Source organism: Gossypium arboreum, chromosome 11 (genome assembly GCF_025698485.1).
Source record: "Gossypium arboreum isolate Shixiya-1 chromosome 11, ASM2569848v2, whole genome shotgun sequence".
NCBI lineage: Eukaryota > Viridiplantae > Streptophyta > Magnoliopsida > Malvales > Malvaceae > Gossypium > Gossypium arboreum.
In genome coordinates, this window is record NC_069080.1 from 98,324,310 (window position 1) to 98,396,398 (window position 72,089).

Genomic DNA, 72,089 nt, shown 5'->3' on the forward strand with positions numbered 1-72,089 from the left:
ACAAGAAAATGCAGTTCATTAAATCCATAAATATCGAAGGAGCATTCATCAACCAAAAGGGCATGACGAGGAACTCATAATGGCCATACCTAGTCCAAAAAGTAGTTTTCGGTACGTCTTGCTCTTTAACCCTTAACTGGTAGTAGCCCGACCTTAAGTCGATCTTAGAAAAAAAGGTGGCTCCCTTCAACTGATCGAACAAATCATCGATCCTTGGCAAGGGATACTTGTTTTTTACTGTCACCTTGTTAAGCTGTTTGTAGTCTATACATAATCTCATTGACCCGTCTTTCTTTTTCACAAAAAGTATCGGAGCACCCCATGGTGAATAGCTCAGTCTTGCAAAACCTTTATCCATTAACTCTTGTAATTGAGCCTTCAACTCCTTTAACTCAGTAGGTGTAACGCCCCATACCCGAGACCGTCGCTGGAGTCGAATACGAGGTGTTAACAGACTTAATTCATTACTTAAACAACTCAAACAATATATTTCTAAAATTTTCAGACAAGCTGGCAATCTGCATCACAGTTGCTTAAAAATTCATATCTCGAGTTCCAAAACTAAAAATTAAGATCCGTAAATTTTCTTTGAAACTAGACTCATATATATATATACAAATTTGTTTATAGAATTTTTGGTTGAGCTAATTAGTACAGTTTATTAGTTAAAGTTTCCCCTATTTCAGGGTTTGACTACTCTGACCCCTATGTATTACGAATCATATATCTCCCTGTACAGAGTTTCAATGACTATGCCATTTATTTCTCATAAAACTAGATCAATAAGGATTTCATATATGTAAGGAAAAAATCCTAATTGTGTTTGTACAATTTATGGTGAATTTTTAAAATAAGAACAGGGGATTAAGAGATCGGTCTGACCCTGTTCCACCAAAACTTAAATATCTCATAAATTATAACTAATTTACCTATTTCGTTTCTTCCATATGAAAATATACTCAAAATTATTCAATTCCATATTTTATTCATTATGTAATTATATTTCTACTATTTTTAGTGATTTTTTAAATTCACATCACTACTGCTATCTGAATCTATTTTATGGTAAATTTTACCTATTTCATGGTTTCCATGGATTAGCTAGCAATTTGACATACATAACACCAAATATGATCATAATTAGCCATTCCAATGGCTAATTATTACCAAGCATTTTATACCACTCAATAACCATATCATAAGACCATATATACAAAATGATTATAATGCTATACATGCCATACTCAAAATATACAAGCCATTATGCCAAGATGGTATACGAATAGTGTGAGCGTGCCTCCGACAGTTCCCAATTTCCGAGCTGGCTTATCAACACTACAAGGAATGAAAAGAAGGGAGTAAGCATAAATTCTTAGTAAGTTCACATGCAAATAGCAAGTAACATAACCATATAAGCAAACATAAAACATCATTTGCATAATCATCACCAAGACATTCATATCATATTTTCATTTATCATCTTACCATATTATTGTTATATCGATTTTTCAACCCGAGGGTTAAGTACATACCTGTTCAAAGTATTCATTTCACAACACTTACCAATACGTCCCTTTCATCTTGAGTATTCCTCCATTTGAGTAGAACTTTACCCGTTGAACACATTGGAATATAATTCGGATACATGGAAAGTTTGCACATAAGTGCCACATATGTAGCCAAGCTACCATGTAACCCACCCATAAGCGAACTCAGACTCAACTCAACGCGCTAGGGCGTTCACATCCATAAGTGAACTCGGACTCAACTCAACGAGCTCGGATGCCAATGTCCGAACTCGTTGAGTTGGGTCCGAGTTCGTGAGATGTTACAAAAGGATGTCAAGTTTAAATGGACGGAGAAATGCCAATAGAGTTTCGAGAAACTAAAGGCTTTGTTGACTGAAGCCCTAGTTTTAGTGCAACCGGAACTGGGAAAAGAGTTTGTAGTATATAGTGATGCCTCCTTAAATGGATTGGGGTGCGTGCTCATGCAAGAAGGCAAAGTGATAGCCTATGCCTCTAGACAGCTAAAACCACACGAGAAGAATTACCCGACGCAAGATTTAGAGTTGGTCACCATTGTGTTAGCGCTAAAGATTTGGAGGCACCATTTGTATGGCGAGAGATGTCGGGTGTTCACCGACCATAAAAGTCTAAAGTATTTGATGACTCAAAAGGAGTAAACTTACGACAATGGTGATGGTTAGAGTTGATAAAATACTACAAGCTGGTCATTGACTACCACCCCGGAAAGGCTAATGTAGTAGCCGATGCATTGAGTAAGAAATCATTGTTCGGCTTGAGGGCTATGAATGCTCAGTTGTTAGTAACTAATGATGGTTCAGTTCTGGCAGAGTTAAGAGCTAGACCTACGTTCCTTCAAGAGATTTGTGAGGCTCAGAAAGGTGATAAGGACTTGCAAGCTAAGATGGCTAAGTATGAGACGGAAAATGAATTAGAGTTTAGTATTGGTACTGAAGGTTCTGTGATGTACTGAGGCAGGGTTTGTGTACCCAAAGATATGAACTTATTCAAAAGATCTTACGAGAGGCACATAGTAGTTGCTTGTCTATCCATCCGGGTAGTGTAAGAATGTACAATGACTTGAAGAAAATGTACTGGTGGCCGGGTATGAAAAGAGACATTTCTGAGTTTGTTTCTTAATGTCTAGTTTGTCTGCAAGTGAAGGCTGAACACCAAGTACCCTCGGGTTTACTTCAGCCTGTGATGGTTCCCAAGTGGAAATGGGACCGAGTAATAATGGACTTTGTGTCATGGTTGCCTTAAAGGATTCAATTTGGGTCGTTGTTGATAGACTTACTAAGTCGGCACATTTTATACCAGTGCGTACCGACTACTCCCTTAAGAAATTGGTCAATATTTATGTTTCTGAGATTGTGAGACTTCATGGAGTGCCCTTGTTGATTATTTCGAATAGAGATTCGAGGTTACCTCGCGGTTTTAGAGGAAGTTGCAAGAGGCATTGGGAACGAAACTAAATTTTAGCACGGCTTTTCACCTACAAATTGACAGTTAGTCAGAGAAAGTAATTTAGATATTAGAAGACATGTTACGGTGTTGTGTTCTCGAGTTTAAGGTAGTTGGGAAAGGTATTTACCCTGGCGAATTTGCCTATAACAACAGTTATCAATCAAGTCTGAAAATGGCGCCTTATGAGGCTTTATATGGGTGTAAGTGCCAGACGCCTTTATATTGGACCGAGTTGAGAGAGAATCAGATTCACGAGGTCGACTTGGTCAAAGTGACCGGGAAAAGGTTAAGGTGATTCAAGATTGCTTGAGAGTCGCATCAGATAGACAGAAACCCTACTCGAACTTGAAACGGAGAGAGATCGAGTTTCAAGTTGGGGATAAAGTGTTTTTGAAAGTATCCCCATGGAAGAAAGTCCTTAGATTTGGTAGAAAAGACAAACTGAGTCCACGATTTATTGGACCTTATGTGTAATGCCCCCGTACCTGAGACCATCACCGGAATCGAGCACGAAGTGTTACTAAACTTAATTCATCAATTAAACAACTTAAACAACTTATTACCAACCATGCATGACAACCAAGCATATGCACATCACCAATATCAAACATAACATAAATAACTAGATTAGATTTATAAGTCAGAATAATTAGCTCACTAAAGACCAATATATTTGGCCAAATTATAATAACACATGTTATAAAATTAGGTCCCTATACATGCCACTCACTTGATAATTCTAGCATATGTGTTTATACTGTCAAGGTGTTGGCTTGATAGTGTGATACTACCTCCGATGGTCTCCAACCCTAAGCTAACCTGACAACACTAAAAGAAATGGAATGGAGGGGGTAAGCTTTATGCTTAGTAAGCTCACAGGAAATAATAATAAGAAATTTAGTAACATGCTTCCCACAATAAAACTAACTCATTTGTACATTTACACATGTTCTGGTTAAGCTATTTTCTTGAGTAACAATCACTAAATCATTTATATTTAGAGTTAAAAAACTCCAAATTAAGATCTGTAAATTTTCAAAAAAACTAGACTCATATATTTTTCCACCATAAAATTTTCAGAATTTTTAATCCAGCCAATAAGTACAGTTTATTATTCAAAGTCTCCCCTATTTTGCTGTTTAATAGCTTCGACCTTTCTTCACTAAAATTTATTTATCTCATAGTAAAAAACTCGGATGATATTATCATTTGTTTTTACTAAAACATATAAATTATACCCCAAAATTATTTTTCTATAATTTTTAACAATTTTTCCAAGTCAGAACAGGGGATCTCGAATTCATTCGCATAATCGCCTCACAAGAATTTAAATATCACATTATATGGAATTCTTTTGCTTCCCCTGTTTCTTTTATGTGAAAATAGACTCAATAAAATTTAATTACATATTTTATTTGAAATTTAATTCAACTTCCAAAATTTTTGGTAAATTTTCAAATTCATGCACTGCTGCTATCCAACACTGTTTTACTACTAAAGTTCAATTTTGCCCAATTTCACTTAATCCATTCCATTTTACCGAGGTTCGCTCAAATATCGAGCATATTGCTCATAAATTCAAATAAACATATACTTGCACTTGTTCATCACATAATCACTTCCCCATTTATTTTCACTTAATCGATTTCCCGTTGAACTCATCGGAATAATAACAGATACACAATTGCCTGCACATTTTCTCATTTCCACACTTGTAGCCGAAGCTATCTGGTACGCATAGTAGCCTGCACTTAGTACTACACATGCGACCAATTATCTGGTACACGTAGTAGCCTGCGCTTAGTATTACACACGTGATCGAAGTTATCAGGTACGCATAGTAGCCTACACTTAGTACTACACATGCGACCAACAATCTGGTACACGTAGTAGCCTGCACTTAGCACTACACACGTGACCTCACAATAGCTCATTTGTATCGTTTCTATTCCAAAAGTTCAATCGGGAAATTCCTCACTTTTCAACATTTTATTAAATTCTCCGTAATCAATTTAAATTCATAATTTACATCAAATAACCATTTGATAGGTAGCCACATTTCATATGATATCAAAATATATTAACATAGAAAGAATCGATAGATTATTTATATACAAACTTACTCGAAGTGTCGATCTCACTATCCATAGTACCAATTGTCCATTCATAGTATAATAAGACACAACTCAAATAGCAAATCAGCTTTTAAAAATTTACATAACATAAATCACATATTTCATATATCACTTGTCATGTATCATCATTTTCTTGCATTCAATGTAATATTCTTTCATGTCATATTTCTACATCATAAACACCATTCCATCAACTTTTCCAATTTATTAAATCATACAATATATGCAATAATAGTAAGAAATATAATTCAAACATAGCATTGCATTATTATTATCATACGAACTTACCTCGATACAAAATATTAGCAATCGAGCCTATTCCTTGTAAACTTTGTTTTTCCCTCGATCACGACTTAAATCTCATTTCTCTTGATCTATAATACCAAATTAATTTATTTAATACATACATTCATCAAAACAACCTTTAATACGAACTTTGGAAAAATTACCATTTTGCCCTTAAACTTTTGCATAATTACACTTTTACCCCTAGGCTCGGGAATTAAACTTCATCCCTTATTCTTATGTTTTATGACATGCTGATCATTTTTCCCTTCTATGACAACATCAAATTCTCACTCTAACATGCACTTATGACTATTAGGTATTTTTACCGATTAAGCCCTTTTACTCGTTTTCACTTAAAACCGAGTAGCACAAGTTGTCTAACATAATTTAAAACCTCATATTCTATCATAAAACACCAAAATACACAAATTTCACCTATGGGTATTTTTCCAAATACGAACCCTAGGTTGAATTATTGCTAGCAAAAGCTTAATTAAGTTACCGGGATTCCAAAAACGTAAAGAAATTTAAAAATGAGGCTAGAATGGACTTACTATTGAGCTTGAAAAGCTTGAAAACCCTAGCCATGGCTTCCCCCATGGTAATTTCAGCCTCCATATGGAGAAGATGACCATTTTGTGTTATTTTTCCCATTTTATTTCATTTAATATACAAATGACCAAAATGCCCTTACTACTAAACTTTCAAAAAAATTCCATCCATGTCCAATTTTTGTCCACAAACTTCCAAATGGTCTAATTACCATTTAAGGACCTTTTATTTAAAAACTCATAACAATTAAACACTTCTAACATGTGAAACTCAACTTTTGCAATTTTTACAATTTAGTCCTTTTGACGAAATTGAGTGCCCAAACGTCAAAATTTTTGAACGAAATTTTCATGAAATAATTTCGTGCAATTGTAGACCATAAAAAAATAATAAAAATAAAATTTTCTTCGTTGAATTTTTGGTCCCGAAACCACTGTTCCGACTAAGCCCAAAATTAGGATGCTACATTATGAGGTAATCGAGAGAATTGGACCGGTAGCATATCGATTAGCCTTTCCTCGTGAGCTAGAGAAAATTCATGATGTATTCCATGTATCGATGTTTCGCCGCTACCGATCTGACCCCTCACATGTGATTTCACCGAAAGAAATCGAAATAAGCCCAAATATGACCTATGGTGAAGAACCGATTAAGATTTTGGATCGAGAGGTCAAGAAGTTGAGGAATAAAAGTGTAGCACTCGTAAAGGTTTTGTGGCACAGACACAAAATTGAGAAAGCCACGTGGGAACCCGAAGAGACTATGAGAGATCAATACCCAAATTTATTCGCCAATAAGATTTTCGGGGACAAAAATCCCTAAGGGGGGAGAAATGTAACAGCCTGATTTTGGGCCTAGTCGGAACAACGGTTTCTGGACTACTGACCCTAGGTTAGAGAAATTATTTTTGATAGTATTTTATGTGTTGTGGCATTATCATATGAGTGCATGAAAAATTTGTGAAGCAAATTTAGCGTTTGTAAGCTTAATTGCGAAAGAGGACTAAATCGCATAAAGTTAAAAAGTCTTAAATTGATAGCTAAGGGTGTTAAATTGCAATGAAACTTAAATTTGGGGTCTTTAAACGGAAAATAGACCCTAAAAAGAGTGCTACACCGGCCATGGGGACAAGAATGGTAAAAAAATCAAATTAGGTGAGTTTGGTAGCTTAATTGACTAAAAAGAAAATAAAATAAACAAAAGATGATATCATCCCTTTCTCATCTTCTTCTAGTGTCGAAAATAACAACCATAGGAGGGTTTGAAAGCTTGAAAAATTTTAGCCACTTAATCTCTCTTCAAGTAAGTGATTTTGATGACTTTTCTTGAAAATTTTTATATTTTTGGAAACCTTGTAGCATGAGCTTTCAAATGAGGGGACTATTTTGCAAAATGGTTGAAGTATAAGGTTTTTCCATGATAGTAGACATGTTGTTTTCTGAAATTTTATGGAAGAAGATGAACCATGGTTGTGAAATAAACAACTTTTGTGAAGAGATTTCTCATGAAAACCCTAAAAGGGACCATTTTGCATAAGATGTAAAATAGGTGATAAATGTGTGAAATATTGAGAATTTTGGAATGCTTCTAGTGTAAAAAATGATCGTCTAGGCTTAAGATATGAAGAAATTCGATAAAAATCGATTTTCAAACCTAGAGGTAAAATGGCCATTTTGTAAAAGTCTAGGGACAAAATGGTCACTTTGCCCAATTTTAAATTGTTGAGTACCTAGATTAATAAAATGATTAAATTCTTGAATTTGTATCATTATAGATCAAGAATTACAAAATTCGGGCCTAAACCGGGAAAAACAAAGCAAGTGGACTAAGTCGAACTAGTAGCCTACATTTTGTAATTCGAGGTAAATTGTATGTAAATAATACAACTACATTGTTATTATATGTATTTGAAATGATATAGCATAAATTGCTTGTTTGTGGAAATGATTATGTATGATGAATATTGAGATAGTAGAACTCCCGTTTGAACCTTAGGAAATAAATCGGATATTCATGCCATGACATTCGGGTTACTTGTATGCTAGTGTAAGACATGTCTGAGACATGCATCAGCCACATTATGAGAGCCAGTGTAAGACCATGCCTGGGACATGACGTCGGCATTGAGACGAGAGCTAATGTAAGACATGTTTGGGACATGCATTGGCCTCGAGATTTAAGCCAATGTAAGACATGTCTGGGACATGCATCAGCTACAAGATGTGTCAGTGTAAGACTATGTCTGGGACATGTGCCAGTGTAAGACTATGTCTGGGACATGGAATCAGCACGGATATGTGAGAGTCAGTGTAAGACCATGTCTGGGACATGGCATTGACTTGATGAGTGAGCCAATTTAATACCATGTTTGGGACATGGCATTGGCATCATACCTTATGTTTGAGACTTAAGGAATATCTGATAGCATTTCGAATTGTTCAACGATGACAATTTCAGTTTAAGCTAAAAGAGAAAAGTATAACCATGTTGTGAGTAGTATAGGTATCTATTTAAAATTGTATGGGATGTGAGCTTCATATATCCTATGTGTGTTATATTGGATAGTATGAGTAAGTTGTGCTTATGCCTATTTTTATTATGAGAATGTTGACAAGTAGTAAAGTTGTAATATTTATTTGCATGCAATTTACTAAGCTTTATGCTTACTCCTTCTCCTTTCCATTTTCTTATAGTGTCACCTAACTAGCTCGAGGATCATCGGATGTTGGAGGCATCGATAACACTATCAACTGAAGTTTTTGGTATAGTTGGTTTTATTATTTTGAGTATGGTGTGTATAGGGCTTAGACTTTTGAATTTTGTGTCAATGTTAATTTGGCTAGATGTGTTGGCTTGGGATGAATCCCTTCATTTTGTATAAAGCATTGGATAATGGTTAATGTTCATTATTGATATATACAAATGATGATATTTTCATGGATGAGTAAATTGCATGAATGAGATAATGCCTTGTGTGGATTTGTCATGCTAGATGTTATGTAGGCTAGTGCAAATAAGGGTGGCAAAGAGGCTTGGAAAATAGCTTTATTTTGTCCACACGGGTAGACATACGAGCTTGTGTCTAGGCCGTGTGTGACATACGACCAGCCCCATGGGCATGTTGTCTGGCCATGTGTCCTCTGCACGTAAAAATTGCAAGTCAGTATGCATGGTAGTAAACACATGGGTAAAGACACAGCCGTGTGTCTCAACCATGTAGAGGACACGACCTCTGGCCACAGGCGTGTGCCCCTTATTGGATGCTGACGTCAGAAACAGAATGTGAAGGTTTTTAGACACGGGCTAGAAGGGCATGTCATGGCCGTGTGAGGGACATGAGCCATAGATACGAGCTTGTGTCAAGCCGTGTGAAAACCATTGTAGGTTTAAATTTAGAATTTAATTCACACGGGTATGGGACACAAGCGTGTCCCTAGGTGCTTAGGCCATGTGTGTCACACGGGCCATCAGCACGACCATGTCATAATGGCCACACGGGCGTGTGCCCTGTTTCAAGGGTCATTTTTATTAAGTAGGTTTAAGGTTCCAAATTGGTCTCTAGTGGTTTCCAAGAGATGTTTTGGACCTTATAGGCCCATGATAAAATGTTTTAGACAATTGAAAAAGTTTTAATTTGACCTAGTCTTAATGACATCGAAATGTTTGTATGCATGTGTTTCAGTATGGTAACGCCTTGTATCCCGTTCCGGCATGGGGCTCGAGTGTGGGGTGTTACACTTGTTATACATGCTTGTGTTATACACCTCATTCTCCCTTTTCCATGGGGCTGATCTTTTGGTGTCTTCCCCTCCATCTATCTTACCACTCCTCACTGCGTTTTCAATTATTTTGTCGGACATCATTATATCCGAGAAGCTTTCAATGGAATTTCCTACATATGATTTATGAATGAGGCCTTTAAAGTGTTGATGAAAAGCATTGTTGTTTCTTTTTCCAAAAGAGGTGGCTGGACTTGCGTGGTGACTTCCCTCCACCTTTGAGCATATTACTTGAAGCTCTCGCTTGGTTTTTTCTCCATATTTTGCAGTGTGATTCTTTGGGTGCCATATCTTTTACTTGGCCACATTGTTTCATGAAGGAATGTGCCAGGTCCTTCCATGAATTAATTTGGGCACGGCTTAGCTGGTTATATCATTTGGCCGCAGCCCCTGTCAGGCTGTCTTGGAAGCAGTGAATCAATAGTTGGTCATTATTAACATGTCTTGTCATCCTCTGACAGAACATTGTAATGTGAGCTTCGAGGCAACTGGTCCAATTATATTTCTCAAACTCGGGGTTTTAAACTTGAGTAGGAGCACTAGATCTGGAACCAGGCTCAAGTCTTTAGCATCAATTCCACAATGGTAATCAGAGCTTTCCAATGCCTTGAATTTCTCTTCTAGCCATCTGCATCAGTCTTCAAGTTGTTTTGGGAGCTCCACTCTTGCCTTTTTTTTTGCTATATCATCAAGATCAGGGACAACAGGATTTGCTGGATCGTCTCTTGGATTGGAGCCTAAACCTGTCAGGAAGCCTATTAGAGCTAAGGTACCTATCTAATATTGGGGTTTGATGTTAACGGACACCCTTTGTGGATATGTGTTTGGTTGTGTTTGGATGTTTGTTGGGGTAAAGCTTGGAGGATAAGCAAGGTCCTCATTATCATCCCGGAATTGACCATTGGGTTTTTTCCTTTTTCTAGCCCTCTAATCAGCAATTGGGTTAACTGGTTCATTATATTCTTTTGGGATTCTAGCATCTGATCCCTCATATTTTGTTGAATTTTGGCCAATTATTCTTGCATTTGTATTTGCAGCTGATGTTGCATTTCTCTTTGAATCTGTTCTAACCTTTCCAATCTTTGGTCCATTACTTTAGTTTTGGCGCAAGTGCCGTAACGATGCTTAGTTGATAGACTTTTGTCAGTTTCCAGATTAACTAAAATAATTTTTAATTAATTAGGGTCTTTTTATGAAATCTAATGCATATGATGCAATGTAATGCGAATGCATAGGATGAATGCAAAAAGAGGCGTTGACTTTAATTCAACTCCATTTAGAATAACTTTACTAGAAAAAAAATCTTTACATAAAACAGATTACATATATGGCTTTACCCTAAGGCTCAAAGTTTTGACTTTCCTAATAAGCCAATCTAGCTCTCGACCCCGATCCGATTCTAATTCATATTTTACGCTTAGTACATCAGCTTGAACTGCCAGCGTTTGTAAATGATCGGCTACCTCTCGTATCTGAGCCACATCTTCAGCCAAAATATAATCTCTGTCTCTAACTTGATCTTAGAATGATGGAGTTGCTCTTTCCAATGCTTATCATTTGCTTCAAGGAGTTCAACCCGAGTTCACAATTTTGTAACGCAGTCTTGAGTTCTTCTATCTTCCTTTTCAGCTCTTCAATCTTGCTTAAGCTCGTCTTCAGCTCAATTGCAGAGTTGCGACTACGATACTAATGAAGCGACTTTTCTAGTTCTACTACTCTAGCCTTTAATTCGAGTTTTTCACTTTGGCTTTCTGACAAACTCTTTTCTAAAGCCTCTTTTCGAACCTGAGCATCTTGGAATTTCCTCTCCCATCAATCGACTCTAATCTTTTCTTCCTGAATCTCTTGTCGCCATTGCTTTGACGTTTTCCCCAATCCGGCGGTTCTCATTGATAAACACAACCTCTTATAATCTGTTTTCAAGCTATCCAAATCTTCTTTGGCCTTGTTCTTTCCTTTTCCCAATTTCTCGGGCTCTAGCTTCTGAACATCAACATCTAATCTCAAATGCATTTTTCCTCTTCCAGTTGTTATATCGTCTTTCCTAGCTCCAAATTACTCTTTTCAAAATCATTCTTTATGATCTCTAGCTTGGATGGAACCACTTGCAAGTATTCTTCCATCGATCGAGTGCTTTCTTGACTTGGCCCAAGGATGTCATTGATTCTTATACTCTACCACCCATTATATTTGGGGTTGCCATCGAACCTACAATAAATATTTTTATCCGGCGGGTCTAGTTCCAAGCGTTAGGCATTTCTCAGAATACCTGATAAGAAACTTTGTCTACTTTCTAGAAATGGCTGTGAAACCAAGCTAGCAATAGTTACACACATCCGATGAACCTTCCCTCCCCCGTTCTATGACATGCATTCAAAGATCTGAATGTTTCGGCCAAAATTGCAGGAACAGGCATGACCCTCTTATCAAGTTGATAGAACAAATCTAAAATAGCCTGTGCTTAGCACTTTAGGGAAAACCATCAGCCCGTAAATGCTCAAAGCAAAGATGTTGACCCTTTTCTTCATATCTAGGTGTGCCAAAATTAGATCTCGTAAACTTTTCCAAGGAATACATTTGCTTTCTCCTTTTTTCTTGATCCAAGTTGCGGCCCATTGTTCACTCATTCCCATGATATTCATTAACTTCTTTATGAAGGTGGGGACATTTATGGCTCTAGAATAGGCCTTGTCAGTTTGAATCTTTGGACAATGAAGCAAGGCTATATACTCCTCCACAGTAGGCACCACATCCACCTTTCCAAAGGTAAAACAACTGTAGGCGGGATTCCAAAATTGAGTTAGAGCTCGAAACAAGTGCTTGTCCACCTTGATGTCAAGTAGATAGGGCAGATCACCATAATTATAGTAAAATAAACTTGATCTCATTGTCCCAATGGACCCATATCTCTTTCAATTCCTGGAGATCGTTTTGTTTCATGCTGATACGAGTGAAGTCCCATAATTCTGATGTGTACCCCTCTATCAAACTATCACCTTTTTCTAATTGTGTTTTCTCTGAACATATTCGGACAACTGCATTATCTTCCACTTTATCAAAAATTCGTTCTCCTAACAAGCTCTCTATTTAGTAATCAAACGTGAATCGACACTTTTTTTATGATGGAAATGTCATGCAATCACAATCAAAGCAAAACAAAACAAGTCAGTACATTTTATACAAAACTAAAAATTTAAAGTAAACAAGAAATAATAAACACCTATTCGGGTAACCACTAAGGGTTCGGTGCGGCTTTACCTAGGGCGGGCTCTCATGGCTCACTGTATGTGGTTCAGTTCTAAAGAAAGGGTACCTGAACCAGCAGATTTCTCAATCCTCACCCATTATAGGCTCATACGAACCAAGTTCAGTTTAGGGGAATACATTTCCCTATGGCTATATGGAGATGAAAATTTCACGAAGACACAGGTACGGATGTATTCCGAAAGTGATACACTATCCTATACGGAGGTGATGACCTCATGAAGGACTAGCTTCTCACTCCTACTTAGAGGGTAAGATCGAACGGTCATGCAATGCAATATGTGAAAATAAACCAAAAGACACGGACCAATTAAAGCAAATATGAACAAAGTGATGAAAATTATAACTAAGTCGGATGAAATGCAATGAATGGACCGTAAATTTAACATCGAATCATCAATTTTCGACCAATAAGACAATAATTAATCAAATTGTGGCTTGAGTCTCTTATTTTGTCCTCAAAGGAGTCACTAAGCTGTCAAAACCATTTTTTTGAAATCGACTTTTTGTTTGAAAACGAAAAGATGGGAGTCACCGCCAATCTTTTTTGTAAGGTGTGATCGGATCACCTCTTAATTCAATCAATTTAATAAATGTTTTATTTAATAAAACAATGTTTTTCGGTCTATAGTAATCCAAAAATGAATTCGGAGTCGGTTATGTATGGGGAAGGATTAGAACCCTTGTTACGCCCAAAATTGGTACCTAATTGATTACTTAATGTCTTTAAATGTCGAAAATTTGAGAATTTGGAAGAAAATACAATACGATCCTTTTTTTGTTAATTTTACAAAGATTTGTTTGAATAAATTGAAGCGAATGTTAAAGACCCGCTCGTCTCGAGATAACAAATGCCATATCCCGTAAGTTAGGACACGACATCTTGAACCTTTGAGAATATGCTTGTCTTTATTTTTTATTTTTTTTTGAAATCTCATGTGTTTCAATTCAAAAGGATATTCGGTTATTTAGATCCAACGAGAAAAATTGAAACCCCGTAAGTTAGGGCTGACCTTCTCGAGTTTCTAGACACGAAATATTGCCTTTATATTATTTACAATTCATGTGTTTTACAATTTATAAGGGTATTTGGCTATTTAGGTTTGATGAGAAAAATTGAAACCCTGTAAGTTAGGGTACAATTTTCTCAACTCTCCAAAATTTGAAACATTGCCTTACTATTGAAAATTCCTTTTTTACGCGTTTGGGTAAAAATTAATGTAATATTTAAAATGATATACAATATACGATAAAATATTATGATGACAATGATATAATTACAAAGATGAATACAATATTAGTAAACAAGTCTCGATAAATAAGTAAAGCAATAAAACGAAAATGCATTTTATAAAAACAAACAAACATAAATAAAATGTTTAAAAATAAATGGGACAATGAAACCATATACATAAAAGAGGAAACAAATGATAAACAAAAGGATAAATAAGTAAATATTAGTAGTAAGAAAATACTCGAATCAACAAACATTTGTAAATGAAATATTAACTTTACAAACTTTAATATGTATACATAAAGCATATAGAATAATAAATAAATAAGTAAAATAGATATACATAATGTTAAGTAAAAAATTTTAAAATGTGAAAAAATAATAAAATAGCAAAGATAGAGATAAAAATATAACAATAGCAATAATAATAATAATAATTTGTAAATAACGAAATAAATAAATAGATACAATAAATAAATATTAAGAAAAATAGTTAATAAATATAAAGAATAAAAGGACCAAATTAGAATATAAATGAAATTTGAAGCACAACTTTTAATAAAGTACATAAATAATGATAACTATTGATAATAATAGTAATAATAATAATAAGAACAATATATAATAATCTAAATCTTTTAATATATATACATAAAAGAGTAATAAATAGATGAATAGATAATAAAATAATAATAATAATAATGATAATAATAATAATAGGCACAAACAAAATAAATAACCAATGAAAGAAAATTAAAATTAAAAATGAAAGAATAATGAACATCGGGGTAAGATGAAAAATAAATAAAGGAATGATATGTGAATAAACAAATAAATGAATAAATGTAAAGAATAATGAATAAATAATCAAGTGAATAAATAAATAAGTAAATAAAAGGATTAAAGTAAGAACAAATAAAATAAATAACAAAGGGACTAAAATAAAAAAATTCGTAAAAATAAATAATTTAGGAAGAAAAAAGGATTAAAGTAAGAACAAATAAAATAAATAAAAAAGGGACTAAAATAAAAAAAACATTCGTAAAAATAAATAATTTAGGAAGAATCCAAAATAAATAAATAAGGGCTAAATTGACATTTAAGTAAAATAGGAGGGATAAATTGCAAAATAAATAAAAAATACAGGCTAAAATGGAACACACACGAAGTGGAGGGGGACCAATTGGGGAATTTTCCCTTGTCCTAAAAGCGACCCCATTTCAGGCATTTGCCTATTAAAGGGTTTAAGGACCAACTTGAAATAAAATGGAAGTTTGTGGCGAAAATCAAATATAAAGAAAATAGGATAGGACCACATTGGAACCAACCTCAAAAGCGGAATGACTGAGGATGCAAATACCCATTTATCCAAAAACACGCAGATCCTAAGTGGTTCAGGTCGGGTCGGTCCAGTCCAACTCAAAACCATGTCGTTTTGGTGTCTAAGTATGCTGACCCAAAACTGTGCCATTTCATGCTCCTATATAAATCAAATTTTTACAAAAAATTCATTCCATCCTTCAAAAATAAAAAAACTGAAAAAACTCTCTCAAGCTCCCTTCCCCTCTCCGGGCTCCGACCATTGCTCGGCATCGGACCATTGTGGCAGTCACCGGTCACTGGCGACAGCTTTGCCGTCCACGGTGACCAGAAAAATAAGAAAGGGTCATTTTTTGGGTTTTTCGACTTTTCGTCCTCAAAAATGTCATTTTTCATCAAAATGATGAACCTCGGCCTCCCACGGCGGCGCACGCAAGGAAAGGGTAAGGTTTCGACCCCTTTTTTATTTTTTGTTTATTTCTTTAAAAAAATGAATGAAAAAGGATAGAAAATAAAAGATATTAAAAGAAAAACCACCTTCGTTAGCCTTTGTTTCTATTTGCTTTTTTGTATTTGAATCTCTGTGAAATATTTTTGTATTCAATATCTTGTAAAAAAATTACAACTCGTCTCTGTGGCTTTTATAGCCGAAAAACAATACAATTTTTGCTACCAAATTTTTGCTTGTTTTTGCTACTATTTTTTGTTTTCTTTTGTGTCTGTTGCTTGCAGGTATGGAGAAGGATGCTTGCTAGCACGCGATGGTGTACGGAGGCACTGACATGGAAAAGCTGTGGCATGAAGAGGGTACGGCGCCAGAAGCTTGCCCTAGTGTTTTGGTTTTTTTGAAAATCTTAATGTTGTGGCATTGAATTTGGGTTAGAGTTTATTATTTTTTTGGTCCTATTGGGCCATTGTAATTGGACATTGTTGTAAATGGACTGTTTATTTGGATTTATTATTATTTGATTTTATTATTTTAGTTTCTGTATGGGTCCGGACAAATTAGACTGATTACACCAATTTTAAATTTATTCATATAATCATAGTTCAAGATTAGTTTTTGCTCAATGTACAATTATAGATTTCTTCCCAATGAAGTTTTCAATTAGTTTATCTTTGATTTCTATGCTGCAAACTCGGATATCAAATAATCATACCACGACTAACACCTATCTTAACAGTAATAATTTTCTCATGGTGCTATTTCCATGTCTGAGGCTGCCTTCAATAAAAGAGCCCATCTTTTTATTTGGGTTTCTAACATGAACCACCCATGCCATGTGATCATTTCTTCTATGCCACCCAACTGTAATGTGATGCATTTCCATGCTATTCAGAGGAATGTCTTCAGTGTCATTTGTTCTATTCTCAATTTGTGGTGGTATATTATCTTACGTTTTGAATTCTTCTTTGATATGTCAGATGTACACCCCCGCTTTTTTAATTACTATAATCAGGTTTCGTCTAAAATTTTTATATATTACCTTAATTTTGTGTGTCCAAAACTTCAAAAAATAGATCATGAAATCCCTGAAGTGTTCCTTACTAGTTTCACTCTCTAACCTTGCCATGTTAATGTTATTGATTATCCGTTCCTTTATTGAATGAAAAATGTCGTTCAAGGTACAAATACCATATATTGATCCAAATCAGATTGCTTTCGCAAAGGAGCATTCCTAAGAAACGTGCTTTTCATCCTCCCATTCACCTTGACATAGGACATAACAGGAGGAATTCATTGAGAATTTTCCATAGAAAAATAATCACCTTAAATGGGAGTTTATTAGATTAAATGAAGTTGCATACCTTATGTGAAATATCCTGGTTGAGTGGATCTACAAATTTAAAAAGTATACATGAATTTTAATCTAACGGGTAATATTATGCATGAACTTTGATTTAGCATAATTCTACAAATTAAACTTTAAATTTGACTCAATTTTTACACAATACTTATTCATTTTTTTTAGTTTAGTAAAATGTCAATCAATAATTTTCACATAGTTTTAAGGAAAATAGTGTCACATAAATAACTTTGTAATATGTGAAAATTGTTGATTGACATTTTACTAAACGAAAAAGAGTGAATGAGTAAATTTTAAATTATATTTGAAATAATATAAATTATTTTTCCCTTGCTATTATAAAGAAAATAAATGTGTATTTTCTTAATCTATGTGAAAATAATTTAAATTTATTTATTTGTGATTTAGTTTAATAAAATGTCATATTAGCAATTTTTATGAAAAAAACGTCCTACATGGTGCATTCTCACTAAATTAGTAGAGAAAATACACCACGTAGGGCGCTTTTTCAGGGAAAGGAAAACACGTCCTTACGAACACGCTTTCTCTATCAATTCAATGAAAACGCGCCCTATAGGATGTTTTTCATTTCTCTCTCCAAAAATAATATAGATTAGTAAATTTTAAAAATAATGACATAATTTTCCAAACTATTTTTTCAACATATTTATATAAAGGACTTATATATTACATTAAATGTATTTGAACTACAATTTCTTTCTCATGATTGTTTTATTCATAATATAATCTCTAAAGTTGAATATAAATTTTATTTACTAACATTAGATTATGTAAATATAATAATAATTTACTAAATTTAATGTTTGATGAAAAAAATTTATTTTCACATAAAATCCACAAGAACATACCCAAAACAATTTATTCTGATCGTGATTACAAGAGAACTCTAGTACAGATTATTTATAAAGAAAATGGGAATAAAAGAGATTTCACTCCCAACGTAGGCAGTAAGATAAAAGAGACATCCCCATAATCATGCAGAAGCAATGTTGTTTGAAGTTTTGGAGGATAGTTTAAATGTTAAACCCGAGCCATTCAATTTCTCTTGAATAAGCTTCTCCAAACATTCAATCATGAAGGGTGTGAGATAATTGCTCCAATCTCCCACTTCCCCTTTCCTAAAAAACCTGTGTGTGGAACTCTAGAAATATGTGCGCCCTTCTTGTTCACTTCCAATTCTTTCAAGTTCTCAAAGCTACAAATTTTCGCTATTTTTTCAATAACTCCTTGTTTCTCTTCATCATCTGTGAAAGGAACACCTAAGAACATGGCTAAGTTTTTCAAATGGGAACCGGTATCTTCCTTAAGATCTTCATATTTTAAAAACAATATTTTGTTGGGGTTTTCTTGGCTTGCCTTCCAATATCCCAATACATGATCAAAACATGGTCCGTGCACAATGATTCCATGGTAGAACTTGTCAAATGCTTCATCTAGTGATAGTGACTCTCCGTCTTGGACCTTGGTCATGAACTGCCAAAAAGAAATGAGCATATCCATGGGGTTTCTACATATGTAAACAATCTTACAGCCGGAATCCTTAATGGAAGTTGGCAACGAAGTATAAGAGACGTGGGTGGAGAAAAGCCTTGGCTGATAAACACAAACATTTTGAAGATCAGGAAAAGGGTTGTTCAAGTAAAGATCATGCTCGAAGAAACGAACAAGTTGGTGAGGGCCAAAGGTGAGCAATGGATTTTCATCCCATGGGAACTGATTGCGGTACAAAGTGGAGAAAGTCAAGGCCTTGAGCCAAGTAGTACCACATTTAGGGAAAGTGGCAACGATGATATCAGAATTAAATGCTTGAAAATGATTCTGGAAAGAAATAAAAGCTTTTAGAATACGAGTGGGGTACCAAAAACCTTGATAGAAATAAAGATCGGATCCTAGCCAGCATTTTTCTTTGGGTAAGGTTTGCACCAGTTTTTTGAAATCATCATCCCAAGAGGACTCCACATCATGGGATTTTGAAACCATTTCGGCTTTGGATATTTCTGTAGTATCCATTGTGAAACTAGCAGCCCAATAGAGAAAGGGATAAAGATGAACACCCAAAACTAGTTTTCTAGACAATTTATACTAGATTTATTCGTTTAAAATTATAATGCTAATAATATTTAACATACTACAATTCATGTATCTATACTAAAAAACAATAATTCATGTGAAAACTTTTGAAGGGAAAAATTCATTTCATGAATGTAATTATATAATTAGAGAAAAATAACAATATAATTAGGGAAACAATAACAAACACTCGTTATAAGTAGTGAACAACAAGTTTTAATAACACAGTAAAAGTTTCAACCGTAACATTAATAGAATATTATGGCACGTTAACAATTGATTTTGTTACAACTTAAGCATGATATATCTAGAATGATTGTAAGCATTTAATAAGATAAGAAAATCAGCACCGAGTGATTCAAAGTGGCGAATAAACATCGACAAGAAAACCAAACACACATCAAACTAAAAAAGACGATAACAAAATCATCTCTAATACTACTTGTAAATGTAAAACTACATACATAAAAAAATAATAATACAAACTAATGGTTTACTAATGGAGACAAGCTTTTAGTTATTTCTAAACAAAACTAAACGTATAAATGGAGACAAGCTTCTAGTTATAAACTAATACAAACTAATGGTTTACTTTATAATTCTTGTTTTTATTAAATTGTTTTATCATTATTAATTTAAAATTACCTAAATTAAAATTTCACCATTTTAAGGGTTCATGCCCCTTAGGTCTTCACTAGGCTTTGCCATTAGAAACATAGAAGATGGGTCATAAGATACTTTCCCAAGAAAGTCAATTTTGAATGGCGGTGTAGAAAATGAGAATTTGTTCAGATTCCTTTAAAATATATAAAATTTTAAATTAATAAAGGTAAAATTTCATTTTGGCCACCAAGAATGATAAAAATTTAATTTAATCTTTTAAAACTTATAAAGGTGTAGACTATTAAAATGCTAAAATTATATTTTTACTATTATAAAAATATGCAATTTAATTTTGATCCCAAAAAAGATTTTTTTACCTTCTCCCTTTATTTTGAAGCTGGTAAATTGGGAAAAAAAAAGGTGCAATGAGTTATTCACAGTTTTTGTCTAAAGATACAAGGAGCTTGTTTTTTTCTTGAGTTTTGCTTCATGGTGCTAACGCAATGATTTTTGGTTTTTACTGTTCCTCATGTTTCCGAGTTTTATCTTGTAATGTTAGTGATTGTCTATCCATTTTTACTTTTATTAATAAATCCTATTCTTTAAAAAATAAAAACTCATAAGCATTAAAAAATATTAATTTGTAATAACGAAATTTTTTATTAAATTCTCGTTTTAATGATAAATAGAATGAAAATAGGATGTGAGAAGAAGTAAGACAAGAAAAGAAAAAACTGATAAAATTAATCTTTGTTTACGAAGTTCAAATATAACGATTTTATATCTTGGAGCCTTACTCAGCATATACTCTTATTTGATCATCAAATCAAACAACCATAACAATCAATCTCTATCAGTTAAAACCTATAACCACTCATAACCCCTTTACAAGCTAAGTTCATGAGGTCCGAATAGAAAACAATATCATAATCAACTTACATTAATGCTAATCGATATTTTTTAAACCAAACCATTAATTCATCGGTCCAACCGGTTCAATCGATCCAATTTAAAAATTATTAAAAATTTAAAAAATAATAAAAAATTAAAAAATCCGATTCAATCACATCCCATTATTTATATATTTTACCATATCAATAGAAATTCAAAGCAAATTACAACAGCAATATTACATGTTGTCGTCTACACTACCCTCCCTTCTTCATTTAGTTTTAAGTGTGGGTTTCATTGTACCCGACTTGTCAAAGTAGATTATTTTGAAACCCAGAACTCTATATTGCAATAGCAATAGTAAATTCAAAGCAAATTACTGCAACAACAATATTGAATATTGTCAAAGTTTGGCTAGAATCATGTGCGTCAGTTTGATATCAACTTCTAATGAATTGTAGGAGTAGGAGCTACAAAATATGACCACTAATCATTGAGCTATTAAAAAAAAAAAAAGGAAAGGGAAGCCTTGTTCATCATGTGCTTGATGCAGCGACAATTCAGAGGGATGGATGGGTCCTCGTAAAGGTTCAGATCTTATAGCTGAGCTGTCGAAATTGTCAAGCTTGGGGGCGGAAGGAGAGTTACGAAGTGGGTTGATTTTTTTTAATATTAATATAATTGTTTTAAATTAAAATTATTATAAAATGATAAAATCACTGAAAATAATGTATTGGTGCTAATGTATTATGATACAATTGGTCAACCGTTTTTCTTAACCGTGTTAAGATTTGAGATGATTTGAGTAACGGAGAATTAATTTAAATACCACTTCTCATAAAAACAAAAGTTTAGTAGTTAGTTGAAAAAAGAGTTTTAGATTAGGGTGCAATTTGTCAATTAAGAAGAAAAATCAAAATTTTATCAGTATTTTTTAAGGTATAATGATAAATTTAACTCTTAATATTTATATTTTCTGTCAATTTGGCAATTATTTTTTTTGCTAAATTTGACTCTTAACGTTTTAAAATGAGTCAAATCGCTTTTTTTTTAATGAAAATGATGACTAAAATATTACTTTTTATTGTTGTTGGCGTGACAACTTGCATGATAGCTCATGTGCACATCATGCTAACATAATATCATTTGTCTTATATGTCACGTTAACTGTAATACTCCAAACTTGACTTAGACGTTATGGATGAATCTGGAAAAGTTACATCAACTTGTGTGAAAAACTAAAATCTAGCTTAGAAATTGTGTGATATGGAAACTTAATTTAGCTAAGCTCATACGAGTTTCAGGAAATTCTCAAGTTTGAAAACACCTATTTCACAGCATGATCTTTTAAACATTTACTTATAAAAATGCAGAAACTTCCAAAGTTTTTAAGTTTTGAAAACTGAATTCCAATTTTTCAAATTCGTATGATTTTACAATTTTACGTTTAAGAACACCAAAAAACCAACAAGAAGATAAAAAATTCCAAAAACAAAACCAAATCCAAAAGCTTAGTCCAAAAATCAAAAGTCTAGAAATCTTAATTAAAATAATTCAAATAATCTTATGTGAAAATCTAATCCGATCTCCCACACGTCATTCGGTCATAAACTTGTTGGTTACATGAGAGGATAACAAACAAAGAGTGAGCTTTACAAGCTCAGTGTGTTATACATCCCAAGAAACAAATTAGATATACATAAATAAACAAATACATTTTCAAATATAGATTCAAACATATTCTCACATACAAATTTAGATGTATTTTCATAATCAGATACATATGCGTATTCAAATTTAGATACAAATGCAGATACAGATTCAGATTCAGATGTAGCCATAGATCCTACCCCCATCCGCTATACACTAACTCCGTCCAACCAATCTCACTAATTAAGACTACAAGAGTCTATCCATCCAATCACACCAGGTTGTGGTGATATATCACTCATAAAGGTGCAACTGAGCTACCAGAAAAATATTGCTATTTAACTGCCAAAATACACTTCCTCCATCACATATCAAACCCATCTCGATGTACATGCATAAATAAACTAATATATATATATCCATAAACAAATAACATGCATACATTTCATACGTAATCATGCTTTCGAGTTATCAGAACACAAATCGTACATATATTTTTCATATACCTTACATGTATCACATACAGACACAAATCAATAGATGTCACATTTCAAGTCTTATTTAAGCCAAATGGATCCCACAAAGGTCTAATTATGAATTTCGGAGTTAAATGGGTCTAAGTGAAAATTTTTGAACAATGGGCCTACATAGCCTACCTGATCTGCCCTTGTGATTCAACACGCTCATGCATCCCACACGCCTTACCTGATTTGCTCATGTAATCACACATCCTGTGTGCCTCACATGGCTTACATGATTTACCTGTGCAATCGCACACACCTTGTACACCTACACGGCTAAGAACACATCCATGTGACGACCAATAGTTTCAAATTTTCCTTGCTTTTTTCTAGATTTCTTGGGTTTTTCGTGGTGGTTTCGAGTTAGAAACACACACTTGATTTGGTCTCAATGAAGATTTACGAAGGAGCAATCTAGTAACCTAAATCGACAATCCACAAGAATCAATCAATTCAATTTTTACAACACCTGATTACACAATTCGGTGTAACATCATCCAACGAACTTATTTACAAAACAAAATAACCCTTAAAATGATAAATTACTCACCCTTGAACGAAACAACTTAAGAAAAGAATTTAATTGGTCGGAGGATTAACCGTCTCATGATCTTCTCCTAATCAAATTGGGTAAAGAATTTGTGATCTATAGTGATGCATCGTTGAATGGTTTGGGTTGCGTTTTGATGCAGGAAGGCAAAGTCATAGCTTATACCTCAAGATAGTTGAAATCGCATGAAAAGAATTACCCAACTCATGATTTAGAGTTAGTAGCCATTATGTTCGCATTGAAGATTTGGTGTCATTATCTGTTTGGTGGGAAATGCCATATTTATTCATATCACAAGAGTTTAAAATATTTAATGACTCAGAAAGATTTAAATTTGCGATAGCGGAGATGGTTAGAATTGCTAAAAGATTATGAACTAGTGATTGACTACTATTCGGGAAAAGCAAATGTTATTGCTAATGCATTAAACCAAAAATATTTGTTTGCTCTTCGTGCAATGAATACTCAAATCGCTATATATGATGACGGCTCGATTGTAGCTGAGTTGAAAGCAAGACCGTTGTTTTTACAGCAGATTTGTGAAGCTCAAAAGTTGATAATAAAATATTAACAAAACGAGCTCAATGTGAATTGAACCCTGATTCAGAGTTTCAAATTGATTTAGATGATTGTAAGATTCAGAGGTCGAATATATGTTCCGAGAAATTCAGAGTTGATTCAAATGATTTTGAATGAAGCCTATAGTAGTTATTTATCTATTCATCCGGGAAGCACGAAAATGGATAATGACTTGAAACAACTTTATTGGTGCATGGCATGAAATTTGATATTTCAAAATTTGTTTCGAAATGTTTGATTTGCTAGCAAGTCAAAGCTGAACATCAAGTACCGTCAGGTTTATTACAGCCTATAATGATTCTCGAGTGGAAATGGGATAGAGTGACTATGGATTTTGTTTCGGTTTGCCCTATCTCTGAATAAGAAAGATGCAATTTCAGTTGTTGTCGACAGATTGACAAAACTGGCTCATTTCATTCCTATACGAACAGATTATTCACTTGAAAAGTTAGCTGAGTTGTACATATCCAAGGTTGTGAGATTACATGGAGTACTTGTTTCTATTGTTTAGGATAGAGATCCGAGGTTCACATCGAGGTTTTGGAAGAAAATGTAAGATGCACTGGGAACAAAACTACATTTTAGTACTGCATTTCACCCACAAACGGATGGTCAAACCGAACAGGTTATACAGATACTCAAGGATATGTTGAGATGTTACATTCTTGAATTTGAAGGTACGTGGGAAAAATATTTTTCGTTGATTGAATTCTCATATAACATAACTTCCAATCGAGTATAAAGATGGCACCATACGAATTTTTATATGGTCAAAAATGTTGAACACCTTTATACTGGACTGAGCTAAGTGAGAATAAGATTCATGGTGTTGATCTGATTAGAGATTGAAGAAAAAGTCAAAGTGATCTGTAATAGTTTGAAAGCAGCATCGGATCGACAGAAGTCTTACGCAGACTTGAAACAAAAAGATATTGAGTTTTAGATCGAGGATAAAGTTTTTTTGATAGTATCACCGTGGAAAAAGATATTTCGGTTTGGTCTAAAAGGGAAATTGAGCCCGCGATTCATCGGACCGTATGAGATTACTGAGCGAATTGGGCTAGTGGCTTATCGGCTAGCATTACCGTCTGAGTTAAAAAGATTCATAATGTGTTTCATGTATCGATACTACGATGATATAGATCTAATCCTTCGCATGTCGTTTCCCCAATTGAGGTTGAAATTCAGTCAGATATGTCATATGCTGAAAAATCGATCTGAATTTTGACTCGTGAGATCAAAGAGTTAAGCAATAAAAGAATAGCGTTAGTGAAAGTATTATGGCATCGACACGGGGTTGAAAAAGCTACGTGGGAACCTGAGGATGCTATGAAAAAGCAATATCCAAACCTATTCATTGATAAGATTTTCGAGGACGAAAATCCTTAAGGGGGGAGAGTTGTAATAGCCCTTTTAGCTAAATCAGAATAGTGCTATCGGAACCACAAAATCTGAGGTCAAAAAATTATTTTAATATTATTTTTGGTGTTTACAGCATGTGTATGTGTGAAAATTTCGTGAGCTAATTTTATCATTTAATAGCTCAATTTGAGAAAAATGATTAAATTACGTAAAAACAAAATTAGCATGCTATAAGTTAAAAGTGCTTAATTGCTATGGTTCATTAAATTGAAGGTCCTTATGATGTTATTATGCCATTGATAAGGTTAATGGACATTAATGGCCTTATAGTGGATGAATAAATAGTTTATTAACCAAGGGTAAAATTGTAAACTATTATTAATGTTAATATTACATAAAACAAAAGCTAAAATCATTTTATTTCCTTCATCTTTCAACCAAATATCAAAGGAAAATAAAAGGTTTTGAAGCTTTTGAATTTTTGGCACTTGCATAGCTTGACTGAGGTATGAAATTTGTTCAGTTTTTGATGATTTCTATGTTTTTGTGATTGTTGCTTTGAGTAGTAGCTAGCCTGAGTCTTCATTTTCAAAACTGTTAAAGATTGTGAGAGTTTCCATTGATTTGTTATTGTGTTCTTTGGTAGATGAAATATGAATTTTTGATTATAGATTATCATGTTTTGTAAAGTGATTTTTAGTGAAATTGCATAAAAGGGATTAATTTGTGAAAAGTGTAAAATGTGGGGTTAAAAGTGTGAATAAATGTGAAATATGAGCTACTAGGGACTCATGTATAGATCGGCTAAGCATGGATCTTATTGAATTTTGTGAATTTTATGTATTTATGAAATAAAGACTAAATTGAAAGAAATGTGAAAGTTTAGGGCCAAAGTGAAAATTTGCTTAAATATGTGTATTTGGACTGAATTGAGTGAATCAATGATTAAATGAGTTAATTCTGAATACATATAGATCAAGAAAGAAAGAATCCAGAATTTGATCGGGGAAAAGACAAGCTTATCGAGTAATTTACTCATTTCGTCGTTCTCATACCCGAGGTGAGTTCGTATGTGGTAATTTCATTATAAATGCATGTTAAATGTTTTGATATCACATAAACTATGAATATGAGATTTCGGATAATGTTTGAATTTTGATTACGACTCTACGGAGGTGTTTGACGATGAAATCAACAAGTAAAGCTTCCCGGTTGAACCTTAGGAATAATTAGAATGCTAATGACATGTCATTAGGTTAATGTATTGCCTTTGGGCCATGATATCGGCACTTTGGGTGCGAATAAGACCTTGATTTGGCTATGGGCCATGGTATAGGTATTCAGAGAGGAGTTACCTTTATTTGGTTATGGGCTATGGTATAGGTACTCCGGGATAAGTTACCTTGATTTGGTTTCGGACCATGGTATAGGTACTTATCGATTCAGATCCTTGAGTATTCTACTTCTATTATGAATGGTTCAATGAGTAAAAGAATGATGTAGTTGAGAAAGAGGTTAGTATAATGTGATACAGGTACGTACGGAACCTACTCGAGTTTTATATTGAGAAAGTTCAATGAGATGGTATTTAATCATGTTTTCAGACATAAGAAAGGTTTGTGTGAATGTGATGTTGATTGGTAATGTGTAAGTGCTTGTATTATATTTATTTGATGAATTGAGTTACTCATTTACGAACTCACTAAGCTATGAAACTTACTGTGTGTTATTTGTCTATGTTTTTTAGATAATCAAAGCTAGTTCCGACTTAGGGATCGTCAGGGGTATCGTCACACTATCAATCATTTTTGTTGGAACCTTTGAAGCCTTGTATATATGGTATATGGCATGTATAGCTTAGTGCCATTATGGTATATTTTGTGTTATGAAATTATAACAATGAGATTTGGCTTGTAAATGTTGGTGTATATTTTTCCATTTAAGTTGGCTTAAGTAATGTGTTTGATAAGTGATATATGTGATGTATATAATACCTTATATGTTGGCTTGTTTTGGTATGTTTACCATAGTTGTTGATATAGCTAAATGATTGTTCATTTAGTTAGTTATTAGTTGATGTATTAATGCTTGGAAGTTGGCATATTCTGGTTTGATCTTCAGATGATAATAGGGTGTATTTTGTGACATGAAGTAGATGATAATGTGATGAGTAAATTCATTTAGAAGTTATGTAAGATTTGATGATTTTGGCATAATGATTTGGTATGTTTTGAATATGGATTTGATTAGTTGAAATGGTTGAGAATAGATGGCATGAATTATATATGAATTGACATGTTTTGGCTGGCTATAAATTTATTGAAATGGTACCATTTTGGTTGCTAGGTGTGCATGTGAAAAGGGTGGCAAATTGGCTTTGCAAATAGCCTACTTTTTTGTGTCTTAGCCGTGTGCAACACACGGTCATGCTACACGGCCGTGTGTCCCCTGGGGTAGCCCTACGAATTAAGTCAATATACCCTATAGGTTTGGCACAGCTTAGACACATGAGCATGTCTACTGGCCATGTGTGATACACGGGCTCACACACGGGCGTGTGTGGCCATTTCGAAGGGTACACGGGCTAGACACATGGGCGTGTGGTTGGCCATGTGGCCCAAGTCAGTAACCCCTTTAGATTTCACACGGCTTGGCACACAGGCTTGTCCTCAGCCGTGTGGTGCAAGTTAGTATGTATGCCCTATTTTCACACGGCCTGTGACACGGGTGTGTCTGGTAGCCGTGTGACGCACACGGCCTGTTCACACGGGCGTGTAACCCCTGAATGCATGATAATTTTTTAAGTTTTCTAAAAATTTTATATGTGATCGGTTTAGTCCTGAACCTCTTTTAAGCATGTTTTAAGGTCTAGTAGACCTATTTAAAGGACATTATGTATATGACAAAATGATATGTGATAATAAATGTTTAATGAGTTGTGAAATGTTAGATAAATGTTGTGTTTGATCGGTAATACCTCTTAACCCTAATTCAGCGGACGGACACGGGCTAGGGGTGTTACATTTCTTGTTATTTATTTAATTATTTTTAAGTCCTTAGGAATTTATTTCTTTCGTAATTAGGATTTAATTTCTACATAATAAAACTTAACAAACATGAATAAAATTAACACTTCTTTAAAAAGAAAAAGACTATGTGATGTGGTAATGGGAATGAACATGTCTAAGATTGGGTTATTAGGGAAGACTTGGTATTTAAGCAGTCTTAATGACTCACCTCTCTTTCTTTACAACCCTACTTGGTGTTTAGTTTTCATTCATTAGTTTGTTCTTGCAATGAGGACATTGCTTCTTTTTAAAGGGGGTAAGGCGAATAAATTGCTAAATTTTTAAAATTTTCAAGTATGTTTCAATCATTTCTTTCATAAATATGTTTTAATAAATGAATGTTTAGAGACATTTTGTTAATAAGATAATTTTTATGCAAGTATGAATGATGATTTTATCTGAGTGAATGTATGCTATCATAAAGAATGGAATGCTTATATAATCCTAGTCTTAGTAATGTTTGCCATGAAGACTTAGTTTCTCTTGAGATTGGACATGCATGAAGGTTTATATCTTTAGAATTGACTTAGTAACTTTCTTGAGCAAAATCCTAGGAGACATAAAAATATAAAATGATATAGGCACTATTTCTTTGGATCGTTTGAGCCTTTTCGAGCCAACCTTATGATATTGGATCCTTGAAGCTGTAATTTTGAGCTTAAAAGACTGTTTATTGCAATGAACTTACATTAGAAGCCACATTACCATCTTTTTAAGCTATCCTAATTTTGTGCACCCATTTTAACTAAAGTTGTCTTGGTAATCAACATTTGAGGAAATTTTTAAAAAGATGTATGTGCTCATGCTTTTTCAAAAAAAAAAAAGAGACGAAGAAAGAGCGAAGAAAAGTTTGCTCAAGTAAAAATGTATGAGCATGAGTTCAAAATAAGTTTAGGGGTGTTCCAAAGGTTCACTTAAAGAAAAAGGTTGTATTTCGAGAAATCCAAGATAAAGTTAAAGGTTAAGATTTTGAAACCGAAATGTCTCATCTCTTAAAATCCCTACCTTTAACCGAGCCCCATTACAACCTTATAAAAGACCTATTTATTTGATGATTATGTCACACACATTAGTGGAGAGGAAGTACTAAGTTCAACATATGAAGATCATAAATAAGCCTTATGATTGTTTGCTTCATTGATAAGAAATTATGTTTAATGAAGAATGTTATCTGTGGCTGTGACATGCATACAAACTATGATTCATGTTGGCATATTTTGAAACTTAGTATAAAATCCTAAAAATGTTTGCATATGAATTACTTGTTAATAAATAAGATCGATGAGCATGAAGTTATTAATGCATGATTATGGGACAATGATTGATGTTGCTTACACAGTTAGCAATTTTGCCTTAACAAGACCTATTACTGTGCATCAACATTACTTGGGTTGAGCAATGATTTAAGTTTGGAGGTGTCTAAACTAAAAAATATATAGGATATTTTGTAACATCCTGAATTAAGGTCTAGTCAGAATAGCGGTTTCGAGACCACAAATTCGAAGTAGATATAATTATTTTATGATTATTATTAGGTCTATGATATGATTTCATGCTTGTGTGAAAATTTCATGAAGAATTTTATTGATAAAATGTCCAATTTGACATTTAGGACTAAATTGCAAAAGTTGCAAACTATGAGTTCTAGAAGCTTTAAGCATGAAATTTCCATGGACTATTAATTAAAGGTCCTTAAATAGCAATTTTCCCAATTTTGATTTTTATGGACAAAAAGGGGCATGAATAGGAAAAAAATTGAAAGAAAGGCCTTAAGGGCATTTTTATCATTTGGTTAATAACAGAATATCAAGGGAAAATAAGTAAAAAATTGTGTCCATCTTCTCCCACCTTGGCCGAAAATTTCAAGGATTCCATAGCTAGGGTTTCTTCAACTTTCAAACTCAATAGTAGGTGCATCCTAGCCCCATTCTTAATGCTCTTTACATTTTTGAAATCCTCGTAACCCGATTTACCTATTTTCTAGCCATATTTTGAAGTAGGGTTCTGTAACACCCCGTACCCGAGACCGTTTCCGGAGTCGAACACGAGGTGCTAACGGACTTAATTCCTTACTTAAACAGGTCATACAATTCATTTTTAAAATTTCAAGACAAGCTGGCTAACTGCATCACAGTCACTCTAAAAATAATATCTCGAGTTCTAAAACTTGAAATCTAATTCCGTAAATTTTTCCTAAAAGTAGACTCATTCATATATTTACTAATTTTTTTCTAGAATTTTTGGTGAGTCCAATTAGTACATTTTATTAGCTAAAGTCTCCCCTGTTTCAGGGTTCGACTACTCTGACCTTCATGTATTAAGACTTAGATATCTCTCTGTACAGGGCTTCAATACTTATGCCGTTTGTTTCTAATGAAACTAGACTCAAAAATAAATCTGTACACATAAAGCATGACTTCTAATTATCTCTGATTAATTTATGGTGAATTTCCAAAGTTAGAACAGGGGATCCAGAAATCGCTCTGGCTTTGTTTCACGAAAACTTAAACATCTCATAAAATACGGCTCATATGGTTGTTTCGTTTCTTTCATATGAAAATAGACTCATCAAGATTCGATTAAATAATTTATTCATTATTTAATTTCATTTCTACTATTTTTAGTGATTTTTCAAATTCACATCACTGCTGCTATCAGCATCTACTTTAAGGTAAATTTTACCTATTTCATAGTTTTCCATGAATCAACTAGTAATTTGACATACATTATTTCCAAGTATAATCACGATTAGCCATGACATACGTAGCACCAATAGGACCATGATTGGCCATTCCAATGGCTAATCATTACCAAACATTTCCACACCACTTAATAACCATATCATAAGACCATATATACAAAATGATCATAATGTTATACTCAAAATATACAAGCCATTTTCGCATGGCTATACGAATATACATTACCAAAAGATACTTAATTAACAACAAGGGTCAGCCCTATACATGCCATTATCCAGTTCAACTGAAGAGTACCAAAAAGTGGCTTAGATAGTGTGGATGACTTCGACTTTGACACTTCCGAGTCCTATAGCTGACGAACAAAATCTATAAAACAGAGAATTAAAGCAAAAGAATAAGCATTTCGATGCTTAGTAAGTTTTAAATAATGAAATCATTTAAAAGAATGGCATAATAATATCTAAGTTTGTTTGTTTCATCCTTTGGCCGAATAGAAAATAACTAAGGTACTACTTTTATCATTCATATCACAAAGGTGGAAGCAATATATATATCCAACTAAATTCATTCTATAGCCGAATACGTTCCTCTCACATTTCCGTGTCAATCTCATGCATATACACCTACATCTCGCATTTGTGACGTTGAACTCTCTAATTTGGAACTCATACATCATAATCAGATCATAAACGTTCGAATGATTTTAAACAATGGTCTAAGCATCCCTACCAATTTCAAAGTCATAATTTATCAAATCATATTCTCAACGAGAGTAAATTACTTACCTAGTTATCTTACTGTAAGTAGCACATTTGTTTAAAATTGTTTCAACATGTATTATATGATTTCTCGTGCAAATATTTACGAGTTTTCAACTCAATATTATGCCGTCACAGACGCCCTTCGAAACCAAGCCCGATTCTTAGCGCTGACTCAAAAAGCCCTTCGAGACCAAGCTCGGATTATGACATTGGCCCGAAGGCCCTTCGAAACTAGGTTCGGTTATGACACTGGCTTAAAAGCCCTTCGAGACCAAGCTCGGATTATGACACTGGCTCAAAAGCCCTTCGAGACCAAGCTAGGATTTAAGCCCCGATTAACATTCACACATATATGCATATATATATATAATTGCTTTATCAAATCATAAGCTAAGTTCCATTAATTAAAGAGTTACCTCCAGTATAATTTGGGCAGTTACGGATAGACTACTCGACTGCTTTCTCCTTTCCTTTATCTGATTTTGATCCCCTTAGCTCTTGAGCTTAAATTTAAACAAATAAATTTATTTAATTATTTTTCACTTGGGCAATTCCATTCAATACATGTATGTCATACAATTTAAGTACAATGACCTTGTTCAATACTATTTAAACATCATGCATTATCGAATTTCATCAACACCATCTAACTTCATATAGAAACACATATCATCCTAAGTCGGTACACAAGTCAAATGCATCATTTAAATTGTCAAAGTCCACTAAATCTACTATTATAGTCTTATAAGATATATATATATTTATTACTAAGTTTAACAAAACATAACATACGACTAAGCAAGGATTCGTACATGAATCATTACTCAACTTTACCAATTGGATAATATGCTTAAGACACCATAAAATACTCCAAATTCTTTTCTCATCAATTTGACTAACTAATTAAATGTTATGACACATTTTAATTGTAACACCCCGAACCCGAGACCGTCGCCGGTGTCGGACACGAGGGGTTAACGAGCCAAAACCACTTATAGCACCGACCAATTTGACATTTCCAGACAGGCTGGAGAACTGCGTCACTGTCGCCTTAAAAATCATATCTCGAGTTTCAAAACTCGGAAACTGATTCCGTAAATTTTCCCTGAATTTAGACTCATATATCCATCCATGGATTTATTTCTAGAATTTTTGGTCGGGCCAATTGGTACAGTTTATTAGTTAAAGTCGCCCATGTTACAGGGGTCGACTACACTGACCTTCGTCCATTACGACCTGGATATCTTCTCGTACAGAGCTTCAATGCTCAAGACGTTTGTTTCTAATGAAATTAGACTCAAAGGGGAATCTGCACATATAAGGCATGACTTCTAATTCCTTCTGGATAATTTATTGTAAATTTTCAAAGTCGAGACAGGGGATCCAGAACCCGTTCTGGCCCTGTCTCACGAGAACTTTAATATCTCTCAGGAACCCGTTCTAATTCCTACAAAGTTTTGTGATTTTTCACATCCACGTCACTGCAACTGGCAGCATCTGTTTTTAAGGTAGGCCTTACCTATTTTGTAGTTTCCATGGAGCAACTATAGTCTAGTCATACATAGGTCCACCTATGATCATGTTTAGCCATTCCAATGGCTGATCATGTGACCAACACTCCCATTCAAATCCATAATAACATCATGAAACCATATAAAATTACAAACCACAAATGGTCTAATTCCGTACTCCACTTTTACGAACCATTTTCGCATGGCCGTACACATATACATCACAAAAGTACTTGAAAACAACCGAGGGTAGTCCTATACATGCCATATCCAAAGTTCAATTAAAAGAGTACCAAAAAGAGGTTTGATAGTGTGGATGACTTCACTTCAATGATCCCGAATCCGATCGCTAACGAGCAAAATCTATAAGACAGAGAAACAAAGGAACGGAGTAAGCAATTTATGCTTAGTAAGTTTTGAGCCATAAATTACACACAACCAAAGCATAGCATTCAAGTAGCTAAACAATAATTCATAGGTACAATTTCTCTATGACATGCTTACTTCACAATCCCAACTCTTATATTCATACACAAATAACGGCTTAGTTAAGGCCGATAGCTCATTTATCATTGGGCGAATACTCATACGCACTTACTCATAGTGTGCAAAACACACACAAAACATACCTTGTTGTTGGGAATTTCACAAGTGCATTTATGAAAATTTTTACAGCAAGCTTATAATTTTCAAATCACATACCTTCGAGTTTAACCAGATATAGCTACTGTTCAAACGCCTTCGACATAGCCGGTTATGATAACCCGCACAAATGCCTTCGGGACTTAACCCGGATATCACAACTCGCACAATTGCCTTGGGCTTAGCCCGATATCATAACTCGCACAATTGCCTTCGGCTTAGCCCGATATCACAATCGCACAATTGCCTTGAGCTTCGCCTTGATATCACAATCGCACATTTGCCTTGGGCTTAGCCCGGATATCACAATTCGCACATTCATACACATCTTTGTTTCAATATCATAACAAAACTTTTATGCACAATTCACTTAATAAGAAATATCATTTCAGCTCAATGGCCACATACAAGGGCACAATTTCGATTGCTTATTACTTCATCCAATCGAATCAAAATCTAAGTTCCGATACTCGAAAACTTACCTCGGACGTGGTCGAACGATTTCGACGGCTATTCGACAACTTTTTCCTTCCCCTTATCGGATTTAGCTCCCCTTTGCTCTTGAGCTTAATTTAACGAATAAATTGGTTTTATCATTTGAGCATCGAAAGAGGAATTCAAGATACCTAGCCAATATATATACTCATTAGGCATCAAAGTCGCATATGTAGGAAATCATGAATCAAACTCAACACATTAGTTAATATTCCTCTTAGCCGAATTTTCTAAGCCAAGAATAGGCATCAATATGCTTGCCTCTAACCGAATGCATGCACACCAATTTCCCCTCATGTGGCCGAACATACATGTCCATGTTGAGGCCAATTATACACTTAATACCACACAAAAACAGCATACATTTTACTACTAACGCATTACATATCGTAGCTCAATGCACATCTCTCATTTACTTCATAATCGAGACATCATCACAAGCAAATATACACCTTGAAATAGCATATATGTCATACCAATACATCGTGTGCAAACATATATACATATATATATGCTAGAGCCGAATCTCAAGTTGATTGTAACTAAACATGAACAAAATTTCAATACACAAATCTTACTTTCCATGCAATGAGCATAAATCACACTTATGGATGTACCATGGCCGAATACATCACAACACCATAATTTTGGTCATGATTAAACAAAGAACTTAGTATCTCATTCAAAAATGCTAAAAGAAAATCTAAGAGCCCTCAATCCCCCATCACATGTATCATTATCAAGCTTGATATTTAGCATGCAATGGCATTAACACCACATTTACTTTGGCCGAATTTCATTCCCATGACATAGCAAAGATTTGAACCATGGGCTACCAAGAACATCAAGCTAGCAACTAAAAACGTGCATGAATCTCATGGCACAACCTCAAACATACCTTAATCTTGATGCAAGTATAGCCAACCTCTTCCTAATCCTCTTCCAAAACAAACATGAAGCAAAATTCCTTCCTTCCTCTAGTATTTTCGGTCAAGAGAGAATGAAAAGATGGATGAACAATTTTTATTTTTTTTTCTCTTCCACAATGCACGGCAATGGGGGGTTTTACTCACACACACACATTTTTTTTTCTTTCTTTATTACCCATACTTATTTGTTTATTGTTTCTCCCTAATGCACCAACAAAACATGTTTCATGACATGTTTAGCCCATGATTCCTTGTCATGGCCGCCACTACAACTTGGGGGAATTTGACATGCAAGTCCTCCCTTTGACTACATGCACTATTAGGTCCTTATAGATTAGCCTTTCACTTTTCAAAAGTGTCACACAAGTCCTACTAACTGAATTCACATGCAATCGGCTAAATCAAAACTTGAAATTTTCACACATTCATAATTACATATTCTAGACAATAAATATTACATTCAAACATTTCGGTGACTTGGTTTAGCGGTCCGAAACCACTTCCGACTAGGGTCAATTTTGGCTGTCACAACTCTCCCCACTTAAGAAATTTTCGTCCCCAAAATCTTACCGTAAATAGGTTTGGGTAACGCTCTTTCATAGAGCTCTCGGGTTCCCAAGTAGCTTCTTCCATCCCGTGTTTGAGCCATAACACTTTTACTAACGGAACCTTTTTGTTTCGCAACTCCTTCACTTCACGAGCTAGGATACGAATCGGTTCTTCTTCATAACTCATATCGGATTGAATTTCAACCTCTGATGGACTAATTACGTGCGATGGATCAGATCTATAGCGTCGAAGCATTGAAACATGAAAGACGTCGTGAATCTTTTCAAGTTCGGGAGGCAAAATCAAACGATACGCGACTGGGCCAACTCGTTCGGAGATTTCGTACGGCCCAATGAATCTCGGGCTCAACTTGCCCTTATGGCCAAATCTGAGTATCTTTTTCCAAGGCACAACTTTAAGAAACACTTTATCTCCCACCTGATACTCGATGTCTTTACGCTTCAGATCCGCGTACGACTTCTGACGGTCGGAGGCTATCTTCAGACTTTCACGAATTACTTTCACTTTCTGTTCAGCATCTCTAATCAAATCCACTCCGAAAATTTTGCTTTCACCGAGCTCAGTCCAAAACAATGGTGTACGGCATTTACGACCGTACAAAGCCTCGTAGGGTGCCATCTTAATACTTGATTGAAAACTATTGTTGTAAGTGAATTCAATCAAAGGCAAATACCGTTCCCATGAACCACTGAACTCGAGGATGCAACATCTCAACATATCCTCACGTATTTGAATTATCCGCTCGGATTGACCATCGGTTTAGGGGTGAAAGGCGGTGCTGAAATGCAACTTGGTACCCAAAGCTTCTTGCAACTTCTTCCAAAATCGCGAGGTAAATCTGGGATCTCTATCCGACACGATGGAAATAGGCACCCCGTGTAATCTCACAATCTGAGAAACGTACAATTCGGCTAGTTTGTCCATTGAAAAATTCGTACGTACGGGGACAAAGTGAGCCGACTTAGTCAATCTATCTACCACGACCCAAATCGCATCCTTCTTACTCGCTGACAATGGCAGTCCGGATACAAAGTCCATGGTGACTCGATCCCATTTCCACTCGGGTATCGTGATCGGCTGAAGTAATCCTGAAGGCACTTGATGTTCCGCTTTCACTTATTGACATATTAAACATCTCGAAACAAAGTCGGAGATGTCTCGTTTCATACCATGCCACCAAAACCGACGTTTCAAATCGTTGTACATCTTCGTACTCCCCGGGTGGATTGCCATTCGGCTACAATGGGCTTCATTCAGAATTATCGAAATAAGTTACGAATTCTTTAGAACACACAGACGACCCCTGAACCTCAAACAATCGTCATCATCGATCTGAAACTCCGATTCCTTGTTCGGAACACACTCAGCCCGTTTTGCAACCAACTCATCGTCGACTTTTTGAGCTTCACAAATTTGATGTATCAATAATGGTTTGGCTTTCAATTCAGCTACTAACACATCGTCGGGTAGAACAGACAAGTGTACATTCATCGCTCGTAAAGCGAATAGTGATTTACGACTTAAGGCATCCGCAACCACATTAGCCTTTCCCGGGTGATAGTCAATGACCAGCTCATAATCCTTTAACAGCTCGAGCCAACGTCTTTGTCGCAGATTTAAGTCTCTTTGAGTCATCAAATATTTGAGACTTTTGTGATCCGAATACACATGGCACTTCTCACCAAATAAGTAATGTCGCTATATCTTTAAGGCGAATACAATGGCAGCCAATTCGAGATCATGGGTCGAATAATTTTTCTCATGTGCTTTAATTGTCTCAACGCGTAGGCCACAACTCGACCTTCTTGCATCAATACGCAACCTAACCCAAGTAGGGAGGCGTCACTATAAATGACAAACTCTTTGCCAGATTCAGGCTGCACTAAAACTGGAGCTTCCGTCAAATGAGTTTTCAATTGATCGAAACTTTTCGACACTTTTCGTCCATTCAAACTTGACATCCTTCAAGCGGTTTACGTCATGGGTGTGGCTATCATCAAGAATCCTTTTACAAACCGTCGGTAGTAACCGCAAGTCCCAAAAAGCTCGAACCTCGAGAATATTTCTGAGGCTTCCGTTAAGTATGGCTGAAATTTTACTCGGTCGACTCGAATACCGATCACAGATACCACATGACCTAAGAAGCTAACCTCTCTAACCGAACTCACACTTGTGAACTTAGCATATAACGCTTATCCGTAAAATTTGCAACACTAATCTCGGGTGCTCCGCATGTTCGGTCTCATCTCTTGAATAGACCAAGATGTCGTCAATGAACACAACTACGAACCGATCCAAATATGGTCGAAGATCCGATTCATCAAATCCATAAATACCATAGGGCATTAGTGAGCCCAAACGGCATCACTAAGAACTTGTAGTGACCATATCTCATTCTGAAGGCAGTTTTGGGTATGTCCGAATCTCGGATTCGCAACTGATAATAGCCCGATCTCAAATCTATTTTTGAGAACACTGAGGCTCCTTTCAGTTGATCGAACAAATCATCGATACGCGGTAACAGATATTTGTTCTTTATTGTCACTTTATTAAGCTGACGATAGTCGATGCACAACCTCATGGTTCCGTCCTTCTTTTTCAAAAACAACACTGGTGCACCCCAAGGTGAAAAACTCGAGCGAGCAAAGCCTCTATCCACCAACTCTTGCAACTGAGCTTTCAACTCCTTTAATTCCGTTGGTGCCATACGATACGGAGCTATCGAAATCGGTGTGGTCCCAGGTACAAGCTCAATGCCAAACTCTATCTCCCGAACAGGTGGTAAACCCGGCAATTCTTCAGGGAAAACATCCAGGTATTCACAAACCACTGGCACAGATTCGGGTTTCTTTTCTGACTCCTTGTCATCGAGCACATACGCAAGGTATGCTTCGCACCCCTTTCTTACGTATTTCTGGGCCAACATTGTTGATATTACAGCTGGCAACCCCCTTAAGTCCGTAGACTCCACCCGAATTATCTCGTTATTCGTGCACCTCAGATCAATAGTCTTGCTTTTGCAATTTACAACCGCATCGTGCATGGTCAACCAATCCAAACCAAGAATAACGTCGAATTCGTCGAACGGCAAAAGCATCAAGTCCGCCGGAAAACAAGAACCTCGAAATACTAGGGGACTTTTCTTACACACTTTGTTGACAAGCACGTAATGACCCAAGGGGTTGGACACCCGAATTACAAACTCAGTAGACTCAATAGGCAAAGTCTTATTGGATGCTAAGGTTTCGCATATATAAGAATGAGTAGAACCAGGGTCAATCAAAGCAATCACATTAGTATCAAAGAGAGTGAAGGTACCGGTAATAACATCTGGCGAGGAAGTATCCTCGCGTGCGCGTATGGCATAAGTCCTTGCAGGAGTACGAGCCTCAGATCTGATGGTAGCATCTCTAGATCCTCTCTGACCGCCACTAGCATTGCCCATATTTCTAGGTGGCCTACCTCGAGTTGTGGTAGCACCCGGGTTCCCACTTTGATTCGCATTTTGTTTAAACAATCTCGGGCAATCTTTAATAAAGTGGTCGGCCGATCCACACTTATAGCAGGAGTGATCACGGAACCTACAGCTCCCCGAATGCCATTTGCCACAATGCTGACACTCCATTCGGTTTCGACGATCATTCCCAACACCGGAGACCGAAGTGCCTCGTATACCCACAGGGGGTCGATCACGATCTCGTCTAAAAAGGCCCGAAGCACCTCTAGACCGGCTCACATCTTCTCGAAATCTCTTCGATGCCTGTTGAAGAGACTTTCCCGAGGACCTTTTTCGAAATTCTCCAGTTCCCACATCAACTCTTTGATTCTCCTTTCTAAGCTCTTCGGCTTTACAAGCTCGCTCAACAAGTACTACGAACTCTCGTATTTCGAGAATGCCAACGAACATCCTTATATCATCATTCAGCCCATCCTCGAAGCGTTTACACATAATAGCTTCGGACGAAACACATTCCCGAGCGTACCTAGTAAGTCTAACAAATTTTCGCTCGTAGTCAGTAACTAACATAGAGCCTTGCTTAAGATCAAGAAATTCCTTTCATTTTTGGTCGATGAATCTCTGACTGATATACTTCTTTCGGAACTCGGTTTGGAAGAACTCCCAAGTTACTTGCTCTCTAGGCACAACAGAAGTCAGAGTACTCCACCAATAGTAGGCGGAATCGCGTAGCAAGGAGATAGTACACTTTAAGCATTCATCGGGTGTACAAGATAGCTCATCGAGCACCCGGATAGTGTTGTCCAACCAGAATTCAGCTTGCTCGGCATCGTCGCTATCCGTAGCTTTAAATTCAGTAGCCCCATGTTTTCGAATTCTGTCGACTGGGGGCTTACTTGACCTTATTTGGTCAGTTACCGGAGGTATTGTAGGTGCGGGGGTTGCATTAGTCGGGAATGGAGGTTGTGGAACAGCTGTGTTAGTTCGAATGTATTGGTTGAACCAATCATTCATCACGCTATAAAAGGCTTGCCTAGCCTCATCATTCAGATTGCTGGCCATAGGTTGAGAGTCCGGCCGCTGTCCCTTGCGCGGGAGCAGGTGCCACACTCTCCACATCATCAGCTATTGCTCGGTTGGGATCGGGATCCATTGCTATAAACAAACACAAATTCAGAATGTCAGAAATCACCACACTATCAATTATCACTTAATGGCATGTATAGCTAGACCCCAAACATATCACGGTAGTCCTAGAATCGACTAAACCTTGGCTCTGATACCAATAAAATTGTAACACCCCAAACCCGAGACCGTCGCCGGCGTCGGACACGAGGGGTTAACGAGCCAAAACCACTTATAGCACCGACCAATTTGACATTTCCAGACAGGCTGGAGAACTGCGTCACTGTCACCTTAAAAATCATATCTCGAGTTTCAAAACTCGGAAACTGATTCCGTAAATTTTCCATGAATTTAGACTCATATATCCATCCATGTATTTATTTCTAGAATTTTTGGTCGGGCCAATTGGTACAGTTTATTAGTTAAAGTCGCCCATGTTACAGGGGTCGACTACACTGACCTTCGCCCATTACGACCTGGATATCTTCTCGTACAGAGCTTCAATCCTCAAGCCGTTTGTTTCTAATGAAACTAGACTCAAAGCGGAATCTGGACATATAAGGCATAACTTCTAATTCCTTCTGGATAATTTATGGTAAATTTTCAAAGTCGAGACAGGGGATCCAGAACCCGTTCTGGTCCTGTCTCACGAGAACTTTAATATCTCTTAGTATACTGTTCATATGATCGTTTCGTTACTTTCATATGAAAGTAGATTCATCAAGGTTAGATTACATAATTTATTCGCTATTTAATACCATTCCTACAAATTTTGGTGATTTTTCACATCCACGTCACTGCAACTGGCAGCATCTGTTTTTAAGGTAGGCCTTACCTATTTTGTAGTTTCCATGGAGCAACTATAGTCTAGTCATACATAGGTCCACCTATGATCATGTTTAGCCATTCCAATGGCTGATCATGTGACCAACCCTCCCATTCAAATCCATAATAACATCATGAAACCATATAAAATTACAAACCACAAATGGTCTAATTCATACTCCACTTTTACGAACCATTTTCGCATGGCCGTACACATATACATCACAAAAGTACTTGAAAACAACCGAGGGTAGTCCTATACATGCCATATCCAAAGTTCAATTAAAAGAGTACCAAAAAGAGGTTTGATAGTGTGGATGACTTCACTTCAATGATCCCGAATCCGATCGCTAACGAGCAAAATCTATAAGACAGAGAAACAAAGGAACGGAGTAAGCAATTTATGCTTAGTAAGTTTTGAGCCATAAATTACACACAACCAAAGCATAGCATTCAAGTAGCTAAACAATAATTCATAGGTACAATTTCTCTATGACATGCTTACTTCACAATCCCAACTCTTATATTCATACACAAATAACGGCTTAGTTAAGGCCGATAGCTCATTTATCATTGGAGCGAATACTCATACGCACTTACTCATAGTGTGCAAAACACACACAAAACATACCTTGTTGTTGGGAATTTCACAAGTGCATTTACTGAAAATTTTTACAGCAAGCTTATAATTTTTCAAATCACATACCTTCGGAGTTTAACCAGATATAGCTACTCGTTCAAACGCCTTCGGGACATAGCCCGGTTATGATAACCCGCACAAATGCCTTCGGGACTTAACCCGGATATCACAACTCGCACAATTGCCTTCGGGCTTAGCCCGGATATCATAACTCGCACAATTGCCTTCAGGCTTTGCCCGGATATCACAATTCGCACAATTGCCTTCGGGCTTCGCCCCGATATCACAATTCGCACATTTGCCTTCGGGCTTAGCCCGGATATCACAATTCGCACATTCATACACATCTTTGTTTCAATATCATAACAAAACTTTTATGCACAATTCACTTAATAAGAAATATCATTTCGGCTCAATGGCCACATACAAGGGCACAATTTTGATTGCTTATTACTTCATCCAATCGAATCAAAATCTAAGTTCCGATACTCGAAAACTTACCTCGGACGTGGTCGAACGATTTCGACGGCTATTCGACGACTTTTTCCTTCCCCTTATCGGATTTAGCTCCCCTTTGCTCTTGAGCTTAATTTAACGAATAAATTGGTTTTATCATTTGAGCATCGAAAGAGGAATTCAAGATACCTAGCCAATATATATACTCATTAGGCATCAAAGTCGCATATGTAGGAAATCATGAATCGAACTCAACACAGTAGTTAATATTCCTCTTAGCCGAATTTTCTAAGCCAAGAATAGGCATCAATATTCTTGCCTCTAACCGAATGCATGCACACCAATTTCCCCTCATGTGGCCGAACATACATGTCCATGTTGAGGCCAATTATACACTTAATACCACACAAAAACAGCATACATTTTACTACTAACGCATTACATATCGTAGCTCAATGCACATCTCTCATTTACTTCATAATCGAGACATCATCACAAGCAAATATACACCTTGAAATAGCATATATGTCATACCAATACATCGTGTGCAAACATATATACATATATATGCTAGAGCCGAATCTCAAGTTGATTGTAACTAAACATGAACAAAATTTCAATACACAAATCTTCCTTTCCATGCAATTAGCATAAATCACACTTATGGATGTACCATGGCCGAATACATCACAACACCATAATTTTGGTCATGATTAAACAAAGAACTTAGTATCTCATTCAAAAATGCTAAAAGAAAATCTAAGAGCCCTCAATCCCCTATCACATGTATCATTATCAAGCTTGATATTTAGCATGCAATGGCATTAACACCACATTTACTTTGGCCGAATTTCATTCCCATGACATAGCAAAGATTTGAACCATGGGCTACCAAGAACATCAAGCTAGCAACTAAAAACGTGCATGAATCTCATGGCACAACCTCAAACATACCTTAATCTTGATGCAAGTATAGCCAACCTCTTCCTAATCCTCTTCCAAAACAAACATGAAGCAAAATTCCTTCCTTCCTCTAGTATTTTAGGTCAAGAGAGAATGAAAAGATGGATGAACAATTTTTTTTTTTCTTTTCTCTTCCACAATGCACGGCAATGGGGGGTTTCACTCACACACACACAGTTTTTTTTCTTTCTTTATTACCCATACTTATTTGTTTATTGTTTCTCCCTAATGCACCAACAAAACATGTTTCATGACATGTTTAGCCCATGATTCCTTGTCATGGCCGACCACTACAACTTGGGGGGGGGGGAATTTGACATGCAAGTCCTCCCCTTTGACTACATGCACTATTAGGTCCTTATAGATTAGCCTTTCACTTTTCAAAAGTGTCACACAAGTCCTACTAACTGAATTCACATGCAATCGGCTAAATCGGAACTTGAAATTTTCACACATTCATAATTACATATTCTAGACAATAAATATTACATTCAAACATTTCGGTGACTCGGTTTAGCGGTCCCGAAACCACTTCCCGACTAGGGTCAATTTTGGGCTGTCACATTAAAATAACCTTACAACCACAAAGAAAGTTCGATAATAAGTCACAATTTAGTCATATCTCTCTATCATAATTTCTTCACTTAAACCGAATTAGCAAGCCCATATAGTCTTTGGCCGAATGCTATTTAACCCAAGTCATCAAGAGTTTTATTATTTAACACCTTAGATATCAATAGCTAAATAGGTTAGTTGTACATATATATATCGTCCAAAACCGAACATAAGAATTTTTCATATATCTAACATTAATTAAATTATTCAAAACCTCACTAGCAAAATATCATGTACTATGCCGAACCAAAAAAAAAATCAAACACCTAGCTTATCCATTTCAAAACACTTAACTGCCTTTGATCAAGACTTTAAACAAAGTCTATGTTCGGCTATCACACATATGGGTATTATTAGTTTAAAGTTTTAACAAGATTAATTTCTTTCATCAACAATCTTTTGTTTCTTTTCCATCAAAACTTAAGGGTAAAAAAAATCAAGTTCTTCTCTTATATACCATAACCAAAAGTTCCATTCAACCCTCTAAATTCAAAATTTTAGTATGGGCTAGGTAAAAAGCATGATGATTAACCTAAAACAAACTAAGATTTCAAAAAAAAATTAACATAATTTACTAACCTTCTCTTCATTCAAAAGGTCGAATGCCCCCCCTCTTTTTCTTTTTCTTGTACGGCTAAGAAGAACAAGGTGATACTTTGTTTTCTTCACCATTCCTTTCCTTATTTTAATTACTTTTCCTTTTTTTTTATTTATGTTATAAAATATAAAGCTACTAACTAATAATTAATACATATTATATGTATATAATCCCATCATGGCCGGCCACTACTTATCATAAATGGAAATTTGACATGCAAACCCCTCATTTTTATAACATGCATTAATAAGTCACTTCAACATTTGCCTAACACATTTCTAAATTTTCTCACATAAGTCCTATTTAATAATTTCGCATACAAATGACAAAATTGAAGCATGAAACTTTCACACATGCCTGTTTCACATACAATAAACACAAAGTTTAATGGTTAATTATTTTTACGACTCGATTTTGTGGTCCCGAAACCACTTTCCGACTAAGGTCAAATTAGGGCTGTCACAATTTTCCCCCACTTAAAGAATTTTCGTCCCCGAAAATCTTACCAATGAACAAGTTAGGATATCGTTCTTTCATAGAGTTCTCGGGTTCCCAAGTAGCTTCTTCCATCCCGTGCTTGTGCCATAACACTTTTACTAAAGGAACCTTTTTATTTCATAATTCTTTCACTTTACGAGCTAGGATACGAATCGATTCTTCTTCATAACTCATATCGGATTGAATTTCAACCTCTGATAGATTAATTATGTGCGAAGGATCAGATCTATAACGTTGAAGCATTGAAACATGAAAAACGTTGTGAATCTTTTCAAGTTCAGGGGGTAAAATCAATCTATATGCAATTGGACCAACTCGTTCGGATATTTCATACGACCCAATGAACCTCGGACTCAATTTGCCCTTACGGCCAAATCTGAGTATCTTTTTCCAAGGTGAAACTTTAAGAAACACTTTATCTCCCACCTGATACTCAATGTCTTTTCGTCTCAAATCCGCGTCGACTTACGACGATCCAAGTCGTCTTCGACTTTCACGAATTATTTTACTTTCGCTCAAAGATCTTTAATCAAATCAACCCCAAGATTTTACTTTCCCTAAGCTCGGTCCAAAACAACGGTGTACGGCATTTACGACCATACAAAGCCTCGTATGGTGCCATCTTAATACTTGATTGAAAACTATTGTTGTAAACGAATTCAATCAAAGGTAAATACCGTTCCCATGAACCACGAAACTCAAGGATGCAACATCTCAACATATCCTCGAGTATCTGAATTATCCGCTCGGATTGACCATCAGTCTGGGGATGAAAAGCGGTGCTAAAATGCAACTTGGTACCCAAAGCTTCTTGCAATTTCTTCCAAAATCGCGAGGTGAATCTCGGATCTCTATCTGACACAATAGAAATAGGTACCCCGTGTAATCTTACAATCTGAGAAACATACAATTTAGCTAGTTTATCCAATGAATAATCCGTACGTACGGGAATAAAATGAGTCGACTTAGTCAGTCTATCAACAACAACCCAAATCGCATCTTTCTTACTTGCCGACAATGGCAACCCAGATACAAAATCCATCGTAACTTGATCCCATTTCCATTCAGGTATCATGATTGGCTGAAGTAAACCTGTAGGCACTTGATGTTCCGCTTTCACTTGTTGACATATTAAACACTTCGAAACAAAATCGGATATGTCTCGTTTCATACCATGCCACCAAAACTGACATCTCAGATCGTTGTACATTTTCGTACTCCCCGGGTGAATTGACATTCGGCTACAATGAGCTTCGTTCAGAATCGTCGAGATAAGTTCTGAATTTCTTGGAACACACAAACGACTTCTGAACCTCAAACAATCGTCATCATCAATTTGAAACTCTGATTCCATATTCGAAACACATTCAGCCCGTTTTGCAACCAATTCATCATCGACTTTCTGAGCTTCATGAATTTGATGAATCAACAATGGTTTGGCCTTTAATTCTGCTACTAACACATTATCGGATAGAACGGACAAGTGTACATTCATCGCTCGTAAAGCAAACAGTGATTTACGACTTAAAGCATCCGCAACCACATTAGCCTTTCCCAGGTGATAGTCAATGACAAGCTCATAATCTTTTAACAACTCAAGCCAACGTCTTTGTCGCAGATTCAAATCTCTTTGAGTCATCAAATATTTGAGACTTTTGTGATCCGAAAATACATGGCACTTCTCACCAAATAAGTAATGTCGCCATATTTTCAAAGCGAATACGATGGCAGCTAATTCGAGATCATGGGTCGGATAATTTTTCTCATGTGGCTTCAATTGCCTCGACGCATAAGCTACAACTCGACCTTCTTGCATCAATACACAACCCAACCCAAGTAAGGATGCATCACTGTAAATGACAAACTCTTTGCCTGATTCGGGCTTCACTAGTACTGGAGCTTTAGTCAAATAAGTTTTTAGTTGATCGAAACTTTTCTGACATTTTTCTGTCCATTCAAACTTAACATCTTTCTGAAGTAGTTTCGTCATTGGTGTGGCTATCATCGAGAAACCCTTTACAAACCGTCTGTAGTAACCGGCAAGTCCCAAAAAGCTCCGAACCTCAGTAATATTTCTCGGAGGCTTCTAGTTAAGTATGGCTGAAATTTTTGCTCAAATCAACTCAAATACCCAATGCAGATACCACATGACCCAAAATCTAACTTCTCTCAACCAGAACTCACATTTACTGAACTTAGCATATAACTGCTTATCCTGTAAAATCTGCAACACTAATCTCAGGTGCTCAGCATGTTCGGTTTCATCTCTCAAATAGACTAAAATGTCATCAATAAACACAACTACAAACCGATCCAGATATTGTTTGAAGATTCGATTCATCAAATCCATAAATACCACAGGGGCATTAGTGAGTCCAAACGGCATCACTAAGAACTCATAGTGACCGTATCTCGTTCTAAAAGCGATTTTGGGTATATCTGAATTTCGAACCCGCAACTGATAATAACCCAATCTCAAATCTATCTTTAAAAACACTGAGGCTCCCTTTAGTTGATCAAACAAATCATCAATACGCGGTAACGGATATTTATTCTTTATTGTCACTTTATTCAGCTGACGGTAGTCGATGCACAACCTCATGGTTCCGTCCTTCTTTTTCACAAACAATACTGGTGCACCCCAAGGTGAGAAACTCGGTCGAGCGAGACCTCTATCCATCAACTCTTGCAACTGAGCTTTCAATTCCTTTAATTCCATCGGTGCCATACGATACGGAGCTATCGAAATTGGTGTAGTCCCAAGTACAAGTTCGATGCCAAACTCTACCTCCCGAACAGGTGGTAGCCCCGGTAATTCTTTGTAACACCCCGAACCCGAGACCATCGCCGGTGTCGGACACGAGGGGTTAGCAAGCCAAGTTCACTTGTTTTGCCCATCCATTGGACATTTCCAGTCAGGCTGGAAAAACTGCGTCACTGTCGCCTTAAAAATCATATCTCGAGTTTCAAAACTCGGAAACTGGTTTCGTAAATTTTCCCTGAATTTAGACTCATATATCCATCCATGAATTTATTTCTAGAATTTTTGGTCGGGCCAATTGGTACAGTTTATTAGTTAAAGTCACCCATGTTACAGGGATCGACTGCTCTGACCTTCGCGCGGTATAACTTGAATATCTCTCTGTACAGGGCTTCAATGCTGGTGGCGTTTCTTTCAAATGAAACTAGACTCAAAATGGAATCTGTACATATAAGGTATGTCTCCTAATTCTTTCTGGATAATTTATAGTAAATTTTTAAAGTTGCGACAGGGAACCCAGAAACCGTTCTGGCCCTGTCTTACAATAGCTTTAATATCTCTTAACATGTAACTCCTATGACCATTTCGTTTCTTCCATATGAAAATAGACTCATCAATGTTCATTTACATAGCTGATTCACTATTTAATACCATTCCTACAAATTTTGGTGATTTTTCACATTCACGTTACTGCAGCTGGCAGCATCTGTTTTTAAGGTAGGTCTTACCTATTTTGTAGTCTCCATGAACCAACTAGTCTTGCCTTACATAGGTCCACATATGATCATTTTAACCATGCCAATGGCTGATCATGTGACCAACATTCCCATTTCCAATTCATAGTCACATCATGACACCATATATATATATATACAAACCGTAAATAGTTTAAGTTGATACTTCACTATTACGAGCCATTTTCGCATGGTCGTACACATATACATCATAACATATTTAAACCAACAAGGGGTAGTCCTATACATGCCATTTCAAGTTCAACCAAGAATTTATACCAAAATGGGGGCTTGATAGTGTGGATGACTTCGACTTCAACGATCCCGAATCCGATTGCTATCGAAAGAAATCTAGAAAACCGAGAGCCAAAGCAATGGAGTAAGCATTTTTATGCTTAGTAAGTCTCAAGGAATATAATCAACTCTAATTACAGCAATACATTCACATAGTTAAATGTATCATTTCATTAATGCACATTCACATAATCATACTTACTTCACCATCCCAACTCTTATGTTCATACACAAATAACGGCTTCATTAAGGCCGATAACTCGTTCCATCATAGGAGCGGATATTCACACGCTCTTACTCCTAGCGCCAGCAAAGCACACACCGCACTTACCTTGTCATTGGGAAATTTCACAAGTGCATTAGCTGTAATTTTCCAGCAAGCTTATAATTTTCAAATCACATACCTTCGAGTTTAACCGGACGTCGCTACTCGCTCAATCGCCTTCGGACATAGCCCGGTTATGGTAACCCGCACCAAGGCCTCACGGACTTAACCCGGATATCACGATTTGCACAAATGCCTTGGTCTTAGCCCGGATTTAACAACTTGCACGAATGCCTTTGGGTCTTAGCCCGATATAGCTACTAGCACAATTGCCTTGGTCTTAACCCGGATATAATTTTCAGCATAATTGTCTTCGGGCTTAGCCCGATATCATTCAATTTCTCATGCACACATACATCAATAATCATTGGACATACATATTTCATTTTCCTTACTAAGGCTCAAACACAATTATAATCATTAGCATATTCGCCTTGGGACTTAGCCCGGGTGGAATTCAAATACTCATACACACATAATCAATAATCATACACATCCATATTTCATCTCACATAATTCAAGTAAGGTCACTTCTTGAGGACTTACCTCGGATGTTGTCGAACGGCTTTTACGGCTATTCGATTACTTTTTCCTTCCCCTTGTCCAATTGTGGCCCTCTTAGCTCTTGAGCTAATTCAAACAAATTCAATTTATCAAAACCTCATTGTGCTAGCTTATGGCCGAATATGACAAGGAATTTAAATGGTCATATGGCCACCCTTTAGCTTGAATACACAATGGTCATGCACATTTTATACTACATCAAGCAATTCAATACAATTTATTCGAGCATCAAGGAAAAGCTAAGGCCTTCAATAGGCTACCCAAGGCCGAATATACTTGTCCATGTTGAGGCCAATTATGCACTTAATACCACACAAAAACAGCATGCATTTTACTAGTTAATGCTTTGCATATTGTAGCTCAAAACTTACAATATAGCATCAAGCACTCATATGTGTGCTAGGCCGAATGTGCTTACAATTTCACAATTATTCTTCAACATCTTCTTTAAACAAACTTATTCATCACTTCCTTCATAACCAAAACATCATGTGCAAACATATATATACATATATGAGCATGGCGAATTTCAAGGTGTCCATAGCCATCCAAAACACAAATTTTAACTAACATGCAAGAAGCATGAACCATGCTCATGAATGCATCATGGCGAATATGACAATCATGCTCCTTTTCAACTTCAATCATGATAAAACAAAAGAAAGCTCAAAATCTTACTCAAGAGTAGACAATCCATCATTGCATGCATCATCATCAAGCTTCACACTTAGCATGCAATGGCTTTATCACCATAACAACTTTGGCCAAATACCATTTCCATGGCTTAACAAAGATTTGAGCCATGGCTAACATGCACATCAAGTTAGCAACCAAAACATGCATGAAACTCCTAACACAACCTCATACATACCTTAATCTTGATGCAAACTTAGCCAAATCTCCTTCTAGATCTCTTCCAAACCAAGCATGAAGCAAAAATCCTCCTTCTTCCTTAGTTTTGGCTCAAAGAAAGGATGAACAAAATTTTTTCTTTCCTTCTCTACAACTCACGGCAATGGGGGGATTACCACACTCACACACATTTTTTTTCATTTTTTATCACCCATACACCTTTGTTTATTATTTCACCCTAATGCACCAACAAAACATGTTTCATGACATGTTTAGCCCATCCTCCTTGTCATGGCCGGCCACCACCAATAAAGGGGAATTTGACATGCAAGTCCATTATTTTGCATGCATGCTTTAATTAGTCATCACACATTTCCTATCATACTTTCAAAGTTCATTACTAAGTCCTTTCTTGTGGAATTCACCCTTATAACACTAAATCAATCATCATAAAATGTCATACATGAGCACACACATATTATAGGCATCAAAATAAAATTTTAATTATTTTTATGCCTCGGTTTTGTGGTCCCGAGACCACCTTCCGACTAGGGTCAATTTTGGGTCACAACTCTCCCCACTTAAGAAATTTTCGTCCCGAAAATCTTACCGTAAATAGGTTTGGATATCGCTCTTTCATAGAGTTCTCGGTCTCCCAAGTAGCTTCTTCTATCCCGTGCTTGAGCCATAACACTTTTACTAGCGGAACCCGCTTGTTTCACAACTCTTTCACTTCGTGATAGGATACGAATCGGTTCTTCCTCATAACTCATATTAGCTTGAATTTCAATTTCGATGGACTAATCACGTGCGATGGATCGGATCTATAGCGTCAAGCATCGAACGTGAAAGACATCGTGAACCTTTTCGAGTTCGGGGCAAAATCAAACGATATGCCACCGGATCGACTCGCTTCGGATATCTCATATGGCCCAACAAACCTCGGCTCAACTTGCCCTTACGGCCGAATCGAGTATCTTTTTCCAAGGCGATACCTTGAGAAACACTTTATCACCCACCGATACTCGATATCCTTACGCTTCAGTCCGCGTCACGACTTCGGACGATCGGAGGCTATCTTCGACTTTCACGGATTACTTTCACTTTCTTCAGCATCCCTAATCAAATCCACCCGAAAATCTTGCTTTCACCGAGCTCGGTCCAAAACAATGGTGTACGGCATTTACGACCGTACAAAGCCTCGTAGGGTGCCATCTTAATACTTGATTGAAAGTTTGTTGTTGTGCGAATTCAATCAACGGCAAATACCGCTCCCATAAACCACTAAACTCGAGGACGTAACATCTTAACATATCCTCAAGTATCCGAATTATCCGCTCGGATTGACCATCGGTTTGGGGTGAAAGGCGGTCTGAAATGCAACTTGGTACCCAAAGCTTCTTTCAACTTTTTCCAAAATCGCGAGGTAAATCTCGGATCTCTATCCGACACGATGGAAATAGGCACCCGTGTAATCTCACAACTGAGAAACGTATAATTCAGCTAATTTGTCAATTGAAAAATCCGTGCGTCACGGGGACAAAGTGGGCCGACTTAGTCAATCGATCTACCACGACCCAAACCGCATCCTTCTTACTTGCGACAATGGCGGTCCGGATACAAAGTCCATTGTGACTCGATCCCATTTCCACTCGGGTATCGTGATTGGTCAAGTAATCTCAAGGCACCGATGTTCCGCTTTCACTTGTTGACATATTAAACATCTCAAACAAAGTCGGAGATGTCTCGCTTCATACCATGCCACCAAAACCGACGTTTCAAATCATTGTACATCTTCAGACTCCCGGTGGATTGCCATTCGGCTACAATGGGCTTCATTCAGAATTATCGAAATGAGTTCAATTCTTTGGAACACACAGACGACTTTTGAACCTCAAACAATCGTCATCATCGATTTGAAACTCGAATCCTTGTTTGGAACACACTCACTTGTTTGCGCCCAACTCGTCGTCGACTTTCTCGAGCTTCTCAAATTTGATGTATCAATAGTGGTTTGGCTTTCAATTCAGCTACTAACACACTATCGGATCGAATGCACAAGTGCACGCTTCATCGCTCGAAGCGAATAATGATTTACGACTCAAGGCATCCGCAACCACATTCGCCTTTCCCGGTGATAGTCAATGACCAGCTCGTAATCCTTTAACAGCTCGAGCCAACGCCTTTGTCGCAGATTTAAGTCTCTTTGGATCATCAAATATTTGAGACTTTTGTGATCCGAGTATACATGGCACCTTTCACCAAATAAGTAATGTCGCCAAATCTTTAAGGCGAATACGATGGCGCCAATTCGAGATCATGAGTCGGATAATTTTTCTCATGTGGCTTTAATTGCCTCGACGCATAGGCCACAACTCGACCTTCTTGCATTAATACGCAACCTAACCCAAGTAGAGAGGCGTCGCTATAGATGACAAGCTCTTTGCCGGACTCGAGTTGCACTAGAATTGGGGCTTCATCAAATAAGTTTTCAGTTGATCGAAACTTTTTGGCATTTCTCCGTCCATTCGAACTTAACATCCTTTTGGAGTAAGCCGTCATCGGCGTGGCTATCGTTGAGAAGCCTTTACAAATCGTCGGTAATAACCTGGCAGGCCCAAAAAGCTCGAACCTCGTAATATTTCTGAGGCTTCCAATTAAGTATGGCTGAAATTTTATTCGGTCGACTCAAATACCCGATCACGAGATACCACATGACCCAAGAAGCTAACCTCTCTAACCGAACTCACACTTGCTGAACTTAGCATATAATTGCTTATCCCGTAAAATTTGCAAAGACTAACCGCAGTGTTCAAAGATGTTCGGTCTCATTTCTTGAATAGACCAAGATGTCATCAATGAACACGACTACGAATCGATCCAAATATGGTCTAAAGATCCGATTCATTAAATCCATAAATACCGCAGGGGCATTAGTGAGCCCAAACGGCATCACTAGGAACTCATAGTGACCATATCTCGTTCTGAAGGCAGTCTTGGGTACGTCCGAATCTCGGATTCGCAATTGATAATAGCCCGATCTCAAATCTATTTTCGAGAACACTGAGGCTCCCTTTAGTTGATCGAACAAGTCAACGATACGTGGCAACGGATATTTGTTCTTTATTGTCGCTTTATTAAGCTGACGATAATCGATGCACAGCCGCATGGTTCCATCCTTCTTTTCACGAACAACACCGGCGCACCCTAAGGCGAAAAACTCAAGCGAGCAAAACCTCTATCCACCAATTCTTGCAATCGAGCTTCTAACTCCTTTAATTCCGTTGGTGCCATACGATACGGAGCTATCGAAATTGAGTGGTACCAGTACCAATTGATGCCAAATTCTATTTCCCGCAACAGTGGTAAACCCGCAATTCTTCGGGAAAACATCCGGTATTCACAAACCACGGCACAGATTCGAGTTTCTTTTACGATTCCTTGTCATCGAAAGCGTCGCAAGGTACGCTTCGCACTCTTTTCTTACATATTTTCGGGCCAACATTGCGATATTACGGTGGCAACCCTTTAAGTCCGTAGACTTAACCCGAATTATCTCGTTATTCGCGCACCTCAAATCGATAGTCTTGCTTTTGCAATTTACGACCGCATCGTGCATGGTCAACCCATCCAAACCAAGAATAACGTCGAATTCATCGAACGGCAAAAGCATCAAGTCCGCCGGGAAACAAGAACCTCGGAACACTAGGGGACTTTTCTTGCACACTTTGTTGACAAGCACGTAATGACCCAAGGGGTTTGACACCCGAATTACAAACTCAGTAGACTCAATAGGCAAAGTCTTACTAGATGCTAAGGTTTCACATATATAAGATTGAGTAGAACCAGGGTCAATCAAAGCAATCACATTAGTATTGAAAAGAGTGAAAGCACCGGTAATGACATCTGGAGAGGCAGCATCCTCGCGTGCACGTATGGCATAAGTCCTCGCAAGAGCACGAGCCTCGGATCGATGGTAGCATCTCTAGATCCTCTCGACCGCCAACGACATTGCCCATATTTCTAGGTGGCCTACCTCGGCAATGGTAGCACCCGAGTTTCCACTCGACTCACATTCTGCTCAAGCATCCTCGGGCAATCCTTCCTAAAGTGGTCGGCCGATCCACACTTATAGCAGAGCGATCACGAAACCAACAGCTCCCGAATGCCATTTGCCACAATGTTGACACTCCACCCTCTCTCGGCGATCATTTCCACCACTGGCGATCGAAGTGACTCGTGTGGTCACAGGGGGTCGATCGCGTCCTCGTCTAGAAAAGCCCAAAGCGCCTCTAGACCGGTTCATATCATCTCGAAATCTCTTGATTGCTGTTGAAGAGACTTTCCGAGGACCTCTTCGAATTCTCCGGTTCCCACATCAGCTTTTGTTTCTCCTTTCTAAGCTCTTCGACTTTACAAGCTCGCTCAACAAGTACTACGATCTCTCGTATTTCGAGAATGCCAACGAACATCCTTATATCATCATTCAGCCCATCCTCGAGCGTTTACATAATAGCTTCGGACGAAATGCATTCTCGCGTGTATCGGCTAAGCCTCACAAATTTTCGTTCATAGTCGGTAACCGACATAGAACCTTGCTTAAGATCAAGAAATTCCCTTCGCTTTTGGTCGATGAATCTCGATGATATACTCTTTTTTTTTGAACTTGGTTTGAAAGAATTCCCAAGTCACTTGCTCTCTAGGTACCACAGTCGAGTACTCCACCAATAGTAGGTGGAATCACGTAGCAAGGAGATGGTACACTTTAAGCACTCATCGGTGTACAAGATAGCTCATCGAGCACCGGATAGTGTTGTCCAACCAAAATTCAGCTCGTTCGCATCGTCATCATCCGTAGCTTTAAATTCAGTGGCCCCATGTTTTCGAATCCTATCGACTGGGGGCTTACTTGACCTTATTTGGTCAGTTACCGGAGGTATTGTAGGTGCGGGGGTTGCATTTGTCGGGAATGGAGGTTGTGGGACAGCCGTGTTAGTTCGAATGTATTGATTAAACCATTCGTTCATCACACTATAAAAGGCTTGCCTAGCCTCATCATTCGGATTGCTGGCCATAGGTTGAGAGTCCGCCGGCGCTGTCCCTTGTGCGGGAGCAGGCGCCACACTCTCCACATCATCAGCTATTGCTCGGTTGGGATCGGGATCCATTGCTATAAACAAACTCAAAGTCAAATTGTCAGAAATCACCACACTATCGATTCATCATTTAATGGCATGTATAGCTAGACCCCAAACACCTCACGGTAGTCCTAGAATCGACTAAACCGTGGCTCTGATACCAATAAAATTGTAACACCCGAACCCGAGACCATCGCCGTGTCGGACACGAGGGTTAGCAAGCCAAGTTCACTTGTTTTGCCCATCCATTGGACATTTCCAGTCAGGCTGGAAAAACTGCGTCACTGTCGCCTTAAAAATCATATCTCGAGTTTCAAAACTCGGAAACTGGTTTCGTAAATTTTCCCTGAATTTAGACTCATATATCCATCCATGAATTTATTTCTAGAATTTTTGGTCGGGCCAATTGGTACAGTTTATTAGTTAAAGTCACCCATGTTACAGGGATCGACTGCTCTGACCTTCGCGCGGTATAACTTGAATATCTCTCTGTACAGGGTTTCAATGCTGGTGGAGTTTGTTTCAAATGAAACTAGACTCAAAATGGAATCTGTACATATAAGGTATGTCTCCTAATTCTTTCTGGATAATTTATAGTAAATTTTTAAAGTTGCGACATGGAACCCAGAAACCGTTCTGGGCCTGTCTTACAATAGCTTTAATATCTCTTAACATGTAACTCCTATGACCATTTCGTTTCTTCCATATGAAAATAGACTCATCAATGTTCATTTACATAGCTGATTCACTATTTAATACCATTCCTACAAATTTTGGTGATTTTTCACATTCACGTTACTGCAGCTGGCAGCATCTGTTTTTAAGGTAGGTCTTACCTATTTTGTAGTCTCCATGAACCAACTAGTCTTGCCTTACATAGGTCCACATATGATCATTTTAACCATGCCAATGGCTGATCATGTGACCAACATTCCCATTTCCAATTCATAGTCACATCATGACACCATATATATATATATACAAACCGCAAATAGTTTAAGTCGATATTTCACTATTACGAGCCATTTTCGCATGGCCGTACACATATACATCATAACATATTTAAACCAACAAGGGTAGTCCTATACATGCCATTTCAAGTTCAACCAAGAATTTATACCAAAATGGGGGCTTGATAGTGTGGATGACTTCGACTTCAACGATCCCGAATCCGATTGCTATCGAGCGAAATCTAGAAAACCGAGAGCCAAAGCAATGAGTAAGCATTTTTATGCTTAGTAAGTCTCAAGGAATATAATCAACTCTAATTACAGCAATACATTCACATAGTTAAATGTATCATTTCATTAATGCACATTCACATAATCATACTTACTTCACCATCCCAACTCTTATGTTCATACACAAATAACGGCTTCATTAAGGCCGATAACTCGTTCCATCATAGGAGCGGATATTCACACGCCTACTCCTAGCGCGCAAAGCACACACCGCACTTACCTTGTCATTGGGAAATTTCACAAGTGCATTAGCTGAAATTTTCCAGCAAGCTTATAATTTTCAAATCACATACCTTCGGAGTTTAACCGACGTCGCTACTCGTTCAATCGCCTTGGGACATAGCCCGGTTATGGTAACCCGCACCAAGGCCTACGGACTTAACCGGATATCACGATTTGCACAAATGCCTTGGTCTTAGCCCGGATTTAACAACTTGCACGAATGCCTTTGGGTCTTAGCCCGGATATAGCTACTAGCACAATTGCCTTCGGGTCTTAACCCGGATATAATTTTCAGCATAATTGTCTTCGGGGCTTAGCCCGGATATCATTCAATTTCTCATGCACACATACATCAATAATCATTGGACATACATATTTCATTTTCCTTACTAAGGCTCAAACACAATTATAATCATTAGCATATTCGCCTTGGGACTTAGCCCGGTGGAATTCAAATACTCATACACACATAATCAATAATCATACACATCCATATTTCATCTCACATAATTCAAGTAAGGTCACTTCTTGAGGACTTACCTCGGATGTTGTCGAACGGCTTTTACGGCTATTCGATTACTTTTTCCTTCCCCTTGTCCAATTGTGGCCCTCTTAGCTCTTGAGCTAATTCAAACAAATTCAATTTATCAAAACCTCATTGTGCTAGCTTATGGCCGAATATGACAAGGAATTTAAATGGTCATATGGCCACCCTTTAGCTTGAATACACAATGGTCATGCACATTTTATACTACATCAAGCAATTCAATACAATTTATTCGAGCATCAAGGAAAAGCTAAGGCCTTCAATAGGCTACCCAAGGCCGAATATACTTGTCCATGTTGAGGCCAATTATGCACTTAATACCACACAAAACAGCATGCATTTTACTAGTTAATGCTTTGCATATTGTAGCTCAAAACTTACAATATAGCATCAAGCACTCATATGTGTGCTAGGCAATGTGCTTACAATTGCACAATTATTCTTCAACATCTTCTTCTTTAAACAAACTTATTCATCACTTCCTTCATAACCAAAACATCATGTGCAAACATATATATACATATATGAGCATGGCGAATTTCAAGGTGTCCATAGCCATCCAAAACACAAATTTTAACTAACATGCAAGAAGCATGAACCATGCTCATGAATGCATCATGGCGAATATGACAATCATGCTCCTTTTCAACTTCAATCATGATAAAACAAAAGAAAGCTCAAAATCTTACTCAAGAGTAGACAATCCATCATTGCATGCATCATCATCAAGCTTCACACTTAGCATGCAATGGCTTTATCACCATAACAACTTTGGCCAAATACCATTTCCATGGCTTAACAAAGATTTGAGCCATGGCTAACATGCACATCAAGTTAGCAACCAAAACATGCATGAAACTCCTAACACAACCTCATACATACCTTAATCTTGATGCAAACTTAGCCAAATCTCCTTCTAGATCTCTTCCAAACCAAGCATGAAGCAAAAATCCTCCTTCTTCCTTAGTTTTGGCTCAAAGAAAGGATGAACAAAATTTTTTTCTTTCCTTCTCTACAACTCACGGCAATGGGGGGGATTACCACACTCACACACATTTTTTTTTTCATTTTTTTATCACCCATACACCTTTGTTTATTATTTCACCCTAATGCACCAACAAAACATGTTTCATGACATGTTTAGCCCATCCTCCCTTGTCATGGCCGGCCACCACCTATAAAAGGGGGAATTTGACATGCAAGTCCATTATTTTGCATGCATGCTTTAATTAGTCATCACACATTTCCCTATCATACTTTCAAAGTTCATTACTAAGTCCTTTCTTGTGGAATTCACCCTTATAACACTAAATCAATCATCATAAAATGTCATACATGAGCACACACATATTATAGGCATCAAAATAAAATTTTAATTATTTTTATGCCTCGGTTTTGTGGTCCCGAGACCACCTTCCCACTAGGGTCAATTTTGGGCTGTCACATTCTTCGGGAAAAACATTCGGATATTCACAAAACACTGGTACCGATTCAAGTTTCTTTTCTGATTCTTTATTATCAAGTACGTATGCAAGATACGCTTTACACCCCTTTCTCACATATTTTTGAGCTAACATCGAGGATATTATTGTTGGTAATCCGTTCCAATTAGTAGACTCAACTCGGATTATCTCATTATTTGCACATCTCAAATCAATGGTCTTACTTTTGCAATTTACAATTGCATCATGTACGGTCAACCAATCCATCCCGAGGATAACATCAAATTCCTCAAACGGTAAAAGCATCAAATCGGCCGGAAAACAGGAACCTCGAATTACTAGGGGACATTTCTTACACACCTTATCAACAAGCACATAATGACCCAAGGGATTCGACACTCTAATAACGAACTCAGTAAACTCAACAGGTAAAGTCTTACTGGATGCTAAAGTCTCACATATATAAGAATGAGTAGAACCAGGGTCAATCAAAGCAATCACATCAGTATCAAAGAGAGTGAATGTACCGGTAATAACATCAGGCGAAGAAGCATCCTCACGTGCACGTATAGCATAAGCTCTAGCAGGAGCACGAGCCTCAGATCTGGTGGTAACATCTCTAGATCCTCTCTGACCGCCACTAGCATTCGCCGCATTTTTAGATGGTCTACCTCGAGCAGTAGTAGCACCCGGTTTCCCACTCTGATTTACATTCTGTTCAGACAGTCTCGGGCAATCCTTGATAAAGTGGTCAACTGATCCGCACTTATAACAGGAGCGGTCATGGAATCTACAACTCCCCGAATGCCATTTATCGCAATACTAGCACTCCATCCTGTCCCGACGATCATTTCCAACACTGGCAACCGAAGTGACTCGCGTACTCACAGGGGGTCGATCACGATCTCGTCTGGAAAAGCCCAAAGTGTCTTTAGATCGGCCTGGATCACTTTTAAATTTCTTTGATGATTGTTGAAAGGGCTTTCCCGAAGACCTCTTACGAAATTCTCTTACTTCCACTTCAGCTTTTCTTTTCTCCTTATTGAGCTCTTCGACTTTGCAAGCTCGTTCGACAAGTACTACAAATTCTCTAATTTCAAGAATGTCAACATACAGTTTTATATATTCGTTCAACCCGTCCTCGAAGCGTTTACACATGATAGCCTCGGACGAAACACATTCCCGAGCGTATCTACTAAGTCTGACAAACTTTCGCTCATAATCAGTAACTGACATAGAACCCTGCTTAAGCTCAAGAAATTCTTTCCGTTTCTGATCGATGAATCTTTGACTGATATATTTCTTGCGGAACTCGGTTTGAAAGAATTCCCAAGTAACCCGTTCTCTCGGCACGACGGAAACCAAGGTATTCCACCAATAGTAGGCAGAATCACGTAACAGAGATATAGCACATTTTAAACATTCATCAGGTGTGCACGATAATTCATCGAACACACGAACGGTATTATCAAGCCAAAACTCACCGCTTCGGCATCATCACTGTCAGTAGCCTCGAACTCAGTAGCCCCATGCTTCCGAATCCTATCAACCGGGGGCTTGTTCAACCTCGACGGGTCAACTCTAGGAGATATTACAGGTGCAGGGTTTGTATTAGTCGAGGGTGGGGGTTGTGGGATGGCCGTATTAGTTCGAATATACTGATTGAACCAATCATTCATCATGCTATAAAAAGCCTGCCTAGCTTCATCATTCTAATTACTAGCAATAGGTTGAGAGTCCACTGGCGCCATCTCATGTGCGAGAGCAGGCATTACACTCTCAACATCGTCAGCTACTGCTCGGTTGGGATCAGGATCCATTACTATAAATAAACACATTTTTAATTGTCAGAAATCACCACACTATCAGATAAACACATAATGGCATGTATAGCTATTCCCCTACGTATTACAGTAGTCCTAGAATCGACTAAACCGTAGCTCTGATACCAATTAAATGTAACACCTCGTACCTGATACCATTTCCGGAGTCGAACACGAGGTGCTAACGGACTTAATTCCTTACTTAAACAGGTCATACAATTCATTTTTAAAATTTCCAGACGAGCTGGCTAACTGTATCACAGTCACTCTAAAAATCATATCTCGAGTTCCAAAACTCGAAATCAAATTCTGTAAATTTTTCCTGAAATTAGACTCATACATATATTTAATAATTTTTTTCTAGAATTTTTTGTCAGGCCAATTAGTAGAGTTTATTAGCTAAAGTCTCCCCTGTTTTAGGGTTCGACTACTCTGACCTTCATGAATTACGACTTAGATATCTCCCTGTACAAGGCTTCAATACTTATTCCGTTTGTTTCTAATGAAAATAGACTCAAAAAGGAATCTTTACATATAAAGAATGACTTCTAATTATATCTGATTAATTTATGGTGAATTTCCAAAGTTAGAACAAGGGATCCAGAAATCGCTCTGGCCCTATTTCACGAAAACTTAAACATCTCATAAAATACGGCTCATATGGTCGTTTCGTTTCTTTCATATGAAAATAGACTCATCAAGATTCAATTACATAATTTATTCATTATTTAATTCCATTTTTAATAGTTTTAGTGATTTTTCAAATTTACATTACTGCTGCTGTCAGCATCTATTTTAAGGTAAATTTTACCTATTTCATAGTTTTCCATGAATCAACTAGTAATTTGACATACATTATTTCCAAGTATAATCACGATTAGCCATGACATACGTAGCACCAATAGGACCATGATTGGCCATTCCAATGGCTAATCATTACCAAACATTTCCACACCACTTAATAACCATATCATAAGACCATATATACAAAATGATCATAATGTTATACTCAAAATATACAAGCCATTTTCGCATGGCTATACGAATATACATTACCAAAAGATACTTAATTAACAACAAGGGTCAGCCCTATACATGCCATTATCCAGTTCAACTGAAGAGTACCAAAAAGTGGCTTAGATAGTGTGGATGACTTCGACTTTGACACTTCCGAGTCCTATAGCTGACGAACAAAATCTATAAAATAGAGAATTAAAGCAAAAGAATAAGCATTTCGATGCTTAGTAAGTTTTAAATAATGAAATCATTTAAAAGAATGGCATAATAATATCTAAGCTTGTTTGTTTCATCCTTTGGCCGAATAGAAAATAACTAAGGTACTACTTTTATCATTCATATCACAAAGGTGGAAGCAATATATATATCCAACTAAATTCATTCTATAGCCGAATACGTTCCTCTCACATTTCCGTGTCAATCTCATGCATATACACCTACATCTCGCATTTGTGAAGTTGAACTCTCTAATTCGGAACTCATACATCATAATCAGATCATAAACGTTCGAATGATTTTAAACAATGGTCTAAGCATCCCTACCAATTTCAAAGTCATAATTTATCAAATCATATTCTCAACGAGAGTAAATTACTTACCTAGTTATCTTACTGTAAGTAGCACATTTGTTTAAAATTGTTTCAACATGTATTATATGATTTCTCGTGCAAATATTTACGAGTTTTCAACTCAATATTGTGCCGTCACAGACGCCCTTCGAAACCAAGCCCGATTCTTAGCACTGACTCAAAAAGCCCTTCGAGGCCAAGCTCGAATTATGACATTGGCCCGAAGGCCCTTCGAAACTAGGTTCGGTTATGACACTGGCTTAAAAGCCCTTCGAGACCAAGCTCGGATTATGACATTGGCTCAAAAGCCCTTCGAGACCAAGCTCAGATTTAAACCCCGATTAACATTCACACATATATGCATATATATATAATTGCTTTATCAAATCATAAGCTAAGTTCCATTACTTAAAGACTTACCTCAAGTATAATTTGGGCAGTTACGGATAGACTACTCGACTACTTTCTCCTTTCCTTTATCTGATTTGGATCCCCTTAGCTCTTGAGCTTAAATTTAAACAAATAAATTTATTTAATTATTTTTCACTTGGGCAACTCCATTCAATACATGTATGTCATACAATTTAAGTACAATGACCTTGTTCAATACTATTTAAACATCATGCATTATCGAATTTCATCAACACCATCTAACTTCATATAGAAACACATATCATCCTAAGTAATTTTACACAAGTCAAATGCATCATTTAAATTGTCAAAGTCCACTAAATCTACTATTATAGTCTTATAAGATATATATATATATATATTTATTACTAAGTTTAACAAAACATAACATACGACTAAGCAAGCATTCGTACATGAATCATTACACAACTTTACCAATTGGATAATATGCTTAAGACACCATAAAATACTCCAAATTCTTTTCTCATCAATTCGACTAACTAATTAAATGTTATGACACATTTTAAAATAACCTTACGACCACAAAGAAAGTTCGATAATAAGTCACAATTTAGTCATATCTCTCTATCATAATTTCTTCACTTAAACCGAATTAGCAAGCCCATATAGTCTTTGGCCGAATGCTATTTAACCCAAGTCATCAAGGGTTTTATTATTTAACACCTTAGATATCAATAGCTAAATAGGTTAGTTGTACATATATATATATCGCCCAAAACCGAACATAAGAATTTTTCATATATCTAACATTAATTAAATTATTCAAAACCTCACTAGCAAAATATCATGTACTATGCCGAACCAAAAAAAAATTCAAACACCTACCTTATCCATTTCAAAACACTTAACCGGCCTTTGATCAAGACTTTAAACAAAGTCTATGTTCGGCTATCACACATATGGGTATTATTAGTTCAAAGTTTTAACAAGATTAATTTCTTTCATCAACAATCTTTTTGTTTCTTTTTCCATCAAAACTTAAGGGTAAAAAAAAAATCAAGTTCTTCTCTTATATACCATAACCGAAAGTTCCATTCAACCCTCTAAATTCAAAATTTTAGTATGGCCTATGTAAAAAGCATGATGATTAACCTAAAACAAACCAAGATTTTAAAAAAATATTAACATAATTTACTAACCTTCTCTTCATTCAAAAGGCCGAATGCCCCCCCTCTTTTTCTTCTTCTTGTACGGCTAAGAAGAACAAGGTGATACTTTGTTTTCTTCACCATTCCTTTCCTTATTTTAATTACTTTTCCTTTTTATTTATTTATGTTATAAAAGATAAAGCTACTAACTAATAATTAATACATATTATATGTATATAATCCCATCATGGTCGGCCACTACTTATCATAAATGGAAATTTGACATGCAAACCCCTCATTTTTATAACATGCATTAATAAGTCACTTCAACATTTGCCTAACACATTTCTAAATTTTCTCACATAAGTCCTATTTAATAATTTCGCATACAAATGACAAAATTGAAGCATGAAACTTTCACACATGCCTGTTTCACATACAATAAACACAAAGTTTAATGGTTAATTATTTTTACGACTCGATTTTGTGGTCCCGAAACCACTTTCCGACTAAGGTCAAATTAGGGCTGTCACAAGTTCATGTTTGAAATTTGACCCATGTGTGACATGCATGTATTTTGATGATTAATGGTGGAATATGAAAGTCTGAAGTGTGATAAACATATTTTTCTAAGTGATTTTAGATGAAAACACCTAAAAGGACCTTTTTGTAAAAGTTGTAAAATTAAGTAGTAAAAATCTTATTTGAAGGAAAATGTGGGTTGTTATGAGCATGTGTTAAGTTCGTCTAGGCTTGGATAACAAAGAAAATGTATACATTTCATTTTACGAGCCTAGGGACTAATCTGTAAATATGTGAAGGTTTAGGGGCAAAATTATAAATTTTCCAAAGTATGACTTATGAACTGATTTGAACAATGTGATAATTAAATGAGCTGAATTTGCTATTATAGATCAAGAAAAACAAAGTCCGGACCTAAACCGAGGAAAGAACAAGGTTGTGGACTAAATCGAATAGTTAGTCATATTTTGGTACCGAGGTAAGTTCGTGTGTAAATAATGCAACTTTATATGTAACGCCCCAAAAATTGGGCCTAGAAGAGTTGGGCTTTGAGTCTGGGATTCGGATAGAAGAAAACCTGAATATTGAGAAGTTTTGAATATTACTAGTGTTTAAATATATATATTGATAAAATATTTATGTTAGTACTAATATTTTAATTTTTATGAAAATTATTATCATTATAATTATTAGATACAAATATATTTATACAATTATTGTTGTTAATTTAGTGTTTAAATTAACATATTATCAAAAATTTTATCGTATCTATTTTCATTGATTTATGAAAATTATAATTATTATTATTAGGAAAAATTTATATATATTATCGTATTTGAAATCTTCATTATTATGGTTATTATTATTATTATTATTTTAGTTTTAAATAAATTTAGAAGTATTTAAAGTGTGGGAAAAATTGGACCAAGACTCTAGCAAAAAAATTATTATTTTTGCTTCTTTAGGGGATCTGGACATTAAGGTTTATTAATAAGTTAGGCTAAAATTAGACATAAGGAGGAGTCTGGTCCAGTGGTTAGGAGTGTTGGGCAGCAGAAAGGGAATTGAGGTTCGATTCCCTGCGTGCGCAAATGTGAGTTTTTTTTTAGTATACAGGTTGCGGTTGGAATAGGCCTTAAAGGAAGTTACGAATGAAGTTTGACACAAAGAGAGCCTGTGGTGCAGTGACAAGCAACGTATGTGTGTGTTAAAGAGGTCACAGGTTCGATTCCATACGTGAGCGAATCCTGTTTTATTTTTAAAGTGGGCCAGAACTGAAGCAGGTAAGGTTTATAATTTATTGTGGCCATATATTAGCAAGGAAGGAAGCCTGGTGCAGTGGCCAACAGCATGGGCGTGGGCGCAAGGCGGACGGAGGTCTGGGGTTCGAGTCCAGGCGAAGGTATGTTTTAATGTTATATTTTTAAAATGAACGGGACTTCAGCAGGTAACCTTTAAGATAAAAGGTGACGGTATATTATTGAAAGCAAATGCGCGTCCCAGTGGCCAGCAGCATGCTGGGCAACCTGGAGGTCCCAGGTTCGAACAACGTCATGCGCAAAAGGGTGTTTCTTTTTGCTGAACGTGCGTGCGAAGGACCGTATGGAATTGAAACGGTACCAGCTGCAGGAGGAGTCGGCTGAGTGGGGGACTGTTGCTCAGCAGTGGGAGTTTGAATTAAATTCAAACTTTGATTATGGCCATGAATTAAGGAGATAAGGAAGGAATTAAAATTGGAAAAGGATTTTATTTTATTCTAATCTTAATCTTATTTCTTTTTGCTCTTATTCTTTTCTATTTTTCCTAAAAGCTGAACAATTTTCTCATTTTTTTTTAATTATTTTCTTTCCTTCTCTCATCTATTCCCCTCTTTTCTTTTCTTTCTCCTCTTGCCAATTGTTCTTAAGCTAATCCTCTATTTTCTCTTTCGTTATTTCTTCCACAAACTCTCTACCTCTCATTCTTCCTCTCTTTCATTTATAGTAAAAGTGAACCGATCATTCTTTTCATTGCTAACCGAATATCAACAAGCCAAATCCAAGGAGTCAAAGGAAGTCGATTGCTTTATAAAGGTATACACTTGTTCTTTTCTTTTTAGCCGATTCTTGTTATTTTAAAAGCCTTTCAACTCTTGTGTCAACACCCTTTTTGGTCCATAACCACTTTTTCTTCAGTGACCCAAAAGCCAAAAGCACAGCACCCTTGGGTGACTTGGTGGTCGATTCGTAGGATCCTTGTGGTACGGTTCTCGCTAGTGTTTTAGAGCTGCGACTACGTTGAATCGAGTTAACACGGATTGAAACCGTTTGGGTAAGTGAACCTTGGTAAGTGCTCGTAGCTTTAATCAATTCAATATTAGGGAGTTTAAGAAAAGCCGAAACCTCTCTAATTTAGGAAGATGGCTGAATGTGGGTATAGGCCTTATGGGGTCTTCTTTTAACATTTTTGTGGTTTATTTAGTGAAGGAGCAGCAAGGTGTAGTGTCGACTTGGAGTAGCTTGGATCACCGGAGTAGTTAGGCCTAGTCATCAATCGCGACAAAGGTAAGGTGCCTAAGGCCATTATAGATGGTGGCCGAATGTGTAAGTGTTAATATTGGATAGCTCTTGATTTGGTTCAATTATTGCGAGCTGATCTATTTAACAAATGATTATAGGAGAAATCGTAGGAGATCTCGTCGAGGAATATCACAAATCGTGTGTAACGAACCCTTTCATAGCTTAAAGCGATAAAATGTTGAAAAGCGAAATGCCAAAATTCGGCATTTCGAGGACTCATGAGCAAGCAAACGCTCACTAGTTAGTTAGAATCGATGAGATGTTGATCGAGAACAATGGAAACGGTAAGAATGTGATTTTGGCGTTCTTGGTAAGTTGGGCCTCGAGGGTCAAGTGGGGCCCATTGGGCTTTCGGCCCATTTGGGTAAAATTGGTAGAAAACGGAAATCTGTTATATGGCATGATAAGACTGTTAAAACCGTTATGGAATATAGGCTAAATGGGCCTAGATGACAAAATCGGCTAAGTAGGGCCATTAGGGTTTTAGGCCCAATAACTCGATTTCGCTAAAATGGGCCAAAATCACTTGCTTTGCACCCATGGATTGTTAGTAATCGTTAATGAACATGGAAACCCTAATTTTGGTAAAATTATGAGATTACCTTTATACCATGAAAATGACCGTTTTGCCCCTAGGTAAAATGACCATTATACCCCTAGGGTTTATGTATGATTTTAATACATGGGATTTTGATAAATATGGTATGTATGAGATGCACATGACATGTATGATATGCACATGATATGTATGATATGCACATGATGTAATCATAACGCATTGGGTTGGGTTTTATATGGATGGAGGAAGTGAAAAGGGATTATGCCCTGTTATCAAAAGGGCTTATGCCCTGTTATCAAAAGGGCTTATGCCCCGATTATAAAAGGGCTTATGCCCCGATTATTAAAAGGGCTTTTGCCCAGTTATTAAAAGAGGCTAGGCCTCCAAGATATATGATAAAGCACTATGCTTTGCCAAAGGAGAGTTTGGCGGGGTGGGTCGAGTTAATCCCCACATGGTGTGTTGGTTGGTACGGGTGGAGAGTAGCGGATGGTGGGTTGAGTAGTCTCCCAAATGGGTTGCATTCTTTCATTGAAATTATATGTGATATTGAAATGGGCCTAAGGGCCATACTGTTTACTGATAAAGGCTTGACCCAAGAATATGAAATATGAAAAGGCTTGACCCAAGATTATGAAATATGAAAAATGAAAAGGGCTACTGACCCAATGCATGATTGAGATTGGTTTGGGCTTAGACCCAACAGCCGTTATTGTTTTGGGCTCTAAAGGGGCTTGTTGCACACTGAGTTTCCAAACTCACCCCTTTCCTTAACCTTGCAGTGAGCCTTGATGTGGGACTTGGGCGGAGGGATTCAGAGTGGCCACGGTGATTGTCTTTGGACTTTTAAATAAGTGTTGGTTTTCATTTAATTTCCTTTAATTATTATTTATTTCGGGTTGTAATAAGGCCAATTTTAACTTTCCTTTTATTTCTTTTTGGAATTATTTTAATTTTTAATAACTTTAAAAATTGGTTAATAATTATTCAAATGGGCTAGACTTAGGACGTGTTTTCAAAATGTTACTTGTTTTCAAAATATCTCAACACCACGATTAATCGATTTATCAAAGACGTCCACTTAAACAAATTTAAACTCGATATAACAAAGTGTGGCTATGGTTGTGGGAATGTCTAGGATTGGATCCAATTAAAGAGCTTGGTACTTAAGCAGCCTTCATGGCTCACCTCCTCTGTCTCGGATACCTACCTGGTGCCTAGCTTCCATACACTTTGTTAACTCAATAAAATGTATGGTTTTAAAACACTAAAACAGAACGTGGGTTTTCAACTCCAACGTGGCACGTCAGATTCGGCCATAACGTCTGGGCCGAGTTTGGGGTGTTACATTATATTATGCATTTAATATTAGATATTGCATGAAATGTATGTTTATCTCTATGAATTTGATTAATGATGACTCGATGATGATTCGATGAAGAATTGATACCTCGAAATCCCGGTTGAACCTTAGGAATAATTAGGATACAAATGTCATGACATTAGGGTTATGTGTGATCCCATGTAAGACCATGTCTGGGACATGGCATTGGTAGCAATATGAGATCCCATGTAAGACCATGTCTAGGACATGACATTGGCATAGATGTGTAATTTCATGTAAGACCATAGCTGGGCTATCAACATCGAAATATGATCCCATGTAAGACCATGTTTGAGACATGGCATTGGCATCGTTATGCGATCCCATGTTATACCATGTTCAGGATATGCCATTGGCATATTACTATGTGTATGAGATTTTCCCCGGTTATCCTTTAGTATTCCAAGTGGTTCAACGGATAATCCAGAGATTGTGTCAAAGAGATGACAAGGTATGATCATGTTGAAAGGGTACAGGTATGTACACAAAGCTCATAAATATTGAGATTATGAATCGATGAGACCTTGGTAATAAGTGAATGAATGAATTATGATCATGAGTTTTATTGTGCATTATGTAAATGACATGACTTAAAATGTAATTATGATACTTGATGACATTGTGATAAGTATTATTATGTTATATGTATAATAATGCATGGTTAATGTTGTTAATTATTTACATGCAAACTTACTAAGCTTTATGCTTACTCGCCTTTCTTTTCCATTTTCTTATAGCATCGCCAAGCTAACTCGGGATCGAAGGACGTTGTAGCTCGATTCACACTATGAAACTAATCTTTTGGGTATAGTGAATTCAAGTATTTTGAGTATGGCATGTATAGGGACTTGGTCTTTTTTGTTATATGTCATATTGGTTGAGCCAAATGTGTTGGCTTATAATGATTTGATGATTCATTTTGTATATGGCTATGAGATATGACTCATATTAATTATGGGAATGTAGTCATATTAAAAATGCATGCATGTGCTAAGATCACTCATGATGTGGTTAAATTCATTTGGCATGGATGAATTGTGGATATGTCCATGGATGTTTGATGATGGAATTATGAGTAAATGGCATAATAACAACTAAGGCATGAATGTATGAAATGGAAGTAAATTGATGTTACATGTTGCATGTGATTTGGTAAGCTTGGCCTACATAAAATATGGAGGCTCAAGCAAGTATAATTTGATAAGAAGTTGATATGCATGAGCCATGTTTATGAATGTGTAAGTTCTCATTTATGGCATGTAGGTTGTCATTGATATGTATTGTAACGCCCCGTACCCGAGACGATCGCCGGAGTCGAACACGAGGTGTTAACAGACTTAATTCATTACTTAAACTGCTCAAACAATTTATTTTTAAAATTTTCAGACAAGCTGGCAATCTACGTCATAGTCGCTTAAAAATTCATGTCTCGAGTTCTGAAACTCAAAATCCAATTCTGTAAATTTTTCCTGAAACCAGACTCATATATCTATTTACTAATTTTTTTCTAGAATTTTTGGTTAAGCCGATTAGTACAGTTTATTAGTTAAAGTATCCCCTGTTTTAGGGTTTGACTGCTCTGACCTCTGTGTATTACGAATCAGATATCTCTCTGTACAAAATTTCAATGACTATGAAGTTTGTTTCTATTAAAACTAGACTCAACAAGGAATCTATACATATAAATAATGACTTCTAATTATATTTTTACAATTTATGATAAATTTTTAAATTCAGAACAGGGGATCCAAAAATCACTCTGGCCCTGTTTCACAAAAAATCAAATATCTCATAAAATATAATTCATATACCTGTTTTGTTCAATCCATATGAAAATAGACTCATTAATATTCAATTTCATAATAGACTCATCATTTAATTCCATTTCTACTATTTTTAGTGATTTTTCAAATTTACATCACTGCTACTATCAGAATCTATTTTATGGTAAATTTTACCTATTTCATGGTTTCCATGGATTAGCTAGCAATTTGACATACATAACACCAAATATGATCATGATTAGCCATTCCAATGGCTAATAATTACCAAGCATTTTCATACCACTCAATAACCATATCATAAGACCATATATACAAAATGATTATAATGCTATACATGCCATACTCAAAATATACAAGCCATTATGCCAAGATGGTATACAGATAGTGTGAGTGAACCTCCGACCTTCCCGATTTCTGAGCTGGCTTGTCAAAACTACAAGGAATGAAAAGGAGGGAGTAAGCATAAATGCTTAGTAAGTTCACATGGAAATAGCAAGTAACATAACCATATAAGCAAACATAAAACATCATTTGCATAATCATCACCAAGACATTCATATCATATTTTCATTTGTCATCTTACCATATTGTTGTTATATCGATTTTTCAACCCGAGGTTTAAGTACATACCTGTTCAAAGTATCCATTTCACAACACTTACCAATACGTCCCTTTCATCTCTAGTATTCCTCCATTTGAGTAGAACTTTACCCGTTGAACACATCGGAATATAATTCGGATACATAGAAAGTTTGCAC

At 36.5% G+C, this 72,089-nt stretch overlaps 1 protein-coding gene across 1 annotated transcript; it reads right to left on the reverse strand.

Moving 5' to 3' along the window:
* Positions 1-18,367: 18,367 nt before the first annotated feature.
* On the reverse strand, positions 18,368-19,444 carry LOC108471558 (cytosolic sulfotransferase 15). Its single transcript, XM_017773158.2, has one exon. It carries the CDS (start codon positions 19,402-19,404, stop codon positions 18,466-18,468), a length of 939 nt encoding a protein of 312 aa, XP_017628647.2. The 5' UTR covers positions 19,405-19,444; the 3' UTR covers positions 18,368-18,465.
* Positions 19,445-72,089: the final 52,645 nt, after the last annotated feature.

What these genes read in the sequence shown, in the direction of transcription:
- LOC108471558 (XM_017773158.2), bottom strand. Translation starts at nt 19,404, where the DNA reads ATGGATACTACAGAAATATCCAAAGCCGAAATGGTTTCAAAATCCCAT.